Source organism: Bemisia tabaci, chromosome 1 (assembly GCF_918797505.1).
Source record: "Bemisia tabaci chromosome 1, PGI_BMITA_v3".
NCBI classification, from domain to species: Eukaryota; Metazoa; Arthropoda; class Insecta; order Hemiptera; family Aleyrodidae; genus Bemisia; species Bemisia tabaci.
In genome coordinates, this window is record NC_092793.1 from 88,157,010 (window position 1) to 88,229,098 (window position 72,089).

Genomic DNA, 72,089 nt, shown 5'->3' on the forward strand with positions numbered 1-72,089 from the left:
CGAAACTGATGGCTTAGATTTTTCACCAAGACAGAAAGCTAGAAGTGTCTACAGAAGCGGGTAGATTCGTAGTCTCAAGCACAACAATAAAAAGTACCGTGAAAAATACATACGATCAGCTTCTAACAGTTCAGAGATTTGCAAAACTGTGGGCGGGATCGAATAAATAGGGTGTCCCAAAATCCCGTAACCCCCCCCCCCCGGGTAGCTTTTGAACGGTTAGAGATAGAAAAACGAAACTTTCGGATGGTTTCTATCTTAGGGGACCATCTTCTAGGGGGTATCAACATTTTGGTGAGGCTGTGAATTTTTTAGGGGGGCGGGGAAGGGGGGCCCCAACTTTTTTTTATATGGTAACCCCTATTTTGTAATAATCACCGGAAAGAACATAAGAAACTTAGCATTTTGGCGCAAACCGCAGATCAATATCTTCATTTTTGACCTAGTTATGATAGGTCGAAGGTCAAATTTGACCTATTTTCAAAGAATCATAACGCCGGTTCAAATTATCGTAGAGAAACAAATAAAACGGGGTTATTTACCAATTTCGGGCAAAATTCAAAAAACGAAATTTAAGGTAATTTAATTTGACCGTTTAAATTTCGTTGTTTTTAAAACTTTGCCCAAGATTTGGGAACTTGAAAACGCAATGTTGAACTACTTTTTAACTTGCCGAGATAATGTTGCGATATAGTAATGAGAAATGGGCCTGTTGCAAACTTTTGCTAGAGCAAAAATAAGAGTTGTTTCTTATAGATAATGCCTCAAAAATTACGATGAGCGCATCGGCAAAGTCTGAAATGCACTCATAACTTCACAGTCTGCGTAAGAAATTTGCGGTTTTTTGAGCTTCCCGCTTCAAAAACGATACTACGGCACAGGTGAACATTTTGTAAGAGGAGTCGTTCCATCGTCGGCAATACTCATCATGACCGACGCCAATCCGGCAAAACACGTGTTATGGGACGAGATAACACCTGAACTGAATTAGACCAGATAACAATCGGCGTGTTAACGTTCATATTTTCCACGCCCGAATTGATTGACCTTGAACTCTCCTCGAATTACGCGCGGAACTGCGCGCAAGCGTCGATCATGATGAATATCGCTGACGATGGAGCGACTCCTCTAACAAAATGTTCACCTGTGCCGTAGTATCGGTTTTGAAGCGGGAAACTTAAAAAAACGCAAATTTCTTACGCAGATTGTGAAGTTATGAGTACATTTCAGACTTTGCCGATGCGCTCATCGTGATTTTTGAGGCATTATCTATAAGAAACAACTCTTATTTTTGCTCTAGCAAAAGTTTGCAACAGGCCCATTGGCTCATTTCGCGGGAAAATCGTATGACCTTTGAACCGACGTATTTGGGGGTCCGAATCCCCCCTTAAAATTAGTTTGAAGTGATTTCTATGAATTTTACCTGAAAGTGCTTACAAGTTGGTAAAAATTCCCGTTTTATTTTTTTTCTACATTAATTTGAACCGGAGTTATGATTTTTTGAAAATAGGTCAAAGTTGACCTATGACCTATCATAACTCGGTCAAAAATTAAGATATTGATCTGCGATTTGCGCCAAAATGCTAAAATCCAATTTACTATGTTCTCTCCAGTGTTGCATCACAAAATAGAGATAAACATTTGAAAAATAAGTTAGGAGCCCCCCCTCGCTCCCCCCTCAAACATTTTGAACCCCCTAGAAGGTAGTCCCTTTTGAGATAGAAACATTCCCAAACTTTCGTTTTTCTATCTCTAACCGTTCAAATGTTACCGGGGGGGGGGGGGGGGGGGTTACGGAATTTTGGGACACCCGCTAAAGTAAGTGATTTCTCAACAATCTGGAGCGCCGTCGTATCCTTTTTACCTGAAGAATCGAGCCATGGAGTATTTTCTGTTGAGCTCATGACACCTAGATCAAACATTTATATTTTTTCGTATTGCTGATTTTTAACCAATATTCTTCAACCCGAAAATCATGGCTAGTTTTTAAATAATTTTTTGTCACCTTTCCTTTTTTGTCTTCTCATTTTAGTGTATTACGATCTGGAAGAAATGCACAGTTATTTTGTTTTTTTTTTTTTTGGCTAAGTCAGGATCAGTCTATGGTAACTTTTTTAGCTACTTTCGTTTTCACATGTACCCTTTGCACACTACTAAGTTCTAGAAGTCTGAGAGCCTGTTTTTGATGTTACCTGTTTGTATATACTCTCTGAAAGTTCTGATCAGTCGTAGATAAATCTTCTGCTGTAGGTACCGAAAGTATATTGTAATTCAGCCTTTTTTCACACGTTTTTCCTTAAAGAATATTTGCTTTTAAAGTTTTTTACCTTGTGCATTTTGTGGTGTTCTGATTAAATCTCATTTTCTCACGACGAATGCCAATTCATGGGTAGGAGTGCAATTTTGAACAGATTAAAAACTTATTTGATCCTATCCATTCAATAATTATAATTGGTTGTGAACCGTATTTTTTGTCTTTCTGTTAGCTATTGCTTTATTTTAGTGAAATTCAATTTCCTCCAAGGTGACACAGGTAGATTTTGTTAAGTAAGTATGAATAAAATACTTTAGAAATAGATCGTTAGACTATTACTCATTCAACTTACTCCTTATTATTGGATTGTTGCTCGGTGTTATTGTTGACAGCTGTTCATATAAATTGTATTGTTTCTGTACCTATTTTTCTTGTGTATTAGGTATGAAACAAACATATCTGATCTTTTAATACTCATTTATTTGTGTCAATTCCTTGTTATTTATTATCTATTTTCTTTTAAATAAAACTCATATGTTCTTTGGAACCTTGGTTTTTTTTTTAATCACAATAGTCCAGTCAATCTATGCGTTTATTTTGGAAAAACTGAGGAGAATAAAGTAGGACGGATTTCTGTGTAATTTTGGTTGCTGAATCCAAATCTGATGTTTGCCAACGAAAATTTTGTCGGAAAATGGCCGCCATCTTGTAAAAATGAGGGAAAATCACACCTCCCTCCCCCCCCCAAAAAAAAATCTCGCTTATTGCGGGGTCTTCGACAAAATGAAGTGTTTTTATTCTAAAAGAACGTAAAATTTTATATTACGCGGCTTTTAGATTTTTGAAATCGAGCACTTGGGGCAAGAGTTATGGGCGATCGTCTTAGGGGTGGTTTTAGGGGTTAAATTTTGGGTAAAATTTTCTCTGTAACAACGCTGTAACGACGTTGGAAGTGAGAAAAAAAATTCGGAAACTGGTTTACACAGTCCCCTTTTTGTAGCAGTGGCCCTCCCCCAAGAAAAATCCCCCCCCCCCCCCCGCGCGCCCTTGGCCGGTCATCCAAAGTGCACTCTTTTCGATGAAATCACCCTAATTACAGGGGTTAGAAGTGTATGCATCCATCATAGAGCACTTGCTTTTCCAACTCCCGTCACTCCCCTAAACCCCATTTTGACCCTCCCCTCCCCTCCCGCCATCCCAAACTCCCTAAAACCTTGTTGGCCATGTAAGAGTCACCGAACCGCGCAATTCTGAAAGCAAACAGACTTTCCTCGCTTTTGATTTTTTATTGGCCTCCTCAGTGTACCAATTTATGTGCATCTTGCGCTGCTAGAACCGAATATGACCTGACCGTTTTTTTTTATAACCTTTTAATTTTCCGAAGAAGCCGATTTTCCCGGCTACAAGAGGCAAGTATCAGCCATTTCCGTTTCAAATTTAAAGGAAGTAAAATTTCTGGCGGTCTTTGATTGGTAGCTTTTTACGTATTTGAAGCCGCTAAATCTGAATAAGATTGCCGTATTTTTCCCCATGACTCTCAAGTTTAGCTTCTAGTTAAATCTTCTCCCAACTGCTCCAAGTCCCCAACATGTTTTAGAAAAAGAGTCTGTTATGAGCCTTTTCAGTGTAGGAGTATTTTAACTGTGTTATATACTTTTAAAAATTTTACCAGCTTCTCCGCTAGTTCGCCCCAATGTATTCGAAAGGCGCTGAAGCAGCCAGAAAGGACCTGCGTGTGATTTTTTTCTCTTCAGCTTCTTTGGACCTCCGATTTTCCAATAGCATAAGAGTGTCAAGGTCTTACCAGGCTGCCTCCGGTATTGCGTGCAAGATATTCGACTGCATGCTCACCTTTAAAGTGCTCAACCGCTCATCACGTATATGATCTTGGACTCCAAGCTCCCCTTAAGGAGAATTAGTTTTTTTAAAAGAAAATCAAAGTAAGCATGGTGTCCAAAATCGTGGGGTGTAGATATTTTCTAAAATTAGACAATAGGGTGCCCCAAAAAAGTTCGACCCTCAAAAAGTTTCGTTGGATGGTTATAAAAGTGTTCCATTTGGTTAGAAATCACTTTTCACCAAGTTTCAGATTTTTAGGTAAAGTTTAAGTGCTGCCGCATCGTACATTTGTGAAATTTGCGATCCCCATAATTGAGGTTTTTGGCGATTTGCTGATTTTTCTTAATGACGAAGCAGTCACGCTGGAGCCACGAAAATTTGAGATAGAGGGCTCCTAACACACTAATTTTGATATAAATTGAACATTTGGGCGTGCGAAACAGGGAAGTATGTTTTAAAAATTCGTAAACCCGGCCGAAAACGCTTCTTAGGCGCAGATGGGATACAAATCAGCGAGTTCACTAATTTTTTAATGTTTGAAGGAATATTGCTATCGTTGTAAAAATTTAAGATAGTTGACTTCTAAGAGACTAATTTTGATATAAATTATACATTTAGGCGTGGAGACGGTGGAAGTATTTTTTAAAGATTCGGAAACTTGACCGAGAACGCTGTTTTGGCGCAAATATGCATTTCGGCGAAAATTGATTACTTTTTTAATTTTCGGAGAAATATTATTGATATTTTATGAACTGAAGGTAGTCGACTTCTAACAACATAGTTTTGACAGTTATGATAGTTTTGGTCCCAGAGACGGATAGTTTAGGTTCCGACATTATAGCTTGTAGTGTGCGTTACGCAATTCTCTTCCGGTAATGTCCCTTAACATCGCGTAAATTTTTTGTCTCTAGGACTAAAACTATTATTTTTTGTCACAACTACGTTGTTAGAAGTCGACTACCTTTATTTCATAAAATATCAATAATATTTCTCCGAAAATTAAAAAAGTAATCAATTTTCGCCGAAATGCATATTTGCGCCAAAACAGCGTTCTCGGTCAAGTTACCGAATCTTTAAAAAATACTTCCACTGTCTCCACGCTTAAATGTGTAATTTATATCAAAATTAATCTATTAGAAGTCAACGATCTTAAATTTTTACGACGATAGCAATATTCCTTCAAACATTAAAAAATTAGTGAACTCGCTGATTTGTATCCCATCTACGCCTAAGAAGCGTTTTCGGCCGAGTTTACGAATTTTTAAAACATACTTCCCTGTTTCGCACGCCCAAATGTTCAATTTATATCAAAATTAGTGTGTTAGGAGCCCTCTATCTCAAATTTTCGTGGCTCCAGCGTGACTGCTTCGTCATTAAGAAAAATCAGCAAATCGCCAAAAACCTCAATTATGGGGATCGCAAATTTCACAAATGTACGATGCGGCAGCACTCAAACTTTACCTGAAAATCTGAAACTTGGTGAAAAGTGATTTCTAACCAAATGGAACACTTTTATAACCATACAACGAAACCTTTTGAGGGGCGAACTTTTTTTTGGGACACCCTATTAGACAAGCATACTTATTGTTAGAGTCTTAAAATTTATGGAAGCAATTTTTGGTGTGGTAAAGACTAGAGTACCTTTGTAAGGAGAGTATGGACAACTCGAAAATTTGGAGGTTAGGTTTGATCAGGTCATATAATTCTGAATCTTTCCGACTGGCGACTTGGACGGTCAACCGTTGGAATTCGGCGATTTACCCCGAATCTCCACCGCGGCGGTGCATGTTCGGGGATCGAGCACCTCAACGTTTTCATGTAAACAACTAAGATGGCGGCGCATATTGCGCGGGTGTTTTGAATTTATGGATCGCGGGCAAGATCCACACTTTAAGCGGACTTGAAGCAACCACGTACTTAATTAAAATTTACATTTAAATATTTTTATCAAGTTAATATTAATTCCTGATAGTCGAATGAAGGAAGTTTTCTCCCGTTAAGACACAAGCTGCAATGTCGCCGTTTATCAATGCATTCTAGGAGAAAAAAAAGTAGCAGCCAGAAGAATGAGTCTTGAGCGACCATCCTCAGCATTCATTCCTTCTTTTCAGAGATTTTTTGTCATCACTTATCAGGGATGTAAAATGAAATCTAACATGATATTATATATAAATTATTCTCTTGAGATAAATTCCTTACCTCTGAACTAGAAAAGCCATTGATTCAGCTTTGTTCTGACCCCAACACAAATAAAACAATCAGCCCAACAGGCAGCAAGCGTCAAGAGATATTTATGCATTTATCCTCTCAGTTATTTGCACTTGGTCTGGAAAATACTGAAATAATGGTTTATACTGCTGAGAGCAATGGAATTTGTTGGATGTTCAACGTCTTTCGCAAATATTGACACATTACGGCAAGAGGCTGGTGTTACCTTTGATGCATCAACGAAGAGGTATCACAAACAACTTCGAAGTTAAAAGTTACAAAATCAAGCAGCGCTACTACATTTAAATTTGAGAATACTAGATATTCATACCAATTAGGTAATCAGAGACGTTTGGAGACTTTTATACGTAAATTCCGGTGGAAAACCCACTCCATGAAGACATTGGTACAATGTACAAGTGGAGTGAAACAGTTGCAAAAAGTAAACAAATACTTACGTTCGCGTAACGGTGAGCTTAGCTTATTGAGGCTAAAATGGAACGACTGAAACGATAAAATTAATTTTGAATTATTATACTATAATCGATCAGCACACGATGCTTGGGCATGCGATCGGTAGGCTTGGTTTCGTAAACAAATATGGCGGCGGTCCGTCACAACGTTGAGAGTGCCGAACCCCCGAAAACGCACCGCCGCGGTGGAGATTCGGGGTAAATCGCCGAATTCCAACGGTTGACCGTCCAAGTCGCCAGTCGGCAAAACCCTATAATTCTTGGGGCCCAAAAAGGCAGCCAACCTATTAACTCGAATTAGCCAGTGGTACTAATTTAAACTGCGAGAGTTGGTACACTGATCAAAAATTATGAAAGTACATCAAACTTTGATTTTGCATACATTTTCTCAGTTTCAAAGTCTTAATCCTTAGAAACGCTTGTTTACAATGCGCTGTCAGCCCTTTATTGTTTGATATTTCAAATGCATTGGTTGGCAGCAGCACTTTTCTAGTGATTTTCGTTTTTCACGTTGTCGCCCGTTTTGGGCCCTAAGAGCAGAGACAAGAGACCCTCCACTAGTAACTTGGCTATGGTGGAAGCTTTTACTTTCGGGACTTCAGCATTCTACTGTTGACTTACCTACATGGTTGATGTTCAACAACGTGTTGGCAGTTTCGTTTTGCAAACAAGCCGAAAATGGCCGACGTTTGGGAAAGTTGTTTGGCTTATGACGTCATCCGAAGCTCATCATCGACCATGTAGGTAAGTCAACAGCCGAAAATATGGCGATGACTGTTTGCTCGCTCATAATTGTCCATAAGGAATTGTTGAAACCCCGAAAGTAAAAGCTTCCACCTGTCGCTAGGAGGCCAGTGGAGGGTCTCTTGTCTCTGCCTAAGAGCTACATAAATCGAGTTTTCCGTACTCTCCCTATAAAGGTACTCTAGTAATAAAAAGACGAAGAAAGTGTTGTGTAGGAAATCATAGAGGAAACGCAGAAAGTGGTGGCAAACGGAGGAATGTACTTTTCTACGTCACAGCTAAAAATGAAGCCGACCTTCTGATTGGTCAAGAGGATCGCGGAAAAACCGAGACCTCTTTGAAATTTAAATAGGAGCGGGAAAGATTGTGAGGTTCCCATACTTATTTTGGCTCTAAAAACTTGAAACTTTTTACTTTTTATTTCTCAACGTGTTGTTCTATTAATGTTCGACTATAACTGAAAATAATTTGTAAGTAATATATATATATTTCATAAGATAACAACTTTTATCTCGACATGATCTCGACTCGTCCCGTTTTGAAGGTATAACCATAAATGCGTTTTGTGCGTCAAAAAAGCAGAAATTGGAGAGTCGTGGTAACTAATGTTTAATTATAAGACTTTCAATGCTAGATTCAGTGGTAATGTAGGTCTTTACAGGCGTGTTGTTAAAAGTCAGAATTGCGACTTCTGAGTTATCCGCTGAGTTGCTGAGCTCAGCGAAAGTGTTGTTAAACGTTTTCTGAGGTTATCCGCTGAGCTGCCAGTTTGTAAACAAAGGCCGCCATCTTCTCAGCAAAATTGGTCAGCGCTCAGCGCAGAGCTGGCTGAGCTGCTATTACTACGTCATAGGCAATATTTGTTTTTGTTTTGCTAAGCGGATAACTCCAAAATTACGGACTGACGTCATTTTGCTGACTTTACTTTTTGAGTTTAACAACGCGTCTTATATAGGTTCCATCATGAAAAGTACTATTTTTTGAGCAGCACGCCAGTCCGTGTACTTTTCTACGTCACAGCCAATCTTCAAGATGGCTGCGAGAGATGCGTTGTTAAAGTCCACAACTGCCCAACGAAAATTACCCGCTGAGCGTTGAGCTCAACGAAAGCGTTGGTAAATTCTGGTGGATTTACCCGTTTTCCAAGATGGCTGCTCAGCAAAATGCCCAACAGCTCAGCGAGGTTTTTGGCTGCTGTGGACCGCTGCCGAGTTTGCTGGATTGTTGTAATGTTATTGTTTACATCCATAACCGCCATTTTTTCGCATTTCTTCGCCACAAGTTCGTCACCAGACTGACTTGCAATTGCTTATAATCGTTAATTGCGTCAATTTCGTAATAATGTGGGTGTTAATAAGATTTTTAAATGTTAAAAATCTTAAATTTCAATAAAACTTAACCTCCAAATCCGCAGAATCCGACGGGAATTTAACAACGACATCTCGATTTTCTCCCGTCGAAGTCGTCGTTGAGATGACGTCAATCCCGCTAAGATTCGGCCATTTTTGTAGGGCAGCAAAAGTAATTTAACAACGCACCTGAGGCCACCACCTTCTGTATTTCCTATATGGTAGGAAATTGTGCGTAGGTTAGGTTAGGGTAAAAGTTACGTTAACTCAATTGAGGTTAGATAATAAAAGTACCTATGCGATTTTCTATCATGATGAAGAAAGGATGGACTTAAAACTAAGGGAGGTCTACTTGCTATTGGATTCCATACTCAAGCAAAGAGGTGAAAATTTTCAGAGGGGAGCATGGAGTCCAACATCTTGGACGAGATGAACAGGCAATCATACAAAAGGTGAGCATGGAGTCCATACATAATTGCTGCTTCCAAAGGGAAAATGAAACAAAAATCGAGGTTTGAGGTACATTAATTCTCGTGTATTTTGTGATGCCAAACCTGAAAATGGCTACCTTTTTTTTAAAGCCTATTTTCTTCTCAAAAACTGGCGCATCCGAGCTAGTTCGGTATTTCGTGCCTGTACCTGCAGTCGAAAGTTCCAAACTTGGGGGAAAGGATGTACGTTTAGCATCAAGTGTGACTTCTGAGAGGTCCTTTTTTATTTCTGACTCAGAATCTTGCCTCTTAGGTCCCCAGGTTGGAACATGTTCTGAAATCCCGAGCATGCTTGCAAAGAGCAGAGAACATTCTCAGCAATCCAGGAGTTCTTGAATGGGAAATAGACTATTCAGGGAAAACGGACGGATGTTAGAAACAATCGGAGATCATGTTCGGTTTCTTCTTCTTCTTCCTCCTCCTTCTCTACAAACGACTATGGCATAGCCCTATTTTAGGTCATATAGTATCGAGTGCATTAACATATACATGTAATATAACATCTAAAAAATCCGAATAATTGAGGAAATGAAAGCGTAATACCGAAAATCGTTACTTCACTCAGATTCAAACGGGCCGCCGCTCGCGCTTCTCTATGACTTCGGCGGATCGAGGGCCACTCTCATTGGTCCACGCAGCGACTGCCTTACTCCGATGCACCGATGACTCGGAGATGCTTGTTGTTTTCGGTAAATATCTACTAGTTTGACGTCACAAAACGGACTGGTTATGGCTTACTAGCGGAAAGCCCGTGACTGAAGTTACGGGTCTAGATGCTTCACAAAAAATTATTAATTTAATAACGGGGAGCATTAAGCCGACATCGTTTCGGGAATGATGTACCACTATTCGACCACATGGGCGCTTGTTTTGCCAGAGTGAGGGTGCCATTTCACGACGATACCGCTATTCGACCACGCGGAAGCTCCTGTTGCCTACACTGAAATTGAAGGCGAAATGAAATGACGTTAATTTAATCTTCTCTAGTTTGATGAAATGTTATTTTTTAAAAACGTTATTGGAACACGAATTAGGATGAACTTAGATTAGACAGGATAAATGCAGTTTTATGCTCATCAATCCTTTTTCATCTGGAAAATGGCGGAAATTTGGTATTACGGACGTTTACTGTGGGATGCGAATGAAACTCTGGGTCCTTTTGGTTTTTGGTTCGACAAAAATACTGACTCCTCCGCATTGCATTTCTGAAATGTCAAATACTTTTAAAATGGCAGCATGCGAATCCACCCGTAAACGTCCGTAATACCAAGTTTCCACCATTTTCCTCGTCATTTTGAAGTTATTCAGAATTTCAAAAATCCAATGACAGATTCATCTTTCTCATGTCGAAATGCCTCCTGATACCAAGTCTCATGCAAATTCACCAATAAGCAGCCTAATATATTCTCTTGCCGCTCAAGGTTGCCATATTGACCCCCGCCATTTTGAAAAGGACAACATTTTTCCGGAAAAGTAATGCTAGAATCGTTTTCCTGTTCCAGAAAACCTCTGAAAACCAAGCTTCATCCCAATCCGTCGACGGAAACGGAGATGTAAATTTCCGTTATTTTGAAATTTGACCGGCGACCAGTTTGTCAAAAATCAAGAGTTTGACTTGCGGTTTGCGCCAAAAATTTTCTGTTTTAATTCTCTTTGAATTGATGTGTCACAAAGGGGATGTTGCCATTTGAAAAAAAAAGTTGGGGCCCGTAGCGCGTAGCCCCTTCCCCTGGGGGGGGGGGGGGGGAGGCAAAAAGTTCGGGGGCCCTAAAAGTAGCTAACATCGATGTTTGAATATTCCCGAAATTTTGTTTCAAAATATGAATTACGTAAAATTTTAGAGGGGGTGGAAGGGACTTAGGGGATACCCTGTATAGTTGAAGATAGAATATAGTTGAGTTGAGTGGAAAAGAAACAAACACATCAAACACAACAAACACAGCAAAAACTTTAAACACGACAAACATCCCTTTTATCCCGGTTAATATCAATACATCCCGTTTTATCCCTATCTATATCCTATTTTACCCATATCTATCCTGATTTATTCTATCTATCCCGTTTCAAATTGATTATGCCACTCTCCCATCCTGTTCCATATCGGACAATATATCAAAAATCGATAAACACAGATCAATATATCGAAGGACGGGATAACCCTAACTATCCTGTTTTATCCTTAGCTACCCCGTTTCACGCTGATTATTCCCCTTTTCTTAAAATTCCTACCTTTTATCCCGGTGAATATCAATTAATTCCGATTTATCCCTGTCTGTCCTGCCTTATATCGAACGATATATCGAGGATCGATTTACGATACAATATTTTATCCCTATGAATGAAACCCCGAAAAAATGGTGGTAGGGGAGCAAGGCATGCTATAAGAAAAACAAATATAAATAAAATGAGGGGGGGGGGAGGTAGAATAAATGCTGGCAAAAAATTAGAACTAACCTAGCTATGATTTATTTTAAAAAAAAAGAAAAGAAAAAAAAAAAAAATCCGCTGACTCGGCCAGGAAATGGAAATAGTTAAAACATCAGCTGATAGCAAGCAAAGGTTACCAAGGAAACTAAGGAATGGAACTTTCATAAAAACAGTTTGGTGGAAAACAGCGTAAGTAGGGCACTTACGTTAATTACCGTTTATAAGTAAACGGTAGATGCGATTTAACCGAAAATCTATACAGTTCTTCATAAGACCAAAATGGACAAAATTGCAAAATTTGAAGAAGCTAACTTAAATCTAACGATAGTTATCGTGAACGAAAGAATTGACGACATAGGTCGGGTGACTATTATAGGTGGGATGAGATGGGATTCCAGGGACGCTGTGCCGTTCTGTTGTGAGCGGGTGATTGCAGCGCATTCTCGCGTAGGACCCTAGTAAACTCAGAGGATCCTTCTTCCCGAACCTCGACTCATCCATCGCCCGCTCCAAAAGTGAGGTTAAGTCAAAGACATAAAGACGGAGTGCTCGTATCTAGAGTCCCTTTATACTGAGAGTCAAGACAATGTGAATCCATTTCTGATTGGTTCCCGTATTTTAGGCCTTCACTGTGTCACAAACGGGAATAAAGATTACATTTTCACCGATTGCAAAGATTATATTCTGGAATGGACCAGGGAATTACGGGTTCGGCAAGGAACAAACGGAATGAGAGAAGGAACGGAAAAAGGAATTTAAGAATGGGCCGATCAAAGATTACAAAAAACGTTCAATTTCTGTAATATTTATTCCCGTTTGTGACTCCATGGGGGGGGGGGGGGTGTTGTCTTGACTCTCAGTATAAAGGGACTCTACTCGTATCTAAAAGCACGGGGAAAAAGTAGAGTACCTATATTGAGAGAGTATGGCCACTGAGGTTACCACCCAGAGTTGCTAAAAGAAATTTCATCGAATGAAATTTCTTTCGACCGACAAAATGTCAAAAATGCTTATTTTTTCTAACAGAATTTGTTTTTATTTTTAAAGAGAATAATATTCGTCAATTAGACCAGTTGGAGCGCGGTCTTCTTTCAGCTCTTCTCTTCTGGTCTTCTCTTACTCTTTCTCTTTTGGCAGTTCTGGCTCATCAAGGGGAGGGGGACCGGTAGGGTGTGCCTTATTTTTGAGTTTTGCGAAAATCAAGTTGGTCAACCCCTAAAAAGTTTCTATGTAGTCTCTAAATTAACCCCTAAAAGGAAAAAAATTTAAAAAAATTTTAACCCGTGCCTCAAAGGGCCTAAAGGGCCTAAACCCAAAATTCAAAAATTTTGGCAAGCGACATATCAATTCTGAAGGAAAATTGCAAGTTACGGCCCTTTGGGCGGAAATTTCGTCCATTTTGGCGTATCTTGAAGCGTAAGGTCACAAACGGCCCAATAACGACGTGAGGCTATGGACCCGCGGGGCGCGCCGCGGCCGGCCGGCCGCTGAGCGCGCGCGCAGGGCAGGGTTGCGCATCGCCGCATTACACCGGCGTAGAGGAACGAACGGTGGGGTGGGAGGGGGGTATCCGGTGGAAAAGCATCCACATTTTCAATAGATAATGAAAATGCATTATACTTCTTCAATATAGATGAGGAAATATATGAGCCATACAAGGAAGTGATGAAAAGAGTGACAAATACATAAGTAATTTGTACGATTAGGAGCGTAGGTGGGGAAAATTTCCCGTAACTACAGAACAGACCTGAAAATCTCCGGGAAATAAAAACTGCTATTGTCAACATACTTGTTTATCATCAAAACAGAAAATTGTCACCCACCGAAGGTACCGGAAACCACTGGTATTTGACTACCTAATTAAAAATATATGTGCGATGTTGTCGAATAGTAAGCCCTTTACGCGATCAAATGCGACTAGTGTAACTTTAATTGGAAAAGTTGAAGAAAAATTTGATGAAAGAAAATTGCCCTAAATTCGGGAAGTGCTCTAGTGTTTTTCTACTATGTGAAGTGTTTTCACATGAATGTCACTAGCAGTGCGTAGAAAGACTCTGATCCGGTAATTCCGATATGGAATGAAAAATGTAGTATCCCTGTGATACATAGTGTCCATGTTTTTAAAAATGTTTACATTTTTAAGAGGAGTTTAGGCGCGTATCAAAAAATGCTGGCCGTCGATCGCTGGTTCAAGAGAATTTGGAGACTGATTTTACGGCAAAAATCGACATTTTATTTGACACTGCTTTATGCAATGCTCTAGATATCATGGCAAATGAAGAGGATAAAGCATTTTTAATTCTTCAGCGAAAACCTGGACGAGAATGCATAATATCCATACCGTGAAGGATGCTACTCTTCCAGCAGAGGAAAGGAGAGCAGACGAGAAAAAAGCTCGCGCCCAGAAGCTCGCTTATGAATCCCGCCAAACGGAAGAAAGTAAGTTTTTTCATTTCATGTGGAATCATTGGTGGTTGGATGTATCAATGAGACTCTGTTCACCCTCCTTTTCATTGGTGCATTTGACGCGGCATCAATTAGAAAGTTTTATTGAAGAGGTTCAACCTGGCTTCGCCAACTTACAGCTGATGTTGATTGCCTGGCCTCGCCAGGATAAATGACACATTTACCCCTTTATTCTCAAACCTTCTCCAGTAGCCGAGTGGTCAAGGGCTTCACCTACGGAATCGGTGAGCGGGGTTCAGATCTCTGAAAAGACCATATTTTTTCGATCAGCTAATATTACATTTTTTATTACAGCAAGTAATTGTGTGGGGGGGGGGGGGTGATGGTGGTGGGATTGCAGTGCCAGAAAATGTAAGTGGGTAAGCTAGATTGAACCACTCGAATAAAACTCTCTCACTGATGTCACGTAAAATGCACTAATGAAAAGGAGGGTAAACATGGACACTATCAGGGATACTACATTTTTCATTCCATATCGGAGTTACCGGATCAGAGTCTTTCCACGCACTGCTATTGACATTCATATGCAAACACTTCACATAGTAGAAAAACACTAGAGCACTTCCCGAATTTAGGGCAATTTTCTCTCATCAAATTTTTCTTCAACTTTTCCAATTAAAGTTACACTAGTCGCATTTGATCGCGTAAAGGGCTTACTATTCGACAACATCGCACATATATTTTTAATTAGGTAGTCAAATACCAGTGGTTTCCGGTACCTTCGGTGGGTGACAATTTTCTGTTTTGATGATAAACAAGTATGTTGACAATAGCAGTTTTTATTTCCCGGAGATTTTCAGGTCTGTTCTGTAGTTACGGGAAATTTTCCCCACCTACGCTCCTAATCGTACAAATTACTTATGTATTTGTCACTCTTTTCATCACTTCCTTGTATGGCTCATATATTTCCTCATCTATATTGAAGAAGTATAATGCATTTTCATTATCTATTGAAAATGTGGATGCTTTTCCACCGGATACCCCCCTCCCACCCCACCGTTCGTTCCTCTACGCCGGTGTAATGCGGCGATGCGCAACCCTGCCCTGCGCGCGCGCTCAGCGGCCGGCCGGCCGCGGCGCGCCCCGCGGGTCCATAGCCTCACGTCGTTATTGGGCCGTTTGTGACCTTACGCTTCAAGATACGCCAAAATGGACGAAATTTCCGCCCAAAGGGCCGTAACTTGCAATTTTCCTTCAGAATTGATATGTCGCTTGCCAAAATTTTTGAATTTTGGGTTTAGGCCCTTTAGGCCCTTTGAGGCACGGGTTAAAATTTTTTTAAATTTTTTTCCTTTTAGGGGGTTAATTTAGAGACTACATAGAAACTTTTTAGGGGTTGACCAACTTGATTTTCGCAAAACTCAAAAATAAGGCACACCCTAGGGACCGGGGACCCTAACCTCAAAGGACCCCGCACGGTTCTTATGGAAAATTGCCCTCGGTCAAATGCGTTGAAACTTCAGTATGTTGTGCAGCATGTCATCATGAACAAAAGTTCCAATAGGCCAAACAAGATCCCATGTGCGGTTTTCGAGATATTCGCCGTTTTATGTGCGTAAACGGAGGTTTCGCGCGCTCCCGCCGGAAGCCATACCATTGTGCGGCGCCGCTCGTGCCCTTCCCTCCCAGTCACTCTCCGCTGCCCCGCCGCCCATACCTTGGCTCCTCTATCGCTCCAACTACGACGCTCACGAGGCTGCGCCCATCATTACCGGACCGCGCCCGCACGCCGTCTTCTTACGCGGCCTCTTCTTCGGCCATGTCGCCTCTTTTTCTCATCGATCCTTTCTCTAAGTCTTCAAAAACGTTTAAGAAGTCCATTTTTACTAAACATGATAATGCTAATAACACAAATAATACAAAAAGAGAGGAAAAACAAATGATAATCCATGCGAAAGTACGTAGGAGAGTTGGAATGCTTAAGAGACGTTAAATAAAACAAACTTTTTTTTATTTTCCTCCCTCTTCCTTTCTTTCTTTTTTTTCTTCATTTTTCTCATGTGGAAGCAGTGAAAGTAACTTCTGTTGGAAGATGATGTTGATGTTTTTTCTTTTTTTTTCTTTCTTTCAATAATGACGTGGCGGAAGTTGAAGGTAATTAGTCGGCTGACGATGCCCAAGTAGGAATTAAGTTTGCTTTAGTCTTGACTTAGCTGAACCGCACCAATGGAGGAGGAGAGAGGGATCATTAATAACTGAACTCTAGGAAGAGAGATGTCCATTTAGGCGTAAATGGTCACATTTTAAGTCGCTCCAACTTGCAGCACCACCTTATCAGCCATCTTATTATCTGCTGATCGTATCCTCTAATCAGATCGTACATCCAAGACAAACTCCATAGAGATGATGAAAAAGAGTTGCAGGTCGACCGTAACATTCATGCGCGTACGCGGCTTTTTGTGAGTACGAGTTTTCTCCAGGTTCCATAAAAAAGACATTAAAGATGCGGCTGGAAGACCATTGCAAGAAAATCCCTAAGTAACTTTCGATGGTCGAGGGTTCTGATCGCCGATCGTAAACTCGTACTCGCAAAAAAGCCGCGTAAGCGCATGAATGTTACGATCGACCTGCAACTCTTTTTCATCATCTCTTTGGAGTTTGTCTTGGATGTACGATCTGATTAGAGGATACGATCAGCAGATAATAAGATGGCTGATAAGGTGGTGCTGCAAGTTGGAGCGACTTAAAATGTGACCATTTACGCCTAAATGGACATCTCTCTTCCTAGAGTTCAGTTATTAATGATCCCTCTCTCCTCCTCCATTGGTGCGGTTCAGCTAAGTCAAGACTAAAGCAAACTTAATTCCTACTTGGGCATCGTCAGCCGACTAATTACCTTCAACCTCCGTCACGTCATTATTGAAAGAAAGAAAAAAAAAAAAGAAAAAACATCAACATCATCTTCCAACAGAAAGTTACTTTCACTGCTTCCACATGAGAAAATGAAGAAAAAAAGAAAGAAAGGAAAAAGGAGGGAGGAAAATAAAAAAAAGTTTGTTTTATTTAACGTCTCTTAGGCATTCCAACTCTCCTACGTACTTTCGCATGGATTATCATTTGTTTTTCCTCTCTTTTTGTATTATTTGTGTTATTAGCATTATCATGTTTAGTAAAAATGGACTTCTTAAACGTTTTTGAAGACTTAGAGAAAGGATCGATGAGAAAAAGAGGCGACATGGCCGAAGAAGAGGCCGCGTAAGAAGACGGCGTGCGGGCGCGGTCCGGTAATGATGGGCGCAGCCTCGTGAGCGTCGTAGTTGGAGCGATAGAGGAGCCAAGGTATGGGCGGCGGGGCAGCGGAGAGTGACTGGGAGGGAAGGGCACGAGCGGCGCCGCACAATGGTATGGCTTCCGGCGGGAGCGCGCGAAACCTCCGTTTACGCACATAAAACGGCGAATATCTCGAAAACCGCACATGGGATCTTGTTTGGCCTATTGGAACTTTTGTTCATGATGACATGCTGCACAACATACTGAAGTTTCAACGCATTTTGACCGAGGGCAATTTTCCATAAGAACCGTGCGGGGTCCTTTCAAACTGTTAATTTCTGGAAAAATCATTTAAATTGTTTCAAGGATAGTTCAAGATCCCTCCCTCCCTTTTGTACCAAAAAAGAAGGATATAGTATTAGGGGTGGGTACTAGGATTCTTTATAGTCAAGAAATTTGTTTTGCTCCAAATATGAAAGCAAACGTCTTACTTTATCCGTATTTATTTTGGTGTTCAACTGGTGCGGCTGTGTGTTCAATTAAAATTTAAGAAAAAAAATTCAAAATTATGTTTTTGCTGTTTTACTCAACTTTCTGGGCATTTCTAAAGTTCCCTTTCACAGTTTACCACGTGCATATAAATGAACTTAAGGAGATTCATAAATTTCAAGGGTTTAATCCTGAATTCTGCATGTTAAATGAAATTTCATGAAATTTCATTATGAAATTTCTTTTTATAATCTTTCATGAAATTTCTTAACTCTGTATACCACCTCTGATTGGCTCAGCCATCATAGGCTAAATGGACCCCTAGGACCCAAAAATGGCGGACGCCATAAATTAATGTAATGCAAATGATCTCAAATGTAGTTTTCTTTGCTCATCGTAACGAGAAATTTACTCAAATGCACTATTGCGACATCTTTACATATTTTTAAGGCTAATCGTGTGCAATTTTTGAAAAAAATTATCTTAGATGTAGTAAGGTTGGCAGCAAGTGCGGTTGGTGATAACCGTCAATAGTTGGCAATGACCCCCTTCCCATCCACAAAAACCAAAACAAAGCACCGCCATTTTTGGGTCCCAAGCCTCTCCATGGGGCCCAGTGACCATACTCTCTCAATATAGGTGGGTGATTTCACGATAACAGGAAAAGTTAAAATGTGAAATACCTGAGAAATAAAAGTGCACCAATTTTAACAGGATTTCATTACCTCATTCTAAAGGTATTAAAACTTCCTTTTTCCAGCTTTGGCACGCTCTATTTTGATTCAGTGCAAAGTTAAAGTGATTGATAAACAAGCCATTGAATCAGGTATCAGCGCTTTCCGCGGGACTGCTGGAGGTCCACGCAAACATAGCGGCCCTGCCAAATTGTGTCGGTTACGTAACAGACACAGCGTAACCGACACTCAAAAATGTGAGATTAAAGATGATACAAAAGATGAAACTTGGCAATTCTTGAGTTATGAGGTGGAATTAATGCTGCCTTAAAAGTTTTCTAAACTTTGGAGACTTCGTTTTAGTTTAATACTATTAAATTGAGGTTTTTGCGTAGTGAGGAATTAGTGCTACACACGTAAAAATCACTGGTTTTCATAATAATTTAAGTTTTCATTGTAAAAAAAACTGACTTATCAGTAATGGTTTTGTCAAGAAGACTTCAGCGAACAATTTGATGGCAGTTTTGAAACTCCTGACTCCATCTGGCGAGATAAACACTGCACTTAATACAACTGCAAAAATTTGTTGCCAAATGTGGCGACACCTCTTTCTTATGACTTTTCTCGCTCAATAATAAACATTTCAGTTCAAACTGGCAATTTTCTTGAACAATAGAGTCTCTTTTCAGCAAATATTGCCAAAGAGTTCATGATCAGTACTGATATGTTACCGCAAATTGCTCTTTTGCTTCAAAATCGGGGTTGGCGACGCGTAACCGACCGGACATTTTCGGCCTTTAAAGTCTCATATTATTAAATATAATAATAATTCATCATATTTTTTAGCATGGATAGGTTCAGGGACATCATTCCTATTGATTAATTAATTTGGTTTTCAATCGTTTTGCCCTATGTCGTTCATAACCCACGGCGACACGACTATTCCTATTATCGTGAAATCACCCAGGTACTCTAGGAAAAAGTGAAGCCTGGTCATGGACCAAGAGAATAAATAAGGACCCCCAACTCCAGTTAGGGTTGACATCAGCGCTGCCTGACAAAGGGTGTAGTCAACTAAGCCGACGATTGGGTCCTCCTGTTTATATTCCCATGCACCACCTATTTAGGCTTATCACTCAGTGTAGAGTCCCTTTATACCCAGAGTGAAGACAACTCACTTTTGGTTGGGCTGAAAGTGGCCTAAAAAAAATCCAATTCTGATTGGTTCTCGCTAATGTAGGCCGAAACGAGTGCACCAAGATGGCGGTACCTCGAATGTGAACAAGAATAATGAAAATATCATCTAATTGTGGTTTATCAAGAGTAAATTGTCATTTCCATCGGTCCAAAATGCAAATAGATTCAGAAATTATTCACAAACCAATCTCATTTTCTTTTTAATTGATCAATTTGTTGATGTTGTTGTTTTTGTGTGACAGACATCGCAGGATTCCTGATCCTTATCCCTCAATATCGTTTGTTTGGGTGCACTCGTTTCGGCTTCCATGGCCTGCCAAGGCCGGCTGCCAGTCAGCTGATAATCGAGTTGTCTTTACTCTGGGTATAAAGGGACTCTAACTCAGTGCTCTTAGAAGTTTCCAGATCCTCGTATCCTCGTGGTCGCCCTGCAGTTTTGAAAAGTTTATTAGCGTGAAAAGTTTCCCATTTTTATTTCAATCTTCGTCAGTCTTCGGGTACATAAACTGTTAATAATGTGAAGTGTTTTTTCTAACCGTTTTACTCAGCGGCAACTGCTGTTGAGAAAGCCAAAGGAAGTGTGTGAGGGTGTGTGTGTGTGTGTGAGGGTGTGTGAGGGTGTTTTTGTGTGTGTGTGTGTGTGTGTGTGTGTGTGTGTGTATTGTGCAGCAGGAATCAGGATTGTACTTTTAGCCGAAGGCGCTTCTCTGTTAAGTGAAATATTTTTAGTGAGAAATAGTGTTGTACAGATAAAAATCAACTGAGTGTCACAAAATCAAAGATACCTGACTTCAAGCATTATCTTTAATTTGATTATTAGCAAGTCTCTTTGATTCTGCGTCAGAAGTTGACTGAATCATCTTTGCTCGTGTTTTAATAAGATACTTCAAATCTAAGTCTTTCGCATTGACCTCTGCAGAAGGTATGAAGGTATCTATACTACATAGGCTGTCCAAAAAGTACCGAGACTGGTTCTATAATTCAAAAACCAAGATAGCTAGAGGCTTGATCTTGGTTTCATTTAAGAGATCAACTCAATATCTATCGATTTGAGACCATAATCAAAACTTTCGGTCAAATATATCAAAAGTTACAACACTGTTTGTAGAAAAAATATCTGGACCCCCTACCATTTTTTATGACTATTTTCTCTTGCCGGGAACTTTCTCTAAATTATTGATGATCAGTGCACGGTTCTTTTGCAACTAATCATGGCAAAACCTAATTGATTTGGAAACACTGTCAAGCCGTCGTCGTCCGACTACGGATATAAGAGTTCAAAATTCCACGGGGAAAGAATGAACCATCGGTCAGCCACCCCTAAAAAATCCAGGAAATTTTCGGCAGTTGCTGACCATTCACAGTGCGTGCGTGGTCTACGCTGCAAATAGTGAGTGGTTTTGTTTCTGTGTTCGAAATTTTTAATACCACTGCTTTATCTCTTTCCATATAGGTATCAAAAATATCTAACACAGAAACAAAATCACTCACTATTTGCAGCGTAGACCACGCACGCACTGTGAATTGTCAGCAACTGCCGAAAATTTCCTGGATTTTTTAGGGGTGGCTGACCGATGGTTCATTCTTTCCCCGTGGAATTTTGAACTCTTATACCCGTAGTCGGGCGACGACGGCTTGACAGTGTTTCCAAATCAATTAGATTTCGCCATGATTAGTTGCAAAAGAACCGTGCACTGATCATCAATAATTTAGAGAGTGTTCCCGGCAAGAGAAAATAGTCATAAAAAACGGTAGGGGGTCCAGATATTTTTTCTACAAACAGTGTTGTAACTTTTGAAATATTTGACCGAAAGTTTTGATCTTGGTCTCAATCGACAGATATTGAGTTGATCTTTTAAATAAGACCAAGATCAAGCCTCTAGCTATCTTGGTTTTTGAGTTATAGAACCAGTCTCGGTACTTTTTGGACAGCCTATGTATTTCATTAGTTTGCGAAAGTAAACTGTATTAAAGTATCTAAACAAATAAATAAATCATAGATATACAAAGAACATTTCATGGAATAACATACTATAGAGGTACGATCGTGGACCATTGTGGCGTTAGTTCACCGCACCCTCTGCCAGGTTCGCTGCATGCGCGCGGTAACGGTTTTTAACACAGGTTTCAAAAGGGAGTTGGGAGTCCTTATTTATTCTCTTGGTCCATGACCTGGTTTGTGTAGGGGTGTTCAAACGAATTCTTGCCGGAACGCTATCGATATCGTCTCTTATTGAATCTGGCGGCAGTACCGACAGTGGCGATGATATCGACAACAACCGGCCTTATCGGATTTTTGAGAGCTCGCACTCATTGCATTGTTGCCCCGCGTGTCGGTTTATCATGTGAGATGGCGTAGCTCAGGGGGGGTAGAGCGTCGCAAGTGCTAGTGCAGACGCAAGGCGTCGCAAGAGCAGATGCAGACACGCGTCGCGACTGCTGTGCAGACGATGGCGTCGCTAGAGCAGATGCAGACGCAGGGCGTCGCAAGTGCAGAGCTGACACTCGTCGCAACGGCAGTGCAGACACAAACGGGATAGACGGGAAGAATCGAAGACCAAAGAAGAACCAAAATAGTTGATGAGATATGATGTCTATTACTGACCGCTACAAAGGGCACACAATTCGTACAGGTTTTGACTCTGGGTTGATGGGATGAGGAGCGGACAAGTGCCGCTCGATCGCCAGTCTCTCCAAGAATCCGGTGAGACCCTGGAGCCACAGGGATGAGAAGCGGCCCACGGCCAGCTCGATCGCCTGTCCTCCAGAGAATAATCCCAGGGCCCAGCTCCGAGGAGCTCCCTAGCATAGAATAATAAAGCTAACGCCTATAGAAGGGACACTCGCGTAAGCGGCCGTTGTGACTCTCGCCTGCTGTGTCCAGGTTTGGTTAGGTCTCGTTGCCCTATACTTTTCTGAACCCGCCAGCTCTTTGCAAGGTTGTCAAATGTAATAGTAGGGCCCAGCTAATTGCAGGGTTGCCAAATGTAATCAGTGGTGCCGAAGGAGAGTCTAATGTTTTGCAAGTGTAAAAGTCACTGCCACAGAGTAAAAGAGTTTAAGTATCAAAATTTATGTAACGAAAACGATTTCCACAGCCTCGTCGTGCTCATGCTGGCCAGATGACTGATAAAATCACATGTGATCAGCTACAGTTAAGGCCTAGATACACACGGCGATTAATCGCCGCGATTGGGTTGGTTCGGGTCGCATCGCTCAACGCAATACAATCAACAGAGGCCGTCAGTGCGATCACGTATACACCTAGCGATTAATCGCCGCGATCAGCGCTGATTGTTTATGTTATTACAACCTTTCCTGACTTCCCTTACTTCTGCAGCATATGGTATCTCTGATATTCTTAATTTTCTTCCTGAGAGCAATAGAAATTGCTACATCTTTACAAAAATGAAAAATTATAAAAAGAAATTTCATGAGGAAATTTCCAGAAATTTCATATAACACTCAGAATGCAGGATTAAACCCTAGAAACTTATGAATCTCCTTAATTCCCTTTATACACACGTGGTAAACTGTGAAAGGGAACACGGAAAAAAAAGATTTCCTGAATTTAAGTAAACGCGTCTACTTGGATTTTTTACTTATTTCAAAGCGGGTTTGACTTGGAAGAAACCAACGGTTTTCTTCATGTAAGACAACATGATTCGCTTAAGACAAGCGAATCGTGTTTTCTTAAATAAAATAAACGTTGTTTTAAAATAAGCCAACTTTTGCTTGAATGAAGAAACCAGTTTCTTTAAAATTAGTAAACGGGGTGAACGCCTTCTGAGTCCGGCCGTTGCCTCTTTTTAAGTCAACAGCATGCTTGGTAGAAGAAAATACGTTGTGTCGAAAGAAGAAACCGGTTTCCTCAAAATTAGTAAACGGGGCTAACTCCTTTCGAGGCGACCGGATGCAATTAGCAATACGCCCGTTGATTTTTTACAATTCAACAGTTTGCTTGGTACAGTGAAACACGTTGCGTTTAAAGAAGAAACCGGTTTCCTCAAAATTAGTAAACGGGGCGAACGCCCTCAGCGGGGGAGGATGCAATAAGCCAGACGCTGTTGCCTTCTTTTAACCCAACAGCTTGCTTGGTAGAAGAAAACACGTTGTGTCGAAAGAGGAAAACGGTTTCCTCAGAATTAGTAAACGGGGCGAACGCCCTCAGCGGGGGAGGATGCAATAAGCCAGACGCTGTTGCCTTCTTTTAACCCAACAGCTTGCTTGGTAGAAGAAAACACGTTGTGTCGAAAGAGGAAAACGGTTTCCTTAGAATTAGTAAACGGGGCGAACGCCCTCAGCGGGGGAGGATGCAATAAGCCGGACGCTGTTGCCTTTTAATAACCCAACAGCTTGTTTGATGAAAGAAAACACGGTACGTCAGAAGAAGAAACCAGTTACCTTAAAAGTAGTAAACGGAGTGAGTCCCTTCCGCGGGGAACGGATGCGGCATGGGACATGTGCGGTTGCCTACTTTCAATATAACATTTTACTTCGAGGAAGAAACCAGTTTCCTTAAAATTAGTAAACCGGATGGTGACGCCTCCTATGAGAATGATACATGCAATTGCTGCCAGATGCCGTTAGCATCTGCTTAAACCAGCACCATTTATGACGGAATAAAAGGAGACGGAAGTTAAAAAATCAAGATGCCCATTATATTTGTCTACAAAATAATTGTTCTTTAGGGAGAAATTCATTTAATGTGTCCTTTGAGAAATCACTCATATGCTCGGCGTCGACAAAAAATTAAATAAATAAAGAAGTAAAGAAGGAGAGGAAGAGGAAATATTTGCGTTGTTTTAAATAGATCGGCACCGTGCATTTGAAGTTTTAATTTTTATTTTTAAATGAAGGGGGCCTCATAAAGAGGACTTAAATACTTAAGTAGATTGAAGCCGGGAGTTTTTTGCATTGCCTCAGTTCAGTTTCATCGGAAAATGTATTTCCTCACACTAAAAAATCGCAATTTTTTTTACTTATTTTCTTCCTTACTTTTCCTGTCCTGATGAATGAAAGATCCCTCGCAGATAGAATTAAAAAGGGTCAAATAAAATGCATGCTTATGCTAAGGGCCGAGGAAGAAATTAAAAAATGTGGAGAGAATCATACTTTTCAGCATGTCACCCACCAAGTTGACAGATGAAGATAATCGAATAACTCTGCTGCTATGTAGTGTTTACACTGTTCAATATCGATTTTCCGGGTCCCTTTGATTTATGAACGCAACGATGGAGTGGATCGAAAACAAAATACAGTTTTTTCTGTATTTTCGAAAGGAATTTGCGAGTGCAAAATTGTTGATATTTAAAACTTTGATTCATTTGTGTCCGGGGAAATTTTGGGTCGAAGGGCCCGTCGGGACCGATCTTTCCGCCCCCCCCCCTCCCTCCACAGTCTTGTACGGATACTCATAAGAGCTCAACATTTTTTACCGTAATTGAAGCATTTGACCCTTTTTACCTTGTTTCCCTGCAAAATAGGGTGGATCCAGCACTTCTTTACCACCTTCCTATCAACTTTAGAGAGTGTAACGAAAATGAAGTGCAGCTATACAATAAAATATTAGAACGTCACGCGTGTGATTATGTAAACTGAGTAAAATATAAGAGTAATCGAAGATTGAACTTTTTTTATGAATAAATTGTGACTGTCCACGGAAAAAGATGCCTTAATCCAGAAAATCTCAAAGCTTATTTTTCAAATCTTATTTTTTAAAGTAAGGAATTAGAACTATTAATGTTTCTTTTACAGTGCTCACATTCTTCCTTTTCCGCCCGATGTGAATTAATTAGAACTATTGAATAGAACTATTAATATTCTAATTGAAATAGAAAAGTCTAATAAATGGTCCAGAAATAGTCTTGAATATTATAATCGAATTGAATAGAACTAGTAATATTTAAAAAATGTAACAATCTCAGTCATCAAAAATAAAAATTTATTGTGTTACAAACATTTTCGAAGAGTTTCATTCTTTATTCTTATTTTTTTAAAGTCGGCGATTCTTCAAGAAAAAATGAAGAGAGAAAATTTTAAAAAAGGCGCATTGCTTTAAATTCTTTTTAAAGAGATTAAAAATTAATATAAGATGGGAAAGAAACAAAAATAAACGTAAAAAAAGTGACAACAGTAACACGCGTATTTCTTTTTTGCTCCAAATTCATCTTTTCGGGTTCAAAAAATTTTAACCCATCAGGTCTCACGCATATTCACTATCACAATAATGGTGAGAGCCTAAGTCAATCTATAACTATAAAGGAGAGGCCCCAATTTTGTACCCAATGTTTCAGCGACTTCCCGAAGGCGGATTTCCTTGAAACTTTGTACGCATGTGCGGTTCGTGCTGAAGGGGTGCAATTCGTCGTCCGATTTTCGAAATTTTGATTCTAAGGGTTGAAAACACGCTAAAAAAGGGTGACCCGTGTGTTAGAGCGGTGTTCCGCGATCGATCGTCGTCGTCTGGTCGTCGTGGTTTCCCTTCTTTTATTGCGTCTCGATCAGCTGTTTTTTCTGTCTAATTTTGGAGATTCCGAACCGGAGCAGTGTTGCCGAAATCACGAAATTTGTAGTTTCACGTTATATTTTCATATGTGTTAAGAATGTTCTGCGTTCATTCTTGAAAGTTGATGTAATTAGAGGGAAAGGGGAGGGAGATTTAATGCATATTCATTTTTTAAATAAAGATGACCAAAGAAAGGAAAGAAAAAAAACTCAAAGCAAAGACACACTATTTCTTAAAGTTACCATGGATTTTTTAAAAGAAGATTCTCATTCTGTGAAATGGTTCGTTTGCAAGATGAACGTGATTTTCACCATATATAATTCCGTAAGCCTTTTCTTTGCGTCAAAATTCAGCGCGAACCGCCGGGCCGATCCGTGCGCGGGTGGTACCGGCTCGACCGTCCCGGTCCCCCGACGGCGGGAAAAAAATAGAGATCGGCCGGCGTGCCTGGCCCCCCTCGCCCCCTCGGGAAAAACGGTTATCCCGTTCGTCCCGCTAGGAGATGCGCGGTTTTTCGTTTTCCCCGTGCTGTTCGTTCTCGGTCAGCTGATGACTCGGCTGCCCGAGGCGTTCGTTATCATGGACATTCGTCGTTTATGAAGAATTCCGATTTTTTGGTACAGTGCGCGTCGTCTTTTGAATTTTGTTGTCGTGTATGGAGAATCCCGAATTTTTAGTAAAGTGCGCGTCTTCGTTTTAATATTGGGAATGGATCGGAGTCGAAAGCGTGGGCGTCCGGCGAAGCGTGGCAATGTTTCTCGCAATTTATCCGCGCGACGCAAAGTGCGGCATGATGGCTATCTCAGTGAGATGGATAATGTACGACGTAGGGGTGAACAGGGAAATAACCTCAATTCATTTCGGCAGAGCACTGATAATTTTATCGAAAATGATTATCCGGAAAATAATTTCGGACTTTTAAATGTGAAGTGCCATGTATTGTGATGCCTTGAATTTCAAAAAAGAGGAGGTGAACGGCCATTTTAACAGATGTTGTCATAATGGTCTTCTCAGAATTGCCGAGCCTGGAATCAATGACCAACTCGCAACCTGTTCTCCAAACCCATTTTCATGACAAACATTTTGAGGTACAACAATTGTATGGCTTTTGCATCTCTGTCTGCTTCCAAAGCGCATATCTCCGGAGTTAGTCCATACTATTTCAAAATACAAGGTCAAATTTACAGGTAAGTTTAATTTATTTTGAATAATTTTCATCTTTGAATTTTCGTTTACAGGTAAGTTGAATTTATTTTGATTAATTTTCATCTTTGAATTTTCTCAAAATTTCGATTAATTTGTCTCTTAAGGAGGGGTATCGATAAGGGCCTTTTTTGGCCCCCTCCTAGAATCTAGAAATTTAGGGGGGTTTTCCAAGTTGACTCAATGTAGTTTACGGAAACAATCATGATTTAGCCCATAAGCCACTGGATACGTGTTAAACGGTTGCCTAAACATAGGTCTACAGGCGTATTTTAGCGAAAATTCGTGGTTTTCTATCACTCCGAGGCTATTTTGACATCGAGCGCATCGTCTAACTAAAACGAGCTTTTGATATGTTATTAAGGAGGCTTTAGGACACATTTTAACCAGGGTTTAGTTTTAGTTAGATTATGCGCTCATGGTTGAAAAAAACGTTTTACAAAAATCGACGTTTAAGGGACATCCGCAAAAATCCTAAGGAAACACGTCTCTCAAACTGTATGCACGCTAAGTATATTATCGAGGGCAGTTATCGAGTCTTCTTAGACTCTTACAAGGAGATTTCCTTAAATTGTGTCCAAAAAAAAATAGAATTTTCCATACAAACAGCTATGAAGATAACGGATTTTGGAGTAGTGGAGGCATATTTTCACTAATAGCATAACATCAACTTAAATCTGGAAATTTATGCGGGTTTTCCGAGTTGACTCATTATAGTTTACGGAAATAATCATTATTTAGCCCATAGGCCACTTGATACCTGTTAAACGGTTGCCTAAACATAGGTCTGCAGGCGTATTTTAGCGAAAATTCGTGGTTCTCTATTAATCCGAGGCTTTTTTGACACCGAGCTCATCGTCTAACTAAAACGAGCTTTTGATATGTTATCAAGAAAGCTTTAGGGCACATTTTAACCCTGGTTTGGTTTTAGTTAGATGATGCGCTCATAGTAAAAATTTTTTTGAAAAAAAAAAAAAAATGCAGAAAAATGCAGTTCAGTATCCTGTTGAATTTTTAAACACTTTAAATCCTGCTGGTTGTCCTCCACATACATTGCATTTAAAGGTTGGTGTACCCATTATGCTTTTAAGAAATCTAAAACCTCCTAAATTGTGCAATGGTACCAGATTAATTATTATTGCTTTACATAAGTACTTAATTGAAGCAAAAATAATTACAGACCCAAATGAAGGAGAAACAGTATTCATTCCCAAAATTCCTATAATTCCATCAAACTTGCCGTTCCAATTTAAGCGTTTTCAATTCCCTGTGAAACTTTGTTTTGCGATCAGCATAAATAAATCACAAGGTCTAGCGTTAAAAACAGTTGGTGTAGATCTAAGGCATGATTGCTTTTCACATGGACAGGTATACGTAGCTTTTTCAAGAGTTAGTTCTCCAGAAAATCTGTTTGTTCTGCAACCAACTTGTAAAACCAAAAATATTGTTTATAAAAAAGTTTTATGTTAATTTAATGCAAACAAACTTTCACAGAGAATTGAAAACGCTTCAAAGCTTCAACAGTTATGAACAACAATAATGAGTTGATTGAATTTTTTTCATGTTGTTTTAAAATCATTGCATAATCAAGATTTAGTAGAGATTTTCTTGGGACGTTGTAACGATTTTTTGCGATAAAATCATGATTTTGTCATGATACAATCATGATTTTTTTAGAAACTATTTTTTGCTCCTCGAATGATTCTGTTCGAGTTTCTGGAGCTTTTTTTCCTTCTTGATAATTTTTAGTAATTGCACATCAATTAGTTGGGCATCTGTAGATTTGTTACTTGTGTTACATTTTTTTAAAAAAGTATCATTTAAAAAAAAAAATTCGAAATAATCCACAACCATATCCTGCAGGTCGCATAATGCTTGCGTGGTTTCAAACATGATGGTAAAAAAGTAGAAATGAAAAATGATTTAATCAGGATCTTACCAACGTTCAATCATGATTATTTGCGCCTTCAATAACCGACTATGCAACGTGTTTAACAGGTAAAAATCATGATTTAATCATGATTGACCTTTTGAAGGCACAAAAAAAAAATCGTGATTCAATCATGATTTTCCTCAAAATTTCGTCAATCGCTGATTAAAGCTTGATGTATCAATGATTTTTCAGTGATTTTTGCTACCTTAATATTCAAATTATTTTATTTCTTTCTGTAATGTTTTTCATAATATGTATATTTTTCTGTTACAGGATTAATAAATACCAGAGCTACAAACAAATATAAACAATACAAGAGATTACCAAAATTTTTAATATTTATTATTTATAATGTTAAATAATTCTTTTGTTGGATTTGTCATTTACTTTTTTAGGTCTAGCGCAAGATCTCAAAATGTCTGTCACACTCATGATTTTATATTTTTTAAGTTTATTCTTTTGTATGATTTTTCATTTAATGTTTTTAGTGTAGAGCAACATCTCAAAATTTGCCTTTTTTATTTATTGAAATTAATAAATACATCTTCTTACAACAGTTATTTATTTTTTATTTTCAAGACTGCTGGGTCTATAAATTACTACCATATTTACAAAATTGATACTCGCAAACATGTTTTTTGTTTTTGCTGATGGGTACAACAACAGCCCCCATATGTAAAAATATTTTGTAGCTTCTGAATAATTATATTGAAAAATATAAATATGGGCATAATAGGTATAGTAAAATATATTAATACAAAAATATTGTTATAACATGGTGTAATTTCATTAATGACGGTTTATCACCGTGCGAAGCACGGGTTGGTTGCTAGTGACTTATATAGTGTAAATTCGGCCGACGTAGACATAAGCCCCGATGGCTAAGTAGGTAGGGTGTTAGGTTCGTAAACTGTAGGTCCCAGGTTCGAATCCCGATAGGTAGGCCAAAATTTGCAAGTCGGTACTTGCCATGTCGAGTCTTCGATACTTGCAGATATACAATTGAAATTTTTTTTCATCAAAAATTCGATAAATTAAACCATTTTTTGCTATTATTGATCAATAAAAATACATATGATATGGGTGCAGTGTGCATACCAGCAGTGACTATTTACTAAATTTAAAACAACAATTGGCTAGAAATAAGTAAACACGCCTGAGAGTTAGGCAACATCCATTCATGCCGGGCGTCCCCGTTTACTAATTCTAAGACAACAGTTGGTTTCAATACAATAAACGCGCATTCCCGTCCAACACGCCGTTTACTAATTTTAAACAAACCATTAACTTGAAGCCAGTAAATGCACGTGGGAGTTACGCAACTGTTTCCTATTTCTAAGTAAACAGTTTACCTAGATCAATACGACGGATACTCACTTCAAACCAACGATAATTTCTTAAATTTAGGAAATATTTTCACGGCATGGAATGTTTCCTTTTTTTAAGTAAACACTTTCTTCTTTTAAGGGGACGTGGAGCGTTGGATTGAGAAAACGCTATTTCTTGATCCAAGGTAACTCCGTTGTCTTAGTTCAAACCTCCGTTTCTTGTCGATACTTTTTAAGTATCCAGTTTACTTGGTCTAAGACGGCTCTGCCTTGTATTTAGGAAACATTTTTTTCAGTGAACTTTAGAAATGCCCAGAAAGTTGAGTAAAACAGCAAAAACATAATTTTGAATTTTTTTCTCAAATCTTGGTTAAACACACAGCCGTACCGGTTGAACACCAAAATAAATTTTACGGATAAAGTAAGACGTTAGCTTTCATATTTGGAACATAACAAATTTCTCAACTATAAAGAATCCTAGTTCCCCCTAAGAGTCTATCCTTTTTTGGTACAAAAGCGAGGGAGGGATCTTAAACTATCCTTGAAACAATTTAAATGATTTTTCAGAAACTAACAGTTTCCTTCGCTAACGTATTTCTTTTTTTAAATAGGAAATATTTGATAAATAAGTAGCTCCAATTGGTCTAATTGACGAATACTATTTTCTTTAAAAATAAAAACAAATTCTGTTTGAAAAAACAAGCATTTTTGACATTTTGTCGGTCGAAAGAAATTTCATGGGGAAAAAAGAAATTTCACGAAATTTCATTCGATGAAATTTCTTTTAGCAACTCTGTGCGAGAACCACGAAGACAGAAGAACGTAAACAAAAACACATGTAGACCACATGTACTGGTGGATTTCGCATCCATCAAGAATAAACAGGACTCAACAAATGCATCTACTCGCCCAAAAAGTAGGATTGAATCCTACTTTGAATTCAATCGCGGCGATTGGAGAAATTCCGAGAATTTCACTCGCCCGTTGCGGCGATTGACCGAATACACCTGCGTTTAAACGCCGCGATTGCAATCGCGGCGATTAATCGCCGTGTGTATCTAGGCCTTTAGAGTGTTACAGTTGGCTATTGCCGCCATTTTCATTTCTGAATGTAAACAATACCCGCCAGCTCCAGCTCAAGAGCTCCAGGTCGCTGTTCTTCTTCTTCGTCACGAAATCTGCGAGAGTGTCCTTTCTATAGGCGTAGCCTTATTATTCTATGCTCCCTAGGTCTCCGGCTCTGGCTACCCCCTCCACTTGACTCGGAACCGGTCAAGCCTCGCCCTGCGCATGCGCAGAAGGGATACTACCCCTCTGCCCTCTCGCTGGGGGGTGCTCCACCGCTGCCCAGTCCCGTGACGTATGGGTTTTTGTCAGCGCCCTCGACTTGGGTGCCAGGTCCCTGGGCCACTCTCACAATCAGATTACCTGGCGCGGCGGCGCGTAAAATAGATGTACAAATGGCAACAGCTTATTTTCGCCGGCTCCGAAAACTCTGATCGCTATCGACAAGAGCGCTCATATCGTAACTTTTTCTTAACGGAACTGTTTCGGTGGCTTACCGACAACCGATTGAACAGCCCTAGGTTTGTGCAGAGACAAGAGACCCTCCACTAGTATCTTGGTCATTGCAGAGAGTATACAGGGTGAGCGAAAAGTCCCCGACCCCCCCTCTAACTTTTGAACGAATTGAGCTAGGGAAACGAAACTTTGGGGATGTTCCTATCTCAAAGGGGACCATCTTTTGGGGGGGGGGGGTCAAAATTTTGGTCCCCCCCTCAGGGGGGGACGGGGGCCCCCCAACTTTTTTTTTTCAAATGGCAACCCCTATCTTGTGATACCTCATTCGAAAGAGCATAAAAAACTAAAAATTTTGGCGCAAACCGCAGATCAATATCTTAATTTTTGACCGAGTTATGATAGGTCAAAGGTCAACTTTGACCTATTTTCAAAAAATCGGTCAAATTTAATTACCTTAAATATCATTTTTTTTAACTTTTCCCGAAATTTGGGGACTTGCCAACGTAATGTTGAACTGATTTTGACCTTACTGAGATAATGTGGCGGCAAATCCAGGGGAAATTGGCTTATTTCGCGGGAAAATTGAATGACCTTTGAATTGACGTATTTGGGGGTCCGAGCCCCCCCTTAAAATTAAATCGAAGTGATTTTTGCAATTTTTACTTAAAAGCGGACACAATTTGGTAAATTTTCCCGTTTTATTTTTTCCTTTACGATAATTTGAACCGGAGTTATGATTTTTTGAAAATAGGTCAAAGTTGACCTTTGACCTATCATAACTCGGTCAAAAATTAAGATATTGATCTGCGGTTTGCGCCAAAATCTTTAATTTTTTATGCTCTTTCGAATGAGGTATCACAAGATAGGGGTTGCCATTTGAAAAAAAAAAGTTGGGGGGCCCCCGTCCCCCCCTGAGGGGGGGACCAAAATTTTGACCCCCCCAAAAGATGGTCCCCTTTGAGGTAGGAACATCCCCAAAGTTTCGTTTCCCTAGCTCAATTCGTTCAAAAGTTAGAGGGGGGGTCGGGGACTTTTCGCTCACCCTGTAGAAAGTTAGAGGCCCGACTCAATGCTAGGTAATTGAAACAAAAGCGCTCGCAGCGCGCTCGCTGGCGACGTACGCAACTACTATTTTCTATTGTTTTCCAGTGACTAGCGGCCGGGTATGTTGCTGCCGGACCACCTCCACGTAGGCAATATTTTATACATCGTCCGTCCGCAACTCTCGCTTAGCCAATCAGCGCAGTGGTATGGGATTCCGCTCGCCGCGCACTCTCGCGCCAACGTACGCAACTGCTTGCTCACGGCTCCAACTTCTGTTTCAATTCTTCCCTATCCAGTCGGGCCTCTAACCTTCCATACTCTCTGGGTCATTGTGGAAGCTTTTACTTTCGGGACTTCAGCATTCTACTGTTGACTTACCTACATGGTTGATGTTTAACAACGTGTTGGCAGTTTCGTTTTGCAAACAAGTCGAAAATGGCCGAAGTTTGCGAAACTTGTTTGGCTCATGACGTCACCCGAAGCTCATCATTGACCATGTAGGTAGGTCAACAGCCGAAATTGAGGTGATGACTGTTGCTCCCTAATAAGTGTCCATAAGGAACTGTTGAGTCCCCGAAAGTACGATCTTCCACCTGTCGCTAGGAGGCCAGTGGAGGGTCTCTCGTCTCTTGCGTCTAGCCCACGTACAAACTGGGGCTCTCAAACTGGCACTAATTCTTCTATTTCTCAGCCATTTCTGCACGGAATGCCTTGAAAATTTCAATATCTGATCTGTGATGTATCCCAAACACATCGGTTACCCTCAAAGATCAGCGGCCCTACGATCTTTGAAAGGCAACAGTCAACAGTTCCATCGATGAGCCTCTTAGAGGCCCCTAGTTTGTAGGTGGGCTTGACGCTTAAGGGTTTGTGGCTGGGTGCTTGTGTGAGTGTGTAAATGAGCGCGGGAATCCATGGCGGCAAACGGAAATTTGATTTGAACTTGTCCTCTTGATTTTTCAACATTTCTTCCTCGAAAAGTATTTTAAATGCCTAAAACGAATATATTAAGAAAGTTTCGACTGCGTCCTATTATAATACACCTACGAGGGGCGTTCAATAAGTAAGTATCCCCCCTCTCTAAAATCCATAAGAATGGACCAATTTTAAAAAACTTGGGCTCAAAATCTTCCTTAGGATATTTTGAGTTCAACAAAACAAACCGCAACAAAATCGGACTATGTGCGGCCGAACGCGAGCCGTTTGAACGCGCCGAGGTGCTCGACGCTCCCGCCGAATCTGCGAGGATTTGAAGTCCGCTACAGGAGAAGAGCTTCTCTGCCAAAGCCTCAGTCGTTCATCACTGACGATCGAAAAATCAAAGAAATTTTTGTAGAATAAGGGGCTTCCCTCACTTCTCCACATAACCAGCTCGATCCAAGCAAGTCTGATACTGAGACTAAGACTAAGAGAACAGCTTTTGGATGCCTCGCGCGTGGAAGTCTTTCACTGACCGCGGATGAAAGAGTGGACGGCTTGTTTGACCTCTTCCACTGATTCAAAATTAACTCCTCCGAGTTCAGATTTCAGGAACGGGAATAAATGGTGGTCAGGTTTGCCATTTATTATCGTATCTGAAATCTGAACTCGGAGGAGTTAATTTTGAATCAGTGGAAGAGGTCAAACAAGCCGTCCACTCTTTCATCCGCGGTCAGTGAAAGACTTCCACGCGCGAGGCATCCAAAAGCTGTTCTCTTAGTCTTAGTCTCAGTATCAGACTTGCTTGGATCGAGCTGGTTATGTGGAGAAGTGAGGGAAGCCCCTTATTCTACAAAAATTTCTTTGATTTTTCGATCGTCAGTGATGAACGACTGAGGCTTTGGCAGAGAAGCTCTTCTCCTGTAGCGGACTTCAAATCCTCGCAGATTCGGCGGGAGCGTCGAGCACCTCGGCGCGTTCAAACGGCTCGCGTTCGGCCGCACATAGTCCGATTTTGTTGCGGTTTGTTTTGTTGAACTCAAAATATCCTAAGGAAGATTTTGAGCCCAAGTTTTTTTAAAATTGGTCCATTCTTATGGATTTTAGAGAGGGGGGATACTTACTTATTGAACGCCCCTCGTACTTTTGCTCCGTAACAGGCAGTAATCTCAGATAAAGTTAGTTTTTCTTCTGCTCATGGTGGGTCCGCAGGTTCAAACAGGCTGTTACAGTTCTAGATGACCGTTACTCCCAAATGAAATTAATCGGTCGACGGCGGACCAAAGCTAACCTAAAGTTAAAAAAATATGAGTGGGTAAGTGAATTTGGGCAAAAATCAACCGAGAATACTTTGTTTCCGCAATTTTATTTAGTTCCCGCCCTACATTTGAATTTCAAACTTGTCCCGATTTCGCCGCCAATCCTCTAGCCAATAGTGGAGGTGGATGAAAAGAAGCTTCATTTTTTGCTTTTAGCCCTCCGTCTTTATTAGAGTCCCTTTATACCCAGAGTTAAGACAACTCGATTATCAGCTGACTGGCAGCCGGCCTTGGCTGGGCATGGAGGCCGAAACGAGTGCACCCAAACGAACGATATTGAGGGATAAGGATCAGGAATCCTGCGATGTCTGTCATCCGAAAACAACAACATCAACAAAATTGGTAGATTAAAAAGAAAATGAGATTGGTTTGTGAATAACTTCTCAATCTATTTTCATTTGGGACCGATGGAAATAACAATTTACTCTTGATAAACCACAATTAGGTAATATTTTCATTATTCTTGTTCACATTCGAGGTACCGCCATCTTGGTGCACTCGTTTCGGCCTCCATGAGCGAGAACCAATCAGAATTGGATCTATTTTTAGGCCACTTTCAGCCCAACCAAAAGTGAGTTGTCTTAACTCTGGGTATAAAGGGACTCTAGTCTTTATGTCTTTGGGTTAAGTCGATTATTGAAAAATAACATATAAGGCGGCTGAATTCTTGAAAAATAAGTGTATTTTTGGCAGTGTTGTTTAACGTTTTCTGAGATTTTCGCTGAGGTAAGCAAAGCCCGCCATCTTCTCAGTAAAATCGCTCAGCGCTCAGCCTGGTTCCCAGTTCCCAGGGCGCTTACCAGTTTTGCTGAGAAGATGGGGGCCTTTGTTTAGGTACTAACAAAGATGCGTTCTCTGGAGGCATCAGAGGAAATACGTTGTTGTTGCTGATTTTTCATGAATTGCCCGATGACCAACTTTCGTCATGTGACTGTCATGGCGGCTCAGGTTTTGTTTTCGTTTACTTCAGGAGCGTGTTATGGTTTACGTCATTTTAGGTATTGTTCTCGGAGATACTCAACCTTGAGGGTCACTAGGTCAAATTTAAAAAGAATCTACATTTTATTTAAATTAAAAGGCGAGTTACGAGACATGATAAATGATGGCGGGATTGCGGGAATGCGAATACTTAAGACATTGAGGTTATCTCAACGCTCAGCGGCCTTGCCCATCACCTTTGAAAGGTGTTGGGCGATTGCGTTGGCCGATGGCCCGCCATGACAGTCATCGGGCAATAAGCGAGAAGTCAGCAAGTCTTCAAGAACGATCGTCAAACTGTCAACGGTACCCATCGGGTAAGCTACAAATGACCTGATGCCTCCAGAGAGCGCATCTAAGTTTGCACATTGACATACTGTATTGTCTTATCACAGAATAATATATCGACGGTGTATGTCGGCAATCACATAACTCGTTTGCGGTGTCTGAAAATCTCCGCCTCTATGTTATTTTTTTTAGAGGAGAACGCAAATTGACATGATTCCTTAAAGTTTTTGCAGAATTTTCTTCGCATAGAGAAGAAAAATCACTGCAGTTTTAAAGAATAGCCGTTAAGTAGTTTTTCTTTTAAAAAATAAAGTATGATAAGAAGTCTGCGACGTCGCAAATCGAGTTATGTGATTGCCGACTTACACCGTCGATATAGGTCTCACCAACAGAATGCCGCAATCAGACGCTGAATTTAGCACCTGAATGTGGAAGTCAACAGTCATCGCCCAACGGCTGAAATTTAGCAAATTCGAGTTATTTTCATCCAGATGTGTATCAAATCTACTCGAATAGTTCAGACAGATTCAAAATTGGTCCGATGGTTGCTGAAAATCGTTGCTGAATTTTGCGCAAATTCAGGCATCGGGCCGATGACTTCCACATTCAAGCCACATTCAGCTCCCTTATTCAGCGTGTGATTGCGGTGGAAGGCTCACTCCCAGCGTATCTCGGTCGAAGAAAAACATAGAGTACATAGAGTCGTAATGTAAATGGGAGAGCTGGCGCCATGTTCTGCTCGACGAATTCCGAGCCCGGTGTGCGCCGAGTTCGGGTCGCTTTTTCGATCCAAAATGGCGGTGTGGAATACGTGGAAATTCCTATCTCCGTTGTTGTTGTTGTTGTCATCGGATGGCCGGGTACCCGTATATCGCAAACAATCGATTATGTATCGAAAAAGTAACCCGGCTTCACACAGGAGTCTCGGAATTCGGGACATGGAAAATGCTTAAAAGTGGCGCCAGCTCTCCCAATTACATCACGACTCTATGTACTCTATGAAGAAAAAGAACACACCTAGAAAGCATTGTTTACATTTTGCCTTTAGTCCGGAGCCCGGACGACCTTCAACGCTGTCGGTTTGTTTGGCGAAACGCGCTCCTTCCTACCTCCATTTTCTACCTGAACGCATTCACGTGGCAACGTTGCAGAGCCGCTGGAAAGTACAAAACGCGATACATTGGAGTAAACGGGAGTGAGCCTTCTGTTGGTGAAGCCTATATATTCTGTGGTATTATATATGTACGTCAATGAGATTGCATCATCGCTAAGTGGATCACTAGAGTACCTATATTGAGAGAGAAATGGCGGTGCTTTGTTTTGGTTTTTGTGGATGGGAGGGGGGTCATTGCCAACTTTTGACGGTTATCACCAACCGCACTTGCTGCCAACCTTACTACATCCAAGATAATTTTTTTCAAAAATTGCACACGATCAGCCTTAAAAATATGTAAAGATGTCGCAATAGCGCATTTGAGTAAATTTCTCGTAACGATGAGCAAAGAAAACTACATTTTGAGTCATTTTGCATTACATTAATTTATGGCGTCCGCCATTTTCGGGTCCTAAGGGCTCCATTCAGCCTAAGATGGCTGAGCCAATCAGAGGTGGTAACCCCAGTGGCTCTCTCGATGGTACTCTGCGGATCACGGCGGACTGACGTCATTTCGCCAACGAATTACAGATGCGTTGTTAAAGTTAGAAATTGAAGTCAGCTAAATGACGTCAGTCCGCCACTCTCAGTTATCCCATGAAAGTAATAGTCTATTTCTTTCATGGTTATCCGCTCAGCGATGATGCAAACTTGTTAGTAAACAAAGGCCGCCATATTCTCAGCCAGAGACAATTCTCAGCAAACTGGTAAGCGCCCTGGCATGAGATGCGTTGTTAAAGTCCACAACTGCCCAACGAAAATTACCCGCTGTGCGTTGAGCTCAACGAAAGCTATAGGTGCGTTGTTAAATTACTTTTACTGCCCAACAAAAATGGCCGAATCTCAGCAGGATTGACGTCATCTCAACGACGACGTCAGCTCAACAGACGGGAGAAAATCGAGGTGTCGTTGTTGAATTCCCGTCGGATTCTGCGGATTTGGAGGTTAAGTTTCATTGAAATTTAAGATTTTTAACATTTAAAAATCTAATTAACACCCACATCATTCCGAAATTGACGCAATAAACGATTATAAGCAATTGAAAGTCAGTCTGGTGACGAACATGTGGCGAAGAAGTGCGAAAAAATGGCGGTTATGGATGTAAAAAATAACATAACAACAATCCAGCAAACTCGGCAGCGGTCCACAGCAGCCAAAAACCTCGCTGAGCTGTTGGGCAGTTTGCTGAGCAGCCATCTTGGAAAACGGATAAATCCCAAAGATATTGAATAGAGTAGGTAGACCTTGCACTCCTTATCTCCACCGTGTCAGCTGAGCGAGGCAACTTCGGCGGGACTCCGTAATGGGCGGGCGGGGTGGGAGCTCGCGACTGAGCCCCACGCAGCATGAGCCGGCGCACTATGGTCCAATAACCCGATTTAAGCGGCAATAAATCGAAAAAATGAAGTTTGGAAAAAGTTCGATTTCAAGACGTAGATCGATAGTACATACTGTAAAGAAGACTCCTGTAAAATGTCATCTCGATTGAAACACTCATAAAGATGTGACAAGCCTGGGAAGTGCGGCGCGCGGAGCACTTTTGAGTACGCTTTCAGTTACCGAGCGGCAGTGCTGTGTTTAAGGGCTTGTTTCCGTTGTTTCACCGTAACTGAAAGTGTTTGGGTACTTGATTCACAAAATATAAGGCAATTTTAAGATGTTTCAAGCTTAAACTATTCTTTTTTATCATGTCTAATGCTCTAGATTAACCCTTAGACATAGTCAGTTTCTTCAATAAAATCGCAAAAGTAGGGCCCAAAAATTTACTTTGCACCTCTGAGCACCTCGTAATTTTACTCAGAAATTATTGTCATGACTCTAGACTACCTTTTAGTATGAGTGGTAGATCAATCATCCACAATCGCCTCAAGTTATTTCTCATGAAAAATGACGTTTTCGCGTTTCTTTGCAGTCACTACAACTATTAGCTACCATATGCCATTCACCATGCATTTTATCATGTTCCACTCTCATATTCTATCAAAACAGACGCCCTAGAGCCTAAATTTACCCAGGCAGAATAATACGAGTTGATGGGGCTAATCGGGAGGAATTGAAACTTATGCTCAAGAACAGTGAAGAATCGCCTCGGGAGGTCACTTTAAAGGTCCCGTAAAAGTTTTTTTTTAACGTTTTACCATGTTTCAAACATATAATCTATTAGAATGGATACATGTTGGCTCAAGTTTAGCTTGGCAGATGAAAACGCGTTCGAACGGTTGATCGGTGGGACTTGAAAGTAAGGCTCCCAAGCAATGAAATCGTCTTGGGAAGCTACTTTGAGGTCCCGCAAAAGTATTTTTTTGACGTTTACCCATGTATCAAACATATAGTCTATCAAAATGGATATATTTAAGCTTAAGTTCAGCTTGGCAGACGAAAACAAGTTCAAACGGCTGATCGGTGGAACTTGAAAGTAGGCCTCCGGAGCCATGAAACTTTGAAGTATTATCCTGAGCTGTCTTTTTCAAGTTCCCTTGACAGAACTTCGACGAACTTCTACTTGTAGCTTCTTATAGTCCATCCAATGTGAAATTTAATTTTTAAACTTTTAAAAAAAAATTCTTCCGAGGATCGAACCCGCGACCTCAGGCAAAAGGGCGAGTCACGGTGTTCACTACACCATCGCGGAACCATAGATTTTGTCTCTCAATTTAAGGTTTTTGAACAAAATATTACCACAGTTATAGAAAAGTATAAAAATGTTAAAAATTGATTTTTTCTGCAAAATGTTAGCATATTTGCACTCAGCAAACCCATAAAACCCCTGAAATCTCATGTTGCAAGGTATAAACATACATATCTGATTTAATGCCGCTTAAATCGGGCTATGGGACCATAGTGCGGCGTTGCGCGTACTTGGAAAAATTAGTTGCGCGCTCGGATTTTCGCGAATTACTCTTTTCCACTTCATTTTTCGGCAAAATTTACAAGGACTACATGTTAATAGCATGAAATTTACTATTACTCTGAACAATTTTCGTTTCTCTACAGTCATTACTGTCTGGAAAAAAACGCTTCATAATTGAAAATATGAGGAAAGTGACCTGCGTATCAGACGGATGTTCTTATAATGCGTGCAGCTTGCTAAGATGACGGCGTGGATAAGAAGTAATTTTGTAAAAGGTACAAAAAGGATTTAAAATGAGGTCAATCATATAAATCAAGGGTAAAAACGAGGAATAATGTTATGCTTTAAACATAAAAAGGCATATAAAAGTTACGAGAGAGTTACTTAAAGCTATTGTCCATCTTGATCTGAGAGTAAGATTTGATGGAAAGCTGAAAAAGAGGGGCAACGATTTCGGCAGTTTCAAAGTACCGAGATGTAAGATTATTCCACTGAAAAAGATAATGTTCAAGCATTAGTATCAAACTAATTTGCGAGTCGCGACTTAATGTTATTAGGGGAGACCGGGGTTTTGTTGGCCACGGGGCTATGATAACCGTCGTGAGAATTTTGTAGGGGAAAATGTCAATTTGATGTTTTGATGAGAAAAAAGGTTGGCAGCTATGTAGACTAACAATTTAAAATATCAACATCGATGGTGTCCCCCTCTGTTATGCTCTGTGCTGTAACTTTCTTGTTTACCTTCGAAAATAGCCCGAAAATGCGATTTTTTTAATTTTGAATTTTGTTTGCTGGGGCGAGTATTTATTTTGTATCTTATTAATCTTTGTTTCTATATGAAGTAGACCCCTTTCCTTTGATTTTAATGTATGGATTTATAGTTTTTGACTCCTTGTTTCTTAGTTGGATGACTTTGATTCGAGGTAACCTCAATCGGGGCTATGTGGACCATTTTTCTGGGGCTATGTTGACCTACTATGAAGACATACATTTTATATTTTTTTTTTTTTTTTTTTTCGTAAGGTTTCAAACCCATTTGCTTTGAGTTTAAAACGGTCCTATTTAGTGGAGAAGTAGATCTTCATATTATTTTTTTAAGTTGCTTTTCACGCTAACTCACTTATTAAATTTGATACTGTTCTTTAAAAAAAAATTGTTTATTTTTAAATTTTCAGCTCCAAAGGTATTGAGTTTTTTAAACATTACGAAAGACAAGTGTAAGGGCAATACTAAGCTATTTTAAGTGCAATTACAATCAACTGAACAAGGTTAACATAGTTTCCATACAGGTGGCTCACTTAGCCCCGGGTGTGGCCAATATAGCCCCAAGCAGGGGCTATGTTGACCAAAATGGATTTTCTTTTAAAAACGCAGGAAACTCACAAAATTAAAGTATTTTGTACAGTGTTTTCAGTTGATTTTAATTTTACACTATATGCTCAAGGATTAGAGCATTAAAAAATGGCATTCTATTTTTCTATTTCTTCAGACCCAAGTTTACAAAATATCTGCAGGTCAACATAGCCCCAATCTCCCCTAAATCTGCTCAAAAATTTCAAAATCAATACTTCAGTCACTTGTTTATGACTGGCGATCGTGGATACCGTTTATTTTCAAAAAGTATGGGTAAGTAATTGCTCTTAACTCCTTTGCATTTTTAGGCGGCTCTGTGATTAAGTCGCTGCGCTCGAGAAGGGCACCTCTTTTTAACGATGTTCCAGAATTTATGTTGCTCATATTTGTTTAGAAGAGTAGTTTCTAATGGTAGGTAGATTTCAAGGATTTTTTTCACAGCAAATTGCAGAATCATGAAAAATAACTCAGTAGAAATTTCAACGAAATCCATGAATTTCCTTCACTGATGAACTATTAGTAGAGATTTTGAGCCACCGCAACCAAGAAGTGCCATTCTTGCACCCAGTGCCTCAATTTTTCTGCACATTGCAGTGCAGTGGATTCTATGAAATGAGTTTTTATCATGTCCTTACTTTCCTCTATAAAATTAAAAAAAACACAGCACTTATGCTATATCTCCAGCAAAATGCTGAGGGCATTTACTTAATATTACATTTATCACAAATAAATATCACAAACTGAAACAACTTTATTTTAAAATTGAAGACACTAAAGTTGACTACAATTTTCAATGAGGAACTGCTATTCCTGGCTCATTTTAGGAGGAACAAAATGTGCCATTACTTCATGATCCGTTGTTGTGTCGTGTATTAGTTTCCTGTGTAGATAGGTAATGAAACAAATGAACCAAAAATAGTAGTTCCTTAAGGCTAAATGTAGTCAAAGTTTAAAAATTATCATCGGGACTTAATCATTCTTTTGTCTCTTGCCCGGTTCATCAAGAATTTGCTCATGTAAGCATACCATAAATTGAGAGTTGTGTAGTGTTTAATCATGAAAACTAAAACACATCTTCACACAGAGACATTCGATTATAATTAAAGAACACTTCAGCCGAAAATATTAGCATTAATCAATTAATAATTAAAAATTTCGGAGCCGAACCGTACCAGCCTCGTATAAGCGCACTGTTCGTTTACCGCCAGCTGGGTCAGCTGGGGCTCACTCACCTCACCGGTGCCGTTTCGGTGTCCCGCACTTATCGGTCGGTGCGGCATGCGAATGGAAGAGAAGTGGCCATCGCTCCATTTCACAGCGCACGGTCTACTCTATTCAATGTCTTTGGTAAATTCACCAGAATTTATCAACGCTTTCGTTGAGCTCAACGCTCAGCGGGTAATTTTTGTTGGGCAGTTGTGGACTTTAACGACGCATCTGTTGGTAAATTCTGGTGGATTTACCCGTTTTCCAAGATGGCTGGTCAGCGAGGTTTTTGGCTGCTGTGGACCGCTGCCGAGTTTGCTGGATTGTTGTTTTGTTATTGTTTACATCCATAACCGCCATTTTTTCGCACTTCTTCGCTAGAGTACCTGTATAGGGAGAGTAGCGACAGATCGGTTCATGGAGGGCCTAGGGCCCAAAAGTGCAGCCACCCTTCTGAGCAACTTCTAACACACAAAATTTCACTGCCAGCCTACAGATTTCAATTCTAACCAAGATGGCTAAGAATGTATATAAATGAGCGTTCTTTCGCAAAAATAAGTAAATTTATGCAAAAAGTAAACCAAATACGTGCTTTCTAAACGACGGTTCGTAACAATTGTATTTGTAAATCGCTCTGGACATTCGAAATTCATAGGTTGGCTGCCCTTTTGGGCCCTAACTTTATTCGCGGAGGCATCGGTGAAGGCCTGATGGACTTTCGGAGTTTCAGATCTGTCGCCAAGGCGGATTAAGAATGGTGGTCGCATTTCGTACCCTCTGGCAGGGACCCGGAGCCAAACCGGAGCAGTAGCTCCGCTCCGAGCTCCACGCTGTCCTGGCTGCAGCCGAGGCAGTGAGAGATCTGCGTTGCAGTGGAGCCGGGCCGTTTCGGAGCCAAGCTCGGTTCGGAGCCGAGCCTGGTCCGGAGCCGGCTCCGTAACATGCCCAGCTCCGGCTGGACTTCGTGCGACAAGGCTCCAGCTCCTCCGGGCCGGCCGGAGGTTCCGATTATGACCGATTTTTCTCAGTCTATCTCTCTCGCACCTGTGTTAATCAGTGTGCTCGGTTGTTTTGTCACATATTCTTCTCCCACGCAAGGAGATGACGCGTTATCTCCTCCCAGTTCTAGGAAATTCATGCGGGCACCCGACCATCGAGAAAGGCTTCTTTTTTCCTCTACCTCTTGCATCTTGTCTTTTCAAGTACTTCACGTCACTAATATGTATTCCATCCATCCCTGACCCCGCAGCAACTCTTTAGCTCACCGTATAATGCCGCGATCAGACGCTGAATTTAGCACCTGAATGTGAAAGTCAACAGTCATCGCCCAACGGCTGAAATTTAGCAAATTCGAGTTATTTTCATCCAGATGTGTATCAAATCTACTCGAATAGTTCAGACAAATTCAAAATTGGTCCGATGGTTGCTGAGAATCGTTGCTGAATTTTGCGCGTCACGCGCAAAATTCAGGCATCGGGCCGATGACTTCCACATTCAAGCCACATTCAGCTCCCACATTCAGCGTGTGATTGCGGCATAAATCAACAATCTGCGTCTCTCCTATCTTTCCATGACTCGAGCCTGCTACACCGATTCATTACGAGGCCTTTCTTTGGACGGAGAAAAGGGGGGGGGGGGAAAGGCTGACGGAAAATTATCAGGCTGATCGGACTCTGAGGAGCCGGTAGCAAGGTCAAAAACACAAATTATTTAATATTTTCAACTACTTTTACAAACTCAATGAACTTGGAAAGCACGCCGAACATTCGGTGGGATTTTCGGGACCTTTTTATATCGTAAAATAAGTAGAATAGGACGGGTGAAACATTTTTTTGTTGAGGAAGAACACATTCTTTACCATCTTGTCTAACAGTCAGTCAAGAAATCGGCTATTATTAATTGTTTTCAGGCATTTGTGTTGCCTTTGAAGTAGTACAAACGACAACCTCAACAGATAAATTTTCGTAACATATTGATCTACTGGAAAAGAGTCTCTGAAAAGTGAATGCCAATGTTTGCGCGCTAGCAAGTCACTTTAAAAAAAATTTATCACTAAAAAGTCGATATGGATCGTGTTTCTCGGCCCTAATAAGGTTTTTTGGGAGGCACATAAACATTCCTCGGAAAATTAATTTTTACGCGTCCTGTTAAAACACCACAAAAAGAATCTTTGAAAATTTGAAGGCCCAATTTTTTGTGTGCTGTCCAAGTCACTCGATAAATTGCAATTTGGTAAGAATCGCTGAAACAGTGTTTCCGGTCTTGCTATCGACTCCTCGGAGAGACAAAAACACCTAGCAAAATATTTGTTATGCTATCTTAATGTCCTGTAAGCGGAGGCTTTAGAAACAAAATTCCAATTTTTTACATGCTTGCAAGGTCGAACAAACGAATGACGTAAATCCCAGAGATTTGGACCAAATTGAGCGATATTCGGCCTATTTATGTGCTTAAAAATGGGAGAAAAACTAACAACATCTGTAAAAATATATTCTCCCTTAATCAGTCATAAAAACGTCCCTAAAGCCTGCAATCTGATTTTCTGTGTGCTTGCTAAGTCGCTTAAAAAATCGATAAAATCATTGTATTATAGCAGTCACAAGTACGCCTAAAATTGTATTCTTAGCATATGTAGGGCAAAAAAAAGTTGTATTGATCCAAAAGCTAATCAGCACGCCTTAAAAAGCTACGAAAATTGAGTGAGAATTCCAAATATAATGGCTCTAGCCGACTTTTATCATGCTTAACATTTGCGATGGAATCAGTAAAACACCATAAATTATGTGATATTTTTACACAGACTATAAGAGATGTGACGGATTTTTTTAGAATGCTTTGGCACACATCAGTCTGATTCCAAGACGCAATTTTTTTCTCCTATACATTTTTGAAATTCAAAAGTCGACACCCCTCAGATAAACTGTTACTTTATCCGAGTCGCTTGATTTGGTCGAAATCTTAGTGATTTTCGCTATTTTCCCCCCGAATTGGTAAGTTGTATACAAAAGTGGAATTTAGACCTCTAAAGACCTCATTTCTAGGAAATAGAGTACCTATATAGGAAATGTTGATTGTTGGTATTACATATGTCCCTTGAAGGACCCTGGAGGAAGGATTAAAATACGATTTTCATCGACTTTTCAAGCACAATTGTACCTGTTTTTTGAGTATCGTGGCAAGTACGCAAAAATTATGGGCCTTTAATCTTCAAAGGCTCTTATCACAGAGGATGAGCATGGCAAAAAAGTATTTTCTTGAGCGTTGTACTTCCTAAGAGGCGACAAAAAGGCGACTTTTGACTGAGTACTTGTTCAGTCTTTTTTGACTACAATAAATATCGAAGCCTCGGACGGGAGTTGCATTTTCTGTCGATTTGGTGCCATGGCCCTAAGGAAATAAAATTCGGTTGATTGGTGAAACTTCTTGATAGTCATATTTTTCCCTGAAAATTCCACGAACACCTAACGGAAGAGTCTTGCCGTATGTAGCGCACTTATAGTTCAAATGGCGCGCCCCAGCTCTCTTAAAATCTGGTAATCGTTAGATCAGCAAAATTTGATGTCTCGCTCTAAAATGAATAAAGAAGTTATTTTCCTGCTAATTTACCATAAACCATTTTCTCCCATAAAGTAATGAGACTGTGCGAAATAAGACACAAGGGTTGATTGGACGTTGCTTTTAAGATGTAGTCTTGTGTGTACTATCGTCGGGGGGGGGGGGGGGGGGGTTCGCTCACACCCGTCGCATTCTAAATGTTTCTTCAACCTTTCTATTGGGCCAAACAAGAAAATAAAAAATGTTAGACATGCTATAGGTTGGCTAGAAATATAAAAAAAAAGAATGATACTGAGCTAAAAAATACCTAATATGAAACCAAGATAACTAATGGGGTTGTAAAATTTTAATGTATAAGTCTGCCGAGTAACCGGTCTTTTTTAGCGTTCTACTATGAATTTTCACAGGTTTTAAAGATTTAAAAATGGATTAATTGTTAGGTTTTGGAGTACCATAAATTGGGCAGACGAGTTTTGTTTTCTTCACAAAACTGCTTTAAAAGAATATCTAACACTGGGCAAAAAATTAGGGGTTGAAAATTTAAATTGACCGGGGCCTATTTTTCCAATTCTGGGGAAGAGGATTTTTATTGACTCAGGAAATCACTATAAAAAATCGTTTTACTCCTAGACTAAAAAAATTCGCGATTCATAAACCCCGCTGCGTCAACACACTGCTATAAATGCCATTCCTTGTATTGGACATTTCTAAAGTGTAATTACATTTTTCCAGGTATGGGATAGGGTATTTCACAGAATTTTTGACCCTGAAACCGAAAAGAACCACACACAGAACAGGGGGGGGGGGGGGGCTCAGTGGCTCCCAGCAGATTTAGATGAAACTTTCATAGATTGATATAAAGTTCATCGTTAGCACAAAGCCAAAACATCAGCTCACTCTAACGAGTAAAAGCCGAGATTTTCGCGATTGAACCCGGAATATTTTCTATTAGGTATGTCACAGCATGGCGGACGAATTAAGAATCCTCTCTCCTTTGGTTGTTTGGCGTTCTTGATCAGACCCCTCACACAGTTAGGTGCTTTTTGTCGGCCAATTCTGTTTCAGTGTTTCAGTAACTCTTTGTCATCTCGGACTCCATCATATCGCATGGCCTACGCGTACATGACCGTATGGAAGGAGCGAACAAGATCGTAGCTACCTGCGGAGGGGGCGGGTGTGTCTTCTGGCCGCAGTGTTCTTCACAGGCTAGGAAGGGCTCCGCGAAACGCTTATTTACCTCCTTCGCACAGAAAATTGTCCGGGTTCAATCGCAAATATCTCTGCCTCTACCCGTTAGAATGAGCTTATTTTTTCCAGCTTTGTGCTGATGATTCATCATGATTATGTCAATTAATTAAAGTTTCATCAAAATCGACCGGGAGTCACTGAGCCCCGTGTTGTATGCGGGGTTCTTTCCCCGGTATTTGTTACTTTGGCACTTTTGCAAAAAAACTGGAACTAGGTATTATAAAAAAGAAAATAATTAAATGAAAATCACAATAAATAAAAACTTGTTGCTTTGAAGTACCTGATTTTCCAAGAAAATGATAAGATATGCGTAAAGAAAATTACTAAGAGCAGTTTTGAGCTTAGCGCCAATAATTACGGAGACGATGTTTTATCGTTTTACTGGAAATATTATATTTATATTTCGCTTGCTTTGAGATGTGAGATAACAATGAAAGTCTTAAATGGCTAATACCATGATACCATATTATACGAGGTAAAGAGAACATGGGAGGGTACATTAACCCCAAATATTTTGCATCAGGAATTCTGGGAGCAAAGTTACGCTTTTAACAGCGATTTTTAATATCGGCACACCCTCTCAAATGACCTACACCTGTTAAGTGAAGAAACACGTTCCATGTGATTTGCATTCGAAACAGAAAATGTAGTCTGCATGTATAGGTACGAGGTGTGGTCAAAAAGTTCCCGGACTGGTGCCGCCCTGGGCTGAAAAATGGTCCAAACGAGCTAAAATTAGGCTCATTTGAAAGCTTATACTCTCACGAGTACACTCTTTTTTAGTTTTTGAAAAAATATTTATTAGTTTTCGTACAGCGTCAATTTTACGGAGACGTGTCTGCTAACGAGAAATGACCAACATCCACTTCCAACTTTGAGGTGGCTGATCAGACAGGTGCATCCAGCGATCACGCTGATATGAGTCTATCCTACCTCTGGTGTACTTGCACGAGATAAACCACTATTGTTTACCTGAAATGTGTCACTTGGAACGCGTCAATATGCAATTTTTCGAACTGAACTCGAAATGAATGGGAAAGGAAATGAAATGAGGATATGATTACTAATATGCAATCAGAAAGAATAAAACAAAAACATCAGAGAAATTTATATGCGATGAAAGTATAAGAAAAAAAAAACACGAGTGAGCTCATTGCGATTCGGAACTCGAACTATACTATCGTTGAGCAGTTTTTAGACCGCTACGCCACCGATAATCTTCTTAAGAGGTAAAGATGAACTTTTGCTACTTCAGCAAGTCAAATCGCGGAAGGAGATCCATGGATTGTCTTTTTCCGCCACCCGATGGGATGACGTCCCAGTCAGATGCGTTTTTGAAGAAATGATCGATCCCCATCATCGCTTCATCTCCACACATCTATTCAAGTGCAAATGATGGCACGCTCCGGCAACAAGGTTCTGTGACGAAATCATTTTTGCCTCCAGAGTCCCCAAAATGTATACATCTTAGTGATCAAATGTCCTATCACTGAGAAAAATGGCTCACGGAGCGAGCCGAATGTCACTCGCGTAGCGAGTGATCGGGGGTCCAGGGGGCGCAGCCCCTTGGCTGGCCGTGACGGACGCGCAAAGCGCGTCCAGAACGGCTAGTATGAGTATATATTTACAGATATAATCAGGATCTTGGTGGTCCAAAAAAGTCAGTCCCCCTCTTTCGTGAAGTAACGAAAAATGAGAGGAAGAGACACATATTGGTATTGGTTGCAATTTCACGTTAATTCTTCCTCTTCTTCTTTTAAATCCTCTTTTTATGGTACTGCATATGATGTAAATGCAATTCTTGTAGCACATGATTTCTTTGACGGATTTTTCTCATACTTGTAATTTCCTGTTGATGTCTCGTGCTTAATTTCATTGCGTCGTTAGAAACGAGACCATGATAGCAAAAAGTTAGCCTCTGTTATTAACAAAAAACTAGAATTTTCAGAAATAAAATAAAAAAATAAAAAAAACCGTTAATCCATTGCCAAAAACAATTTCCTGGAGAAGGATAATTTCCTTATATAATGGCGGAGAGGGTTACCAACCCCAATCTTACGTACACCTCTTATTTAAAAAAATAATATTTTCCCAAATAAAAGCTACTATAGGTCCATCACTAAAAAAAGCTATACTCCAAGCGTATTCGTTATTTTTTTTAAAAAAAATTGTGAGAGGGAGTATGGCCAATCCTACAATATTCAAAGGGAAGAGGGGGGCAGGTTGCCACACGGGCGCTTACTTTCCGCGCGGGGGGGGGGGGTGTGAGGGGTGTGTGAGGGTGTGGGGGGGGGGTGGGGGGGGTGGTGGTGGTGGTGGTGGTTATTAAAAAGGCGGCCAAAATAGCTCACTTAATAAAACAACGGTCCTTATCCAGACAAACGTTTGTAAGGATTGTTAATAGTATTTTTTTTAATAATAATATATTTTTCCTCGTGGGGTCGGGGGATTTACTGCGATTACAAGACAAGACTTGTAAAAGCAATGCAACACGCATAAGCAGCTGCCATCCGGACGATAATCTTGGTCGTGCGATGGTCCATGATGAGCTTGAGCTCACTAAGAAAGGTGATAGAAAATTCAAGCATGAAATGCTGTTGAAGGGACGGGAGTCACTGGAGTGGCCAAGGGCCGAGGGAATAACAAAATGTTGTGTGGAATAGACAGCCGCCAAATCACACTAGAGTGCCTAGACAGGAAGCCGGCCGGCCGATGGGTGAAAAACAAAAATGACAGAAAGTAGAAGCATTGAGGATGCGATGGATTGTGCGTACAAGGAAGGGAGAGGGATAAAAAGGTTGCGATAAGTAAGAGTGGGGCGGGGAGGGGGGCGGGGGAAGTCATAGTCCGAGATACAGACCGAAACCGGAGCGGAGCCGGCTCCGTTTCAGCGAAGCTCCGAATTCTGAAACGGAGCTTGCCTCGCGCAGAGCCAGCTACCGGCCGGAGCCGACCGTGTTACATGCTCGGCTCCGGCCCAGGCGGCTCCGCTGGCAGAGGACGGCTCTTCAGCCCGATGCTCCGTGCGTGGCTCGGCTCTCAATCGGAGCACGGAGCCGGAGCCGGCTCCGGGTCCCTGCCCTCTGGACGTCACACTGTATCGGGCACATCGGGTACATGGGCCGGCCGAGGCCGGGGGGGTCGGATTGCACGGCAAAACCAGTACCCTCCTGACGTCACATCGCTTCAAGATGGCAGCCAAAATCGAAATGCGACCACCATTCTTTATCCGCCTTGATCTGTCGCTACTCTCCCTATACAGGTACTCTATTCTTCGCCACATGTTCGTCACTAGACTGACTTGCAATTGCTTATTGCGTCAATTTCGTAATAATGTGGGTGTTGATAAGATTTTTAAATGTTAAAAATATTAAAGTTCAATAAAACTTAACCTCCAAATCCGCAGAATCCGACGGGAATTTAATAACGACACCTCGATTTTCTCCCGTCTGTTGAGCTGACGTCGTCGTCGCTGACATCAATCCTGCTGAGATTCAGCCATTTTTGTTAGGCAGTAAAAGTAATTTAACAACGCACCTATGGAACCTACTCTAATGGAACCATGCTGAGGGCTGAGCGATTTTGCTGAGAAGATGGCGGCCTTTGCTTACCTCAGCCAGAGACAAGAGACCCTCCACAAGTATTTTGGCCATGGTGGAAGCTTTTACTTTCGGGACTTCAGCATTCTACGACTTACCTACATGGTTGATGTTCAACAACATGTTGGCAGTTTCGTTTTACAAACAAGCCGAAAATGGCCGACGTTTGGGCAAGTTGTTTGGCTCATGACGTCATCCGAAGCTCATCATCGACCATGTAGGTAAGTCAACAGCCGAAACTAGCGTGATGACTGTTGCTCCCTAATAATTGTCCATAAGGAATTGTTGAAACCCCGAAAGTAGAAGCTTCCACATGTCGCTATAGGAGGCCAGTGGAGGGTCTCTTGTCTCTTCTGACCTCAGCGGATAACTCAGCGGATAACAACAATCCAGCAAACTCGGCAGCGGTCCACAGCAGCCGAGAACCTCGCTGAGCTGTTGGCCAGTTTGCTGAGCAGCCATCTTGGAAAACGGGTAAATCCACCAGAATTTACCAACGCTTTCGTTGAGCTCAACGCTCAGCGGGTAATTTTCGTTGGGCAGTTGTGGACTTTAACAACGCATCTAAGGTTAGAGGCCCGACTGGATAAGGAAGAATTGGATCGCGATAAACAGAAAGGAACCAAGCCACATCAGCTGTTGTCAACTTTAATTCGGCAATTTAATTTTTAACATGAAAACGGTTGTTCAGATTTTCGTGCAAATTTCGGTAAATTTTCTCCATAGTCCGAAGCTAATTCCTTAAAATTTTCGAAGGAATCCACACAGACTTTCTCTCGTAAAAAATTAAATTGCCCGGTTAAATTTGGCAATAGCTGATGTGGCTTGGTTCCTTTCTGTTAAACGCGGTCCAATTGAAACAGAAGTTGGAGCCGTGAGCAAGCAGTTGCGTACGTTGGCGCGAGAGTGCGCGGCGAGCGGAATCCCATACCACTGCGCTGATTGGCCACGCGAGAGTTGTGGACGGACGGTGTATAAAAAATTGCCTACGTGGAGGTGGTCCGGCAGCAACATACCAGCCGCTAGTCACTGGAAAACAATAGAAAATAGTAGTTGCGTACGTTGCCAGCGAGCGCGCTGCGAGCGCTTCTGTTTCAATTACCTAGCATTGAGTCGGGCCTTAACCTTCTATACTCTCTAATAACAACAATCCATCAAACTCATAGAGTACAATAGAGTCGCAAAGTACTGGAGCGCCGATGAAGCCAATCCATGAACAGGCGTTTCCGAGCCGCGTGTGCTCCGAAAAGTGTGAACCATTTGTGAACCCAACGGCATTTTGTAACACGGCGGTTTATGGAGAGATCAAGAACTGCTTGTGTTTTTTAGGTATTTTATAATTCAATCAGCATTAATTTTTGCAAATTTTGCTATTTAAAGGTAGTCAAAGCCATAATGAATCCATTGATGTATATTACTCCTGGATAATATTCATATTGGGATTTAATTTCTGACTTATACCAAGTGTGAACCAACCGGCATTTCTTATCACGGCGGCTTACGGGAAAAGCAACGACTGCCTATGTTTTTTCGACATTTTTTAATTCCATCGACATTAATTTGTGCAAATTTTGCTATAATTAGATAGTCAAAGCCATAATGAATCCATTGATGTATATTACTCCTGGATAATATTCATACAGGGATTTAATTTCTGACTTATACCAAGTGTGAACCAACCGGAATTTTTTAACACGGTGGCTTATGGAGAAATCAAGGACTGCTTGTATTTTTTCGACTTTTTTTAATTCCTTCGGTATTAATTTGTACAAATTTTGCTTTAAATAGGTATCCAAAGCCATAACGAATCCATTAATGTATGTTACTCCTGGATAATATTCATATGTGGACTCAATTTCAGACTTATTACCGGCCTACTTGGCTGGTTCAATGTGTGTGGACCTAGCCGGCGAACGGAGCCGAGTCGGGAGTGGGGAGGTGGGGAGCGCTGAGCGCGAGTCTCTGCGCGTGCGTCATCGCTGGTCGCCGCATACTAGTCTCCGGAGAACTGGACAAAACAGCCTCGAAAAGTGACTTCAACGGCGATCCAGTACTTTGCGACTCTATTGTACTCTATGACACTCATATTTTTTTAACTTTAGGTTAGTTTCAGTCCGTCGTCGACCGACTCATTTCATTTGGGAGTAACGTTGATCTAAAACTGTAACGGCCTGTTTGAACCTGCAGAACCACCATGAGCAGAAGAAAAACTAACTTTATCTGAGATTACTGCCTGTTACCGAGCAAAAGTAGGTGTATTTTATTAGGACGCAGACCGAACTTTCTTAGTATATTCGTTTTAGGAATTTAAAATACGTTTCAAAGAAGAAATGTGCAAAAATCAAGAGGACAAGTTCAAATCAAATTTCCGTTTGCCGCCATGGATTCCCGCGCTCATTTACACACTCACACAAGCGCGCAGCGCCGAACCTAGCTTCACTTTTTCCCCGTGCTTTTAGATACGAGCGCTCCGTCTTTATGTCTTTGACTGGGCCCCATGGAGAGGCTTAGGACCCAAAAATGGCGGTGCTTTGTTTTGGTTTTTGAGGATGGGAGGGGGGTCATTCCCAACTTTTGACGGTTATCACCAACCGCACTTGCTGCCAACCTTACTACATCTAAGATCATTTTTCTCAAAAATTGCACACGATTAGCCTTAAAAATATGTAAAAAAGTCGCAATAGTGCATTTGGGTAAAGTTCTCGTTACGATAAGCAAAGACAACTACATTTTGAATAATTTTGCATTACATTAACTTTATGGCGTCCGCCATTTTTGGGTCCTAAGGGCTCCATTCAGCCTAAGATGGCTGAGCCAATCAGAGGTGGTAACTCCAGTGGCCATACTCTCTCTTAATATAGGTACTCTACCTGTATAGGGAGAGTACCGACAGATCCGAAGCTCCGAAAGTCCATCAGGCTTTCACCGATGCCTCCGCGAAAAAAGTTAGGGCCCAAAAGAGCAGCCAACCTATGAATTTCAATTATCTAGAGTGATTTACTGATACTATTGTTACGAACCGTCTTTTATTAAGCACGTGTTTGACTCAGTTTTTGCATAAATTCACTCAATTTCGCGGAAGAACGCTCATTTCTGTACATTCTTGGCCGTCTTGGTTAGAATTGGAATGTACAGACTGGCAGTGAAATTTTGTGCGTTAGAAGTTGGTTAGAGGGGTGGCTGCACTTTTGGGCCCTAAGCCCTCCATGAACCGATCTGTCGCTACTCTCCCTATACAGGTACTCTAGTCCACAATAGCCAAAAACCTCGCTGAGCTGCAGGGTAGATTTACACAGGTATGGAAAAGTTGAAAATTTCCCATGAGCCTCAGTACGTGTCACATGACCTCGTGACGTAGGTTAAGGGGCCCGTTTTTTAATTAAATTACAATCAAATTAAAATTCAAACGTTTGTGCGTTTAAACGCTAAAATTAATATCGCATAACCAAAATTGTGCAAAAAATCCCACAAAATTTTGACAAACGATAAACCGAACATAATAAATCAAAATAATCAAAACATCCAAAATGGCTGACGTTTCTGATTGGCTGGAGAGCCAATCAGAGGCCAGTTGTTTAGTTCTGTCCATACCTGTGTAAATCTACCTTGGCTGAGCTAGAGTCCCTTTTTACTGAGAGTCAAGACAATTTGAATCCATTTCTGATTGGTTCCCGTATTTTAGGCCTGTTGACAGTGTCACAAACGGGAATAAAGATTACATTTTCACCAATTGCAAAGATTATAATCTGGAATGGACCAGGGAATTACGGGTTCGGCAAGGAACAAACGGAATGAGAGGAGGAACGGAGAAAGGCATTTGAGAATGGGCCGATAAAAGATAGAGTCCCTTTATACCCAGAGTTAAGACAACTCACTTTTGGTTGGGCTGAAAGTGGCCTAAAAAAAAATTCAATTCTGATTGGTTCTCGCTCATGGAGGCCGAAACGAGTGCACCAAGATGGCGGTACCTCGAATGTGAACAAGAATAATGAAAATATTACCTAATTGTGGTTTATCAAGAGTAAATTGTTATTTCCATCGGTCCTAAATGAAAATAGATTAAGAAATTATTCACAAACCAATCTCATTTTCTTTTTAATCTATCAATTTTGTTGATGTTGTTGTTTTTGTGTGACAGACATCGCAGGATTCCTGATCCTTATCCCTCAATATCGTTCGTTTGGGTGCACTCGTTTCGGCCTCCAGGCTCCATGGCCAGCCAAGGCCGGTTGACAGTCAGCTGATAATCGAGTTGTCTTAACTCTGGGTATAAAGGGACTCTAATCAAAGATTACGAAAAACGTTCAATTTCTGTAATCTTTATTCCCCAGCCCACATACAAACTAGAGGCTTCAAAGGGACTCATCGATTTCCCCGACTTAAACCGCGGAAAACGGGTAAATCCACCAGAATTTACCAACGCTTTCGTTGAGCTCAACGCTCAGCGGGTAATTTTCGTTGGGCAGTTGTGGACTTTAACAACGCATCTAAAACGTTGAGCTCAGCAAGCTCAGCCACTCAGCGGATAACTCAGCGGTTGCACTTCTGACTTTATCAACGCGTCTTACGCTGACTTCAATGCTTCAATTTCTAACTTTAACAACGCGTCTCTCTTATTTGTGCCATCTATCTCATTAAGAAGCATCCCTGAAGAAAATCTGAACGGTTCTGATCATTATGTTGAGGATTCAAAACTGCGATCCGGAAGAAGATCGCAAGAAAGTTAACGAGGAAATCAAGACTAGTGTCACAGCTTTTTGTATCCTTGTTGGCTTGATAAGACTAGGTACAGTAAATTCTCCACTTACCTCTTTTTTTAGGTTGTAAATCATGACATGAGGTAGCATGTTTCTCTCAATCCGCAGTTACACCTAACAGGCATCATGTTTTTACTTTGTCCTGTTGTCAAAAGACCAGTTGCCATGAATTTTTCCAGGCCCTTGTCACTGAATCCTTTCTCTTCTCCGAACTGGGCACCCATATCAATTCTGCACCTGCCAATCACATTCCATTTCCTTTTCATGTTCACTCATTCATTGTCCGTAGAGGTCCTTACATACTTGATTCTTTATCTAACTCTTTCTTGTTTGTTCAATTTTGGCTCGCCCAACTCAATGTTGCAGACGGTCGGTCAGCCACCATCAGATGAGAGATCACAGATGGGTCACTTCCCATCAAAAATCGCACGGCAAAGATAATGGAGGGTTTGGACTTTATTGAAGAGTAGGGTGACCCTTGAGTGTGTTGTACACTTCACAGGATTCTGTTTGAAAATATTTTCCTCATCACCAGAGAATACTGATGAATCACCAGATAAAGTTAGAGTACATGTAAAAAGATGTGAAGGCACCTAGATAGGGGGAAAATGTGAAGGCAGAAGGCTTTTAAATCTTTACGTGTACAGTTTTTTGTAAAGGAAACTGTGTAATGTGCTCTCCTATGCAAAAAAAAAAAAAATTGTCAAGTCCTTATGCAAAGGCAACAGTGAAGTGGGCAAGTCATTCGTGGACAGCAATGTGAAGGCAACCTCGAAAAATGCGAAGGCTGTTTCCAAAAATGTGCGGGTGAAGAACTTTCAGCACCCCTGCGTGTCCTAAAGAAAGGATGAAAATATGTACGAATTTGTCATTAGGTATTATGTGTGTGTGCTTATCTTCGAAAAATGATTTTAATAAGTATGCAAGATATCATTATGTATGTGATTGTTGGAAGAATTTTTGATTGATGTCTGAAATTGGTATCATCATTTTGATAAATTCATTCCTCTTCGTTCATTTCCTCCTTATTTGTGGAGTATGTACTAAGAGATATAAAACTCGGAAGACAAGAGGCCCAATGTACCATTATCAAAAAAATTGAAATATTGATGATTTTAAGTGACACTAGTCTTGATTTTTTTTTTTTTTTTTTTTTTTTTCCTACTTCAAATAGCCCACAAGGGCTAATCCCACGCTGTAAGTCCCATCCCCCCTCCGTCCCTACTGAACCAGCCCCAGGCAACCATTGTTTGAGACCATCAAACTCGGGTCGCCTGGCCGGGAATCGAACCCGGGACCTCCCGATTATAGAGCAAGCGCTACAACCACTACACCATAGGAGGCCGACAATGCCTGATTAATGCCTGTTCTGTGAAAAATTTGCTCCCAAATTCCAATTTAAGCCTAAAAAAGTCAGTTTGAACTTTTTCTTCCATCATAAGGATCCATGTAATTTTGTAACTTCAATCACTTATATCCTGAAATTGCAAAATCTTCTGTATTGTATTTATTAGAGCTTTCCCGATAATCCTCATCAAGTATGCTGTGACGCAAATCTCCCGGGGTGGGCGGTGGGGCTGCGGAGTGGTGAGAGGGCGGATGGGGCTGGGGGGCGGGGGCAAGTGATGAACAATAAGTAAAATGATTAGGTAGTAAATGAATTATTACCCACTGTGTTAGGGTATTTTTTTATTTTGGCCGGAGCCCATTTCAATAAATAAGCGCATCAAATTATATGCCCATTTACGTGGAGGGGTTTTTAACAAATGGGACATATTACCTAAACCTGAAACTATTCTAGGTAGGTATATAAACCATACTTAAGCAGAGTGAGGCTCAGAATGACCAATAACCCATTTTTTTGAGCTTCGTCATAACTTTTTTAAGTGTAATAACATTCAGTTGTAAATATTTTCAGCTCCATTAGCATTAAACACATGGTATCCCAATATCCAGTGATGGTGCCAAGGAGTTCGTTTCTACTAATATACTCTACTCATTGAATCAAGAGATGATCAGCCTTCTCAGGATGCTGTGAGTATCCTAGTATGCAAATACATTTTCTGTGGATGAGTTACTCCTCTTGTTTTTAAAAATGAACGCAAGTCCAGCCATCTGTGTGAGTGGTTGTAGATCTATATCCATGGTGAAACTCGTTTCCAGCGTATCTTGTTTGCTGTCTTTATAAGTCTCTGCTCCCATTTTATTAATTTGAAGAAAAGCAAATCATCATCATTCCTTCAGGTATTCACAGAATTTCCCTCTCACAGAAAAGAAAAATCTCGGAAGTTTTAAAAAATTGACTTTGAGCAGTTTCTAATTCAAAAAATAAAGTACCTATAGCAAGATTTCTGGACTGTCGTAAAAGGAAAAACGTGGTTTGGGAGTTTTGTCGTTGATATGGAAAAAAACTACTTATTACTCATAACTTATTTTTTAATTATTTTTTTTTAGTAGCATATGGCACATGAGGCTAGGCATGCATTACATGCTAAAACCTTCTGTCAGTGGTCAGATTTAAAAATAAGCAACATATACTGCAGACTGCTGAACTAGCATCACACAGTGTTTTTGAACAGTTCTCCATCTACAATAGCACAAGTTAATACTGGTGTTGCTCATTTTCGGTAACTGGTCCGATGAGAACGAGCAATTTCTAACTCTTGCATTTTTGAAAACTAATGTGCTCTTTTCAAAATCAACCAGAAGTTCGATAGCCTTTTGTACCCCTTAAAATCGAGTCAGTCTGCATAGAAACAACGTATAAGCTTTGCAATATTGCTCAGATTGTGCAACGGTTTTCGTAATTCGTCACAAACCAAACCCATGTAAACTTATAAATTATTTTAGAGGAAAGTTGGTCAAAATATAAACGGTTTATGGAGGCAACTACTTACGGTTTAAACTTTTCTGTACTCAGCTCAGGTGTATTTTTAAATGTTTGTGTTAATTTTCAGATTCAAAATGGGATTATAATGATGGCAGTCAAAGTTATCGTTTCCCTCAGCACAACTGTCAGTAAGATCTCAGTTTTTTCTGAGAGAAGGATTTTAAATCAGTTGTTAAAATAATTTTCAATCATGTTTGTTATAGATAACAAATTTTCTTAGTTAATCTTTACCATAGTTATAAAATGCATAATAAAAAATTTGTCATGATTCCAAATGTCTTGTGTTACTGATCGCTTTGATATTTTAGGTCTCATAAGACCTGCTTAAAATAGAAAGAGAGCGGGGCCAAGAGAGAGAGAGTTGAAGAAACACTAAGATGTTCCTCTATTGTTTTTTTTCTTTGCCGAAAACCACTCTCTCATCTCATCGCGCCACTATTTATACTTTTTCTTTCATTCCTTAGTGGGGCTTTTTAACTTAATTCCTTGGACTCACCTTCCAAGTACAACCCATGTTAATTGGACTACATTTTGCAACAAGGAACTACTATTTCTGGCTCCTATTAAAACACCTATCTGCTTAGAGAAACTAATGGCACATATGTTGCTCATGACTTGAGCCAGAAATACTAGTTTCTCATTGAAAACAGTAGTTTAATTCTGCTAAGATTGTGTAAAGTATCTGCGTCTTTTCCATCGTTAAAAAAGCTCTACAATTAGCCTGTTCTCCTCTCCACCTTCCTTACAGTTTTACACGAAAAAAGAAAAAAAAACTAGAACCAAAAACAATTAAATTTGGTCTTTCTCAACAAAATTGTACTTGCTGTATTTTTTTTGTTTTTGTTTTTTAAAATATTTTAGCAACATGTAATTCCACTAACTTTCTGGAGTTTTTACATTAACTTTATCTTAATCCTCTCAGGGTATTTAATCAATTGGCAGGGGACTTAAATCCGTTGGCTGTGATCTTGTAGCCACAATGCTAGGTTCAGCGCCGTTGCGATTCTTCTCGCCCGCAGGAACTTGCAGGCACTTCTGAAAAGAGTCAGGAGCGCTACCGTTAGGCAAGGAGGATTTTCAGGGTCAAATCGAGATTCAATTAAAAAGTAGACAAATTTCGATCGTCGCAATACCTGCTGACAAAAATATTTTATGTAGGTATTGCAAGGGGCACCTCTGGTGTAGTTCCATAAGTCACGATTGGTCGGTAATTTTGATTGTTAAGCAGGACCAGTTCTTCATTCACTTCTACCCACTTGATTCATGATAAGTTATTCATTACCACGATTATCTACTTCGTCCACATTCTGACTGCACAGACTCTCATTTTTATCGATTGTTGACTGAAATTTGGGGCTATCCTCTGAGATTTCATGCTTCACTATTTCTTCTTCAGACCTTCGTTGTTCTGCCTCAAGCTCAGCAATAGATTAGGGATGGTCGAATATTCAGATATTTGAATCATTGGCACCGAGATAATCGCATCACGTTCGAATATTCGCTTCCGAAGTATTCGAAATTGCAAAGTCGAATAATCGCATTCAAAAGTGTCATTTTATCTCTCACGGTTCATAAAAAATCAAAAATCGAAGCAATAATCGAAAATATTTGCATCCGAACTATTCGCAATCGCATGATTTGAATTCTCAAATATTCGCAATAATCGCATTCGAAGAGTTTCGAAAATTCGAATATTCGAATTCGATATTCGTCCATCCCTACAATAGATTATTTCAAGTTGAGGAAAGCTTGCTTCTGCTCCTCACAACCAAACGAACCAACTACGTCTTCACTGTCGACAAGCATTTTGCACGCTGCTAATATTATCTCTAATTGTCTAATTCCACCAACTGCTTCCGCCTTTTCGGCTTTTTTGAACCAATTGGTACCTTGAAGTTTGGCGTCTCCAGGTGCCTCTGCCGAGATTTGGTCTTTTCTCAATAAGAACACATTAGACTTCAAATGTTTTTGCTCCGGAGCACAGGAAGAGCCGTTGAAAAAAATACTGCATTCAATTGAATCATACTCTGATCATTTGATTTGGATAAGCGATCGCAGGTGATGAGTTTTATTCTTCTTGAATAATCATTCCCGGCCAAACAAAAGTGTTCCAGTGTGGGTGCTCGCTTCTTTGTGTCTGCGAAGGTTAAAGTACCTACTCTCACTACTTGTTGATACGGTTTTCAGGAGCAGGAAGTTGAATGCCTTTTTCTTCTTCACCCTTCTTCTTCTCTTTTTGTTAATTATCTTCTTCTCTTCATTTTCTCTTCGTTATTGTACCCTCTTTTTCATCTTCTCATTAACTAGTATACCAACCTTGAGTGGTAGCGGTTCAAATAACGGAAAGAAGGCAATGGACATTCAGTTAGGGGTTTCATACAGGATTTCATACGTAGGATTTAGGATATCCGGGACAACATAAGATGGTCAGGAGAACATAGTACGGACGGGACAGCAGAGGAGGGATAGGCTCAGTTTGGTTCCATAACCTTTCAGGTACTCATACATGCAGTCAATGAAGGTACTTATAGTTATTAGTAACTCAGTCTTGATTGCCTGAAACAAGATAACAACAGAAACAGAAAAACGAACTATCTACGTTTCACACTGACTTCGAATTCAGACCATAATGGTATGTCAGATACAATCAGATAATTTTATCCACCTTGCTTTCTATAGAGGGCAGAAACGGACAGTATGGCTTATGGCACGATGCACATTTTTTCCCCCGAGGGCCGTGATAAAGAAACACCACTGATTTTTACTAACCAACGTTGCCACGTCTATACCAGCAAGGGATATAGAACCTAAGTAGCCAAGGCGAATAAAGAACGGTGGTCGCATTTCGTACCCTCTTGACGTCACACGACATCGGGTACGTTTCGAGGTGCGTTTTTTGCTGCCCAACAAAAATGGCCGCTGAGGTGCGTTGTTAAATTACTTTTACTGCCCAACAAAAATGGCCAAATCTCAGCAGGATTGACGTCATCTCAACGACGACGTCAGCTCAACAGACGGGAGAAAATCGAGGTGTCGTTGTTAAATTCCCGTCGGATTCTGCGGATTTGGAGGTTAAGTTTTATTGAAATTAAATATTTTTAACATTTAAAAATCTTATCAACACCCACATTATTACGAAATTGACGCAATAAACGATTGTAAGCAATTGCAAGTCAGTCTGGTGACGAACATGTGGCGAAAAAGTGCGAAAAAATGGCGGTTATGGGTGTAAACAATAACATCTAAAAAATCTAATGAAAAATTAATTTTTCCGAGCCAAAAACCACCATAGTATTGACTTTTGTGCAAATCCATCGATAAGCAGCCGTGATATGGATTTTGCGTCATTTTTTCGCCGCCATTTTAAAGTTTTTGAAAATTTCGAAAATCCAATGAAAGATTCGTTCTTCTCGTGTCAAAATGCCCTCGGATACCAAGTCTCATACGAATCCGACGATAAGCAGCCTGAATATCCCTTTTCCCGCTCTAAGCCGCCATTTTAACCGCCATTTTGAAAAGGACTGACATTTCTGGAAAACTAATGCCAAAATCGTTTTTCTCGTCCCAAAAAACCTGAGGATTCTGAGTTTCAGACCAATCCGCCGATAAATAACGGAGATGCTAAATTTCCGCCATTTTGGACTTTGAAAATCAACATTTTGACCTGCGGTTTGCGCCAAAATTCGTCTTTTCATATTATCTTTCGAATGAGGTATCACAAGGGGGGGGGGTTGTGATTTGAAAAAAAAAGTTAGCCCCCGTCCCCCTCAGGGGGGGGGCCGCCCCCCACAATTTTTGGGGGGACCAAAAAGTTGCTACCTTAAACTGAGGAACATTCCCAACGTTTCAAACTTCTATCTCAATTAGGAAAAAAGTTACAGGGGTGGTAGGTAACTTTTGGATAACCCTGTATAAACCCCATTGCCACATCCATCGCTACATTTTACAATTTACTTCGAGATCTACTTTTAAGAAAGGCATTTTATAATTTGAACGAATTTCTAAATTCAGCTGTTGAGTAACGTTCTACTAATGTAACAGTTGTAATTTATATTTTTAATTATTGTATAGTGTTTTTTGACCTGTGCCATAGCCCTAATAATGGGGCTCTCATGCACGAAAGTTTTAATAAATAAATAAATAAACATTGCCAGATTCACCTCGGCTCTTTTCTGGATCGCTTCGGATTCGGATTGCCTTCGTGTCCGCGTATATTTAAAACAGCTATTCCGGGCTCGCTGAAGCCAGCTGGTCAAGGAAAAAGTAAAGAAAATAAAGAATCAGAAGAGGAAGTGCAAGAAATTGTAAAAGAGAAATAAGTAGGTAATAAAAGCAAAGGTATTAATAGAAGAGATTCAAATAATACAAAAAGAACGACATACTAAGAGAAAGAGAAAATATTTGTGAGGGGGGATCGGAAAAAAGAGAATGAAGAATAAAAGGAATAAAGCAGAACGAAAAAGAAAGAAAAAATGAGAAAATTAGTACAATTCATTGAAAAACCGTGCACGTAGTACTAACATGGACCAAGAGAATAAATGAGGACCTCCAACTCCCAATTTAAACCTGTGTTAAAAACCGTTACCGCGCGACCGCAACGAACCTTGCAAAGGGTGCGGTGAACTAACGCCACAGCGGTCCACGATAGTACCTCTATTCTACAGGGTTATCCAAAAGTCACTGACCACCCCTGTAACTTTTTTCCAAATTGAGATAGAAGTTTGAAACTTTGGGAATGTTCCTCGGTCTAAAGTAGCAACTTTTTGGTCTCCCCAAAATTTTGGGGGGCGGCTCCCCCTAAGGGGGGCGGGGGCTAACTTTTTTTTCCAAATAGCAACCCCCCCTTTGTGATACCTCATTCGAAAGATGATAAAGAAAGAAAATTTTTGGCGCAAGCCGCAGGTCAAAATGTTGATTTTTGACAAAATGGCGGCTGGTCAAAGTTCAAAATGGCGGAAATTTGGCATCTCCGTTTTTTAGCGGCGGATTGGTCTGAAACTCAGACACACAGGGTTTTTTGGGACGAGAAAAACGATTCTGGCATCGGTTTTCCAGAAAAGTCAGTCCTTTTCAAAATGGCCTAGAGCAAGAAGTGGATATTTAGGCTGCTTATCGTTGGATTTGCATGAAGCTTGGTATCCGATGGTATTTCGGCACGAGAAGAACGAATCTTTCATTGGATATCTGAAATTCCGACGAATTTCAAAATGGCGAGAAGTCAGTTTTACGGCTGTTAAAGAAATGGATTTGCATGAAATTCGATATCCTGGTGGTTTTTGGCTGGATAAAAAGAAATCCTTCATCAATTCTTGAAATACTAAATAATCGATATCGCATTTCATGCAAATCCATTCGTTAACAGCCGTAAAACTGACTTCACGTCACTTTTCCACCGCCATTTTGAAATTCGTCGGAATTTCAGATATCCAATGAAAGATTCGTTCTTCTCGTGCCGAAATACCCTCGGATACCAAGTTTCATGCAAATCCAACGATTAGCAGCCGAAATATCCACTTCTCGCTCTAGGCCGCCATTTTGACCGCCGCCATTTTGAAAAGGACTGACTTTTCTGGAAAACCGATGCCAGAATCGTTTTTCGCGTCCGAAAAAACCCTGAAGAGTCTGAGTTTAAGACCAATCCGCCGCTAAAAAACGGAGATGCCAAATTTCCGCCATTTTGAACTTTGACCGGCCGCCATTTTGTCAAAAATCAATATTTTGACCTGCGGCTTGCGCCAAAAATTTTCTTTTTTTATCATCTTTCGAATGAGGTATCACAAAGGGGGGGGGGGTTGCTATTTGAAAAAAAAAAGTTAGCCCCCGCCCCCCCTTAGGGGGAGCCGCCCCCCAAAATTTTGGGGGGACCAAAAAGGTGCTACTTTAGACCGAGGAACATTCTCAAAGTTTCAAACTTCTATCTCAATTTGGAAAAAAGTTACAGGGGTGGTCAGTGACTTTTGGATAACCCTGTATAGGAGGTATAGTATTCCATGCAATGTTCGTTGTAAATCTACATATGATTTATTTATTTAGATACTTTAATAAAGGAGGAGTGTCGTTTTGGGCCTTTTCCGGCCCCACCTGGATTTTGCTGAATGTTTCATATTTTCAAAGTACTAGTCCTAGGTAGACATAATGCCAAATATTTTACCGAACGGAGCCCATGCAAAGGTGCAACAACGCCTCAAACCCAGAACGTCGGCATCGAAAAATCCTTTTTTTCGTCGACTTTTTCGACTGTTACAACCCTTTCAGCAGATGATTCCTATGTATTTTTTTGTGTACTTTCCGTTTCTGGCCTTTTTAAAGGCCTCCGATAAATTTTAAGGGGCCTTATGGTCCGTTGTTGCCATTTTGGCCCATTTTTAGGGGTTTTTTTCAATTTTACACACGCAAAAATTAATTCAAACTAAGAATCGAGTACGTTTTTGAAAAGCACGCAAAAAAATGAATAAAAGATGTTCTGTGAAACTTCTCCCTATGTTGCCAAATTTTCGAGAAAAATCGTCCCAAAGAGCCAAAAATGGCAAAAATTCGATGAATTGCCACGCTTAAGGTTCAAGAAAGTGGAGTACAACCTGTATATTGACGTACGTAACAGCTCTTACCTATATATACAACATATCAAAAAATTATAGTTGTACCTGGATTCCCACGATGTGAAAATTGACTGGGATGTCGATTTTAGCGGCCTTCCTTTACTTGAAGGGAGCTCTTTAGAATGTTTCTCGACCTTTGTCACCCTCTATGGGTGTGTACTATATGTATTTTTCTACGTACTTTTCATATCTGGCCATAAAAATGGCTTCCTGTGAATTTCAAAAGGCGTAACGGTCCATTGTTGCCAATTTTCACCAATTTTTAGGGTTTTTTTTCAAGTTTACATGTGTGAAACTTAATTTAATCTAAAAACCGTGTACATTTTCGGAAAGAACGTAAAAAAATACATTTAATGTGATTTGTAACTTTTCCCTACGTTGCTAAGTTTTCGAGAAAAATCGTCCCGAAGCGCTAAAAATGCCACAAATTGGATTAATCATCACGTCGAAGGTTCCAGGAAGTGAATTGTAAGTTTTATTTCACTACAATTAACGTATCGAAAATGGAAAATTGTAATGCGTCTCACGGGACATGTAAAGGGCTCAGTTGAACGTGACGGAAGGGACCCTCAAGGTGCTTTTACCTTATCCTTCACCAGTTCACCTCTTTATTCCTGTAACCTCGAGATAATCCTTGGTTCTCAAGATGCTTGCTACATGCCAAATATACCAAACAACAGGAACTGCGTGGGGAAAGTGTCCCACGATCCACATGAAAGTCATAATTCACTTTCTAGAACCTTCGACGTGATGGTTAATCTAATTTGTGGCATTTTTGGCGCTTCGGGACGATTTTTCTCTAAAACTTGGCAACTTAGGGAAAAGTTACAAATCACATTTTATGTATTTTTTTACGTTCTTTACGAAAATGTACACGGTTTTTAGATTAAATTAAGTTGTGAGAGTGGCCCAGGGACCTGGCACCCAAGTCGAGGGCGCTGACAAAACCCATACGTCACGGGACTGGGCATCGGTGGAGCACCCCCGAGCGAGAGGGCAGAGGGGTAGTATCCCTTCTGCGCATGCGCAGGGCGAGGCTTGACCGGTTCCGAGTCAAGTGGAGGGGGTAGCCAGAGCCGGAGACCTAGGGAGCTCCTCGGAGCTGGGCCCTGGGATTATTCTTGGAGAGACTGGCGATCGAGCGGCACTTGTCCGCTCCTCATCCCATCGACCCGGATTCAACCAGCGCTTGATTATTGTGTGCCCTTGTAGCAATCAGCATTAGACATTGCATCTCATATCACTTTTGGTTCTCTTCTTGTCTTCGCTTCTTCCCGTCCATCACCTCTGTGTCTGCACTGCCGTTGCGACGAGTGTCAGCTCTGCACTTGCGACGCCCTGCGTCTGCATTGCTCTAGCGACGCCATCGTCTGCACAGCAGACGCGACGCGTGTCGGCACTTGCTCTTGCGACGCCTTGCGTCTGCACTAGCACTTGCGACGCTCTACCCCCCCTGAGCTACGCCATCTCACATGGTGGTAGGCGCCGGAGTTTCCTCAGGCAGGAAAGAAGATTCCGATAGCTGTGTTTGAATTTTGAGTTTTTCCTTGTGTTTTTTGAAGTATTTGATTTTTTGGAGTTTTATGAAGCAAGTGTGCTGAATTTTGGATGAATTTTTACGGAATTTTATCGAATTTATTTTTGGTACGTGGTTTGTGGTATCCGACCCGTACCCATCAACACGCCAAAGAATAAAACACTATCAAGTCAGATTTCGACTTCGGTGTTTCAATTTTTTGGTCCTTATTTACTAAATTGAATCATTAAATCAGCCCTCGATTTCGATTCAATATCTTTTTATTATCAAAGTCAGACTTCAAAGAAATGGAGAGCCGGGAATTAAGCTAATAGACTGTAGTTTCAGCTTACTGGTCACGAAATTTCTGGACGAGCTCTGGACAAGTTTTTCTTTGAGATCTTCAATATTTTTTGTATAAAGTGGCTGTTGTTAAGCCGGTTGCGTTATTTCTTCTTCAAGCAATAACTATAGCGACATAAAATATCACAATTTAGCGGAAAAATATTTTCAACTACTCAACTGCATTGTCAAAAATCAAGATGAGCAGCGACAGCAACGACAACAGTCATCATCAAAATGGTCATCTAAGTGACGATCCAGACAATGAAAACGCGGAAAACGTGAATGACCGCGATCTGAATAACTACAACAGAATGACCAAACAACAAATTGGTGAGGAATTGGAGAAGAGGAATGTGCCCGACGTATTCACCAACAAAAAGGACGCTTTTAACGCGCTCAAAAGGGTCATTGCGCGGGAAGTGCAGGCGCAGCAAGAAAGGCAATTACAAAACCAATCTAACCAACAACACGGATACAACATGCAACAAACAACATTCGCGGACGGCAATCCACATGCGGTGCAGGTTAAATACCCGAAGGTGGAGTTCCCAAAGTTCAAAAATCAAGAACCACGGGAATTTGTTAACCGTTTTGAACAAATATCCCAAATGGGAGGGCTAAACGATAAGCAAATGGTCCAAATGTTTTGGGTCAGCCTGGAAAAAGAAGGAGAACTGTGGTTTAGAAACAACAAAAAACGCCTCCAGGAAATTAACGAGTGGAATCGAGTGAAATTGGAATTTTTGGATGAATTTGAAACTCCCGAGAACCTAGGAAGTAACTGGATGACATTCCAAAACAGGAAGCAAGGAGCAGGAGAAGCTTCAACGGCATACATTGAGAACAAAATCCACTTAGCCGAAAAAATAAGACACAAGTTATCCGAAGTGGAGCTCGTTGACTGCATCATTAGAGGATTTTTGCCTAACCTAGCAAAACAACTTTTCCTCATGGACAACCCGGACATTAGGACGATAGTAGTATGAAAATGAGGATTTTAGCGCAGTAAATTATCCAACAGCGTTGCATGATTGTGCAGAAAAATATGAATTAAATTACAGCGTTGTATAGGGATTATTGTTCAATATGGCAACGCTGTAAAAAGAAAGTATTGCATATTGCCCCTTCAATATGCGGGTTATGCAATCGTGTAATAATGCCCCTTCATTTTTCGGGTTATGCAATGGTGTATTTTTCAAGATGGCGCAGCAGTGTTGCCGCGTGGTGCATGTAAATAAATGATTTATTTATTGGTGAAATTTTGCAACATTGCATTTTACAGTGTTGCCAGATGGGGCGAGAAATTAGTTGATTTTTCCGTACAGTGTTGCCAGATTGTGCAATAAATTCGGATTTTCGGACTTGTAAAATTTTTCGGTTTCGAGAGACCGTATCTTGCAGTATGGGCCTGGTATCAGATACTGTAGATTAGGGTCTGATTCGGGAAATTGAAAAATTTTCGGAAAATCACCCTCGTCCGATCCGCCGCGGACCGATGCGATTCTTTTACGCTATCGAAGATCGGAAAACTGTACTGACCGAATTTCGATACGACTTTTAGTTTTCGAGATTTCGGACTTGTAAAATTTTTCGGTTTCGAAAGACCGTATCTTGCAGTATGGGCCTGGTATCTGATACTGTAGATTAGGGTCTGATTCGGTAATTTCAAATTTTGTACTAGTGTGCGCTTGGAATGGATATTGCAATGTTCCGTTTGACGAATCAAAAAATTTTTTTATTGGATATTTACAGTTTCAAACAGTTCGCGTTGAGCCTACCCTATGATTAGGGCCAGTTTTCACAATGTCGCGCAGTGTCGCTTGCACGTTATGCCCTGGAACGCTAACGAACGCTGGACTATACGAGGGATTTCCCACTCTCGCTCTCCGTTCGTTTCTGTTCGTCCCTTCGAAAGGCTTCTGACCGCCATGCAGGAGCCTACCCTATGATTAGGGCCAGTTTTCACAATGTCGCGCAGTGTCGCTTGCACGTTATGCCTGGGAACGCTAACGAACGCTGGACTATACGAGGGATTTCCCACTCTCGCTCTCCGTTCGTTTCTGTTCGTCCCTTCGAAAGGCTTCTGACCGCCATGCAGGAGCCTACCCTATGATTAGGGCCAGTTTTCACAATGTCGCGCAGTGTCGCTTGCACGTTATGCCTGGGAACGCTAACGAACGCTGGACTATACGAGGGATTTCCGATGCGTATCGGGAACCTTGTGTTTTGGGAATGGATATTGCAATGTTCAGTTTGATGAATTAAAAAATTTTTATTATTTTTTATTGGATATTTACAGTTACAGTTTAAAAACAGTTCGCGTTTAGAAAACGCACTAAAAACGTGAGGGTTGTCAACCACAAACATCGGATCCTTCTCCTTCTCCGAACTTTAAATCTACACTTATGTCATCGAGTTTCCGATTGTTATTTTTCCGGGCCATCCTGATGAAACGGAACTTGCAGTCGGATGAAAGGTACTTGGAGTACAGGTACGGTGCGGAGCAAATGAGCGCCAGTAAACTCAAGATGAATAGAAGAACATCCGTCAAGGTAGAGGGTGCGCATTTGATTTCCGGACAGACAGGGCACATTGTGATGTTTGCTTCGGATGAGTTTTCCACCAGTGAGGATTTCACTCCAACAACAGCAATGATGATGGTGATGAGAATTATTTTATCAATCATGATTTCTTCCTTGCGATACTGAGAAGAGAATGCATACTATTTATACGAAATCCAACTGCTAGACCCGCTCTCCTCTCTCTCTTGTGTATAATACTACGCGAATTGCACTTAACAGTCTACCTATCTTCCAGTCCTCTTCGTCTACTTTCTTGTACCCCTGCTTTAGGAAGTAAATTATTTCGTGCTCGTCTGCGACACGTTCTAGGAGAAGGCAAAATCTTTCCGTTATCTCAACTAAGCCGTAACACCCGACGGGATCGGAAGTGTCTATTGAGCTGAGTTTAAGATGGTGGAATAACTTGTCAGGAAAAAGGAGTCGGGCAAACTTGTTCAAAAGCTCTGCTCGTATTCCTGTAAATTTGAAAGTGAGAGCCTCATATACCATATCCAAGGTGTTCATCGCTCTGATCGATTGTGATTTGAGGGTTGGAGCGTCCATACTTGACGAGTTCTTGTTTTGAAATGATCGATCACACTTCCTCGACACTATTTATGGGTGATTTCACGATAACAGGAATAGTTTAAAATATGAAATACCTGAGAAATAAAAGTGCACCAATTTTAACAGGATTTCATTACCTCATTCTAAAGGTATTAAACTTCCTTTTTCCAGCTTTGGCACGCTCTATTTTGATTCAGTGCAAAGTTAAAGTGATTGATAAACAAGCCATTGAATCAGGTATCAGCGCTTCCCGCGGGACTGCTGGAGGTCCACGCAAACATGGCGGCCCTGCCAAATTGTGTCGGTTACTGTAACAGACACAGCGTAACCGACACTCAAAATGTGAGATTAAAGATGATACAAAAGATGAAACTTGGCAATTCTTGAGTTATGAGGTGGAATTAATGCTGCCTTAAAAGTTTTCTAGACTTTGGGAGACTTCGTTTTAGTTTAATACTATTAAATTGAGGTTTTTGCGTAGTGAGGAATTAGTGCTACACACGTAAAAATCACTGGTTTTCATAATAATTTAAGTTTTCATTGTAAAAAAAACTGACTTTATCAGTAATGGTTTTGTCAAGAAGACTTCAGCAAACAATTTGATGGCAGTTTTGAAACTCCTGACTCCATCTGGCGAGATAAACACTGCCACTTAATACAACTGCAAAAATTTGTTGCCAAATGTGGCGACATCTCTTTCTTATGACTTTTCTCGCTCAATAATAAACATTTCAGTTCAAACTGGCAATTTTCTTGAACACTAGAGTCTCTTTTCAGCAAATATTGCCAAAGAGTTCATGATCAGTACTGATATGTTACCGCAAATTGCTCTTTTGCTTCAAAATCGGGGTTGGCGACGCGTAAACCGACCGGACATTTTCGGCCTTTAAAGTCTCATATTATTAAATATAATAATAATTCATCATATTTTTTAGCCATGAATAGGTTCAGGGACATCATTCCTATTGATTAATTAATTTGGTTTTCAATCGTTTTGCCCTATGTCGTTCAGAACCCACGGCGACACG

General features: G+C 40.6%; 1 protein-coding gene and 1 long non-coding RNA gene across 2 annotated transcripts in view; both read left to right on the forward strand.

Moving 5' to 3' along the window:
- The first annotated feature begins 26,068 nt into the window (after window positions 1-26,068).
- LOC140226039 (uncharacterized) lies at window positions 26,069-30,019 on the forward strand. The gene is made up of 2 exons (XR_011900859.1): window positions 26,069-27,516; window positions 29,739-30,019. It is a non-coding gene; the product is annotated as an uncharacterized lncRNA (long non-coding RNA).
- A 26,599-nt stretch (window positions 30,020-56,618) lies between these two features.
- Dhc36C (Dynein heavy chain at 36C) overlaps window positions 56,619-72,089 on the forward strand; it is a 542,513-nt gene continuing 527,042 nt past the window's right edge. The window contains exons 1-2 of the mRNA XM_072306421.1: window positions 56,619-57,458; window positions 58,502-58,617. The gene's annotated coding sequence lies outside the window, so the exon portion shown is untranslated. The remainder of the gene's footprint in view (window positions 57,459-58,501; window positions 58,618-72,089) is intronic.